General features: G+C 44.4%; 1 protein-coding gene across 2 annotated transcripts; it reads left to right on the top strand.

Moving 5' to 3' along the window:
• Window positions 1-23,775: 23,775 nt before the first annotated feature.
• On the top strand, window positions 23,776-69,056 carry ARHGEF26 (Rho guanine nucleotide exchange factor 26). Of its 2 annotated transcripts, XM_086618326.1 has the most exons (15): window positions 23,776-23,999; window positions 24,033-24,777; window positions 26,287-26,323; window positions 28,285-28,430; window positions 34,252-34,308; window positions 38,022-38,182; window positions 48,477-48,629; window positions 49,093-49,222; window positions 51,074-51,148; window positions 52,816-52,905; window positions 54,732-54,886; window positions 63,187-63,396; window positions 66,686-66,753; window positions 67,924-68,028; window positions 68,914-69,056. In XM_086618326.1, the coding sequence occupies exons 1-15, from the start codon at window positions 23,776-23,778 to the stop codon at window positions 69,054-69,056; spliced, it is 2,499 nt and encodes an 832-aa protein (XP_086474452.1). The 2 variants fall into 2 exon arrangements, with proteins under 2 accessions (XP_086474452.1, XP_086474451.1); XM_086618325.1 differs by having other exon boundaries at window positions 23,776-24,777; window positions 26,284-26,323.
• The last annotated feature ends 2,085 nt before the right edge of the window (window positions 69,057-71,141 follow it).

Raw genomic sequence — 71,141 nt, 5'->3', positions numbered from 1 at the left:
ACTAATCTTGATCATATCGATCACTCATGACATAGGACTGATCACGTAAGTCAGACACTACTATTTTTTTTACTTGATTAGATATTCATAACCTCTTTTGTAGTACTGTTACCCTCAGCAAATTGCCTGGGTAAGGATGTCTACATCTATATACACACGCATACATGTGTGTATGTGTAGATTTAAAGCCAGAAATTCCATTCCACGTACATGGTTTCTTGTAGGCAGAAAAGTACAATTCACCGACGTTGCTCCCAGAGCTGCTGTTTCTGGAACAGGCAGCCGTGGTCTGGTGGTTATCTGCCCACACTCGGCTCCTCCAACAGCTACTGCACACTGCATTCTGAACACCCGTCAGCCGTTCTGCTGCAACAGACATCTGTCATGCAGCAGTCGGTGTCCTTGGCTCAGCTGAAACCTGCCCAAGAGTCCAGGTTCGTGCTGGGCACGTGGTGGCCCGGTGAGCCCTGGCAGCAGCGCGAGCCCCCGGTGCTGGTGGCGCGGCCGGTCTGGCTGCCACGCTCTGCGCGCGTGTGATGTGCCATGATCCCTGCAGCCTGGTAGGAACAGCCAGGACGTTTATTTATCTTTGCCTTAGCCTTCATATAAACTAGAACCACAGTGATAAAATGCAGATTTCTCTGTTGCAGACTCTTGAATACTCTCTTTATGATAGAGTGGTTTTATAAATAACTGTTTTCTGTTTACTTTCATGAGTTCCAGTTGACAGCAGTGGGACTCTCGTTGAAGTATGTCGTGTTTCTTATTAATGCCAGATGTGTTCATCACAGCTAAAATACTGCAGTGGATACCAAAGGAATGATGCCGTAAGTGGAGTCTGAAACGTGAATCCCAGGGTACTGTTCTCCAGTGATTCATGTAAACTGCCTTTCATTTGTTTGCCCCTTAAATTCTTGTATTAAAGATACCCCAATCTGTGAGTATAACTGGCACTTAACAGTGCTGATGTTCAAAGCCCTCTGCGAGGGATCGCTGCCCTTCGCAGCAGCCACAGTGAACGGAGAAGCAAAAGGTCCTCAAACCAAACACTGAATTTTGCTGAAGGAGAAACCCGAAGGCGCAGTAGATTTTGTGTGAGGGTTTGCCTGCGTACAGTTCTCACAAGGAGTCAGTAACGGGGCACCAGAACAAGCACTGAATGATCAATAATCACTGCAGGATGCAAAGCGATCAGAAAAAAGGCTGTTCCCTCACGTCTGCTCAGTGGCAGGCGTTAACCCGGAGGAGATCGGGCAGGAATGCACGGCGGAAGCTCTCACAGATAAGGACAGCGTGCAGTGAAGGCATCTCAGGCAACGTGAGAAGAAACAGCGTCTGGAGCTCAGGGTCAGTTGATATGTTTGCACATAACACGCGTGTTGCTGGTTGGTTCTGTTTGAACTGGTTTATCTCTTGCAAACCAATTTTTGCAAGTGATGTAATTGCTGGTTGGATGAATGCTTGTAACTGCGTATCGATCACCGCTTAAAGCGTCGCCTGCATTCTTCTCTCTCAAATATCTAGCATTCATTCTGGAGTAATATGATTGGCAAGCTAACACGTTTGTATTATTCTGATCTGCAAATGAAAATAACAATTAATATCCAACAGTAATTACCACAATAGATGTCTTGGCTGCAGCTCTGGTTTATGTGGGCAGAATTTAAATAGGATTGGGTCAGCAGTAATTCAGCCTGATTAAGAATGTGGGTTTTGGACTCTGATGTAGTCTTGTTGCTGAGCTGTACGCTGATTCAGAAAAAACACAGGGAACCTGTGTGGCTGTAAATCAGAACAAAACTTCATCCACAACTTTTCTTTAAGCAGCAGCTTTTTCTTTTATATGTGCCAGGGAAAGGGAAGGATAAGAAAACATAAATGCATGATTGTGATCTGTGAATTAATTGCATTGATAGATTGATAACCTCACCCTGTGGAGAGAAGTGAATAGAAATGGGTCCTGGGTAAGTTTCTGCGTGGACAAATTTCATAATACTGTGCGTTAATTTTTTAAGGAGAGGATTTTCTCAAAAACTCAGATTGGTGGCTTAGCTCGATTCTCAGGCAGGGATACAAATCTTGCCACTCATCTAATTTAAAGAACCACGTTAGGCTAATGATGACAATTTTAGAAAGTTCTGCACCTAATACATATTTGCATGACACAGAAGGGTAACAGTCATCTTCCTTTCGTCAGAGCAGTTGCGTAGGTCATTCTGCAGGCCGTGGAATGCGCCTTATCCCGCACCGTATCCCGCACCGCGCCTGTGCTGGCAAACGGCGTCAGATGCAGGTTTGCCTGGATGCTCTCTGGACGTCTTTTCCTTATTTACTGCAAAATATGGGCAGTATTTTATGAGGTGGCACAGACACATCGTGTGGAAACCCATCACAGGAAAGCCTCACAAGCGGGATCCTGCCTCGCTCAGGCTCAGTCTCTCCGAGGTGTACATCAGACGTAGTGCTTGGGAGCTGTGAGTAAGATGGGGATTGTGCTTCTCCAACAAAGTGGCAAAGAAAAGCACTAGATTTCTCTGAAGTTCTCCTGTACCTTTAATCTTGTACTTTGTCATCTGTCTCCAGGTGAGATCAGTCAGTTCTGAAAAAACCTCTGTGAATTCAGCTTAGGCAGATTTTGGAACTAGATGAAAAATGATATTAGGAATGAGTCTTCAGTTTCAAGGGAGGCTTGGGGAGAAAGGTTCATCCACTTATGATCCAATAGTTTAAGCAAGGTCACTTTTTTTTCCTGAATTTTATCTCCTCAAGGGCAGGGAAATCTGTTTTTCTTCTTCATTTGCTTTTCACATTTCTACTGCTGCTAGGCTCTTTTTTTGGACTAAAATAAGATGACAAAGAGTGAATCTACTTCTTCTGTTGCCACTAGGTGAAGCAGTAGCTAAGGTCAAACCCTTTCACACTTTTTCCACCTTCCAATTTTTAGCCATGCTACATTCTCAGCTGAAGGCTTGTAAAGGTTAGTTGCAAACAAGCTTATCAGTCCAGGAATGCAAGTCATGAACTTCTTTAGCTCTTTATCTAACATGAGAATTTGAATGCAGAAGAAACAGAGGATTAATAGGCTTTGGAATTTTATGTCACAGATGCAATAATGTCTATTACCGTAGTGTACAGCACAACTGATCCTTGAGCAGGCAGCTAACTATAAGCCTGCAATTTCTTTGTACATAAAAACTAAACTGGAATTGTGTGTGGTTAGGCACTCATGAGTTGGGTGCCAACAAGGGATGGGTGCTGCTGGCTGGACTCTGGGCAAGTGAGTGTCCTGGAGCAAAGGAGAGGAACTTTTCCCTTTTTACTTTCTAGCAAGGAAAGGGCAACAGTGAGACCCTTCTCTGCAGCTACTTCTCATGATTCCTGATGTAGTTTCATAAGCCTTTCTGCACCTGCTGATTTTCCATGAGGTGAAGGAGATACCAGAAGCGTTAACCGGTGCTCAGCTCTTCTGCTGTCCACCCACAAGTTCACAGCACAAGCCAGCTCTCTGTGGAGCAGACGCGGAGTACGGCTTGTCCACGTCTCCCCATGGAAAAGTGCCGCTGGCTGAGTTCAGCCACAGCTTCGCTCGGAGACTGGTGAGCCACTGCCACCAGCAGAAAGCAGAGAAGAGGACATTTGTGTCGTAATAGTGACAGCACAAGGGGCAATGGCTTTAAACTGAAAGAGGGCAGATTTAGATTGGATCTAAGGAAGAAATTCTTCCCTCAGAGGGTGGTGAGGCACTGGCACAGGTTGCCCAGAGAAGCTGTGGTTGCCCCATCCCTGGAAGTGTTCCAGGCCAGGTTGGATGAGGCTTTGGGCAACCTGGTGTAGTGGAGGGTGTCCTTGCCCATGGCAGGGGGGTTGGAACTGGATGGTCTTTGAGGTCCCTTCCAACCCAACCCATTCTATGATAATGGTTCCTGGAAAACAGTCTGGCATTCCAGCTCAGGTCCTGGATGGGGCTCAGAACTGACTTGCTCTACACACGATGTAGATTTGACTGAATCAGGAACAGCACCTCTTGTAGCGTGGGGACGAGCACGGGGGCCGCGCGGCCCCAGGAGCAGCAGCGCGCGGCATCGGGGAGTGATGGACCAGGAGCGTTCCCTGGAACCGCTGGTGGGCCGCGTCACTGCGGCACCCGTGCTGCAGCCGGGCACGGCAGCGGCAGGGGGAGAAGCCTGACGGACACTGTCTCTCACACGGTGGGGATCAAAACAGAGGCCTCATTTATTGAAATGATTAAGTCATGTATTCATTTGCCCTGACTGGGTTTTGGCCTGTGAATACCAGAATTTGGAACTGCCTGTTCTTCACTTGTTTTTCCATGTCTCCGACATTCTCACTCCGGTCATGTTTTGTTTCCTGTAAGAACACTGTCTGCTGAGCAGTGGCTTTATAAAAGAAATTAATCTCTGAGGCACAACACTTGTGCTTTTTGTCTTACCTTTCATAGGTTTGAAATGTGTGAAATAATTCCTAAGAATCATAGCAACCATCCCTACTTAATACGTTATTATTTTTTACAAGGACTCCTTTACTAATTTTTCTCTTTATTAAGTGAACACCCTTTCATAGTGTTTATCACAAATGTGCATGTAAATCTATTCTGTTCCATTGTTCCATTCTGGTTTTTTGGAACAGCCTTTTCACTTCTGCAAAGAGAAGAATGGACAAAATGTGAAGCATGTGTAAGTGAAATGATGGGGTACAGCCTGGTGGGCAAAGTGGATCTTTTTTTTTTTTTTTTTTTTAAAAAAAAAAGGAAAATCTTGAAATTTCTCACAATTGCTTCAGAAGTCGCCTCCTTCCTTGCTTGTTAATGGGGGTCTATTATCACTGTAGCTCAGCTGCCTCTGTTTAGCTTTGTGAAGAGCTTTTCATACTGTATTTTAAAATACAGAACTAAAACCATGCTGAGCTTTTCTTGTGCCCTGACAAGAGCTTTTCTGTGTGTGCAGTGGCTGCCTTCCACTTGCTGTCTTGTTCTTTGGTCCTGGGCAAAGCTCTGTATGTCTTAGAAACAGAGAGCCCTGCCATCCTGCCATCACCTCTGGTTACCAGGAGCTTCTGGAAGGAGCACCCCATTTTTTGAGTCATTATTTGCCTGTCCTCTGCATAAATGAGAGAAATATCTGTTCCCTTTGGGAGGGATGGGGACGATGGAAGATAGTACCCTTCTTGGTAAGGAGACCTCAGACTCTTTGTCAGTGACAAGCCAGCTGTGAATATTTGTATTTCCCCAAATAAACATGTACTGTACGTACGTGCTGATAGTCTGTTAGATACCCTCAGCCTCAGGTTTGGAGGTACGCAGGGCATACGGCGTGCTCTTCTGGCAGGTACTAGCCATGATGGGTTGAGGAAAATAATCTATGACAGAGTAATTTCTGAGCTAACTATTTTTTAAAGAAAAGTATGAATACACACAGGTACAAGAGTAATGAAAATAAACATGCTGAAAGAGGAAAAGAGCTCACTTGAACTTGCTGAGCAGCGTGCTTGGCACTGGTTTGTTCCTCTCTTAACAGGCTGAGTAAAGAAATCAAGAGCTGAATGGGCAGAAAGCCAGAGCTCCCCTTTCAGCCCAGTTTCCCTCTGGGACTGCTGTATCATTCCACAGGAGACTTTCCACATGCTTTTATCTCCCTGCCAAGGGCCTCTCGAATCCTCTCTGTACGGCTCGCTGACGGCTTCCCCAGCGGTCCCGTCCCTGGTGAACACGCTGTGCCCATTTGGTTGGCGCGTTCAGCTGCGGGTGCACTCGTGTGAGGTGCAGTGGCACCTGTCCTTGTCCCTGCTCCTCTCCGTGCACCTTCTCTGAGCCCGGGTCTCTGTTGTTTCTGAGCAGAAGGACCTTCATGTGAAAGCAAGTCTGGGGAGGCCAGGCAGCTGTGGATGTGTCTGGTGACCATGGACAGAAGGCAGATCAGTAGGAAAAAAAATGTGTATTTATACATATAAACATATGTATTTAATACTGTGTCTGAAATGCCCAGATAATTCATTAACAGAAGCATGTAGAACAGTTTACATACATAAAAGCATCTTTTTTTACATAAAGCAGTGTTTAAACGTTCTTCCCAAAATAATGCATCCCACTTTCCCGTGTCTGCGGTGACTGCCGGTGCGTAGCACCCTCGGTACGGACCGGGGCCGTGTGGCCCTTACAGGCTGATGCAGTGAGGAGGGAATTCACCGTGTCCTTGGCTCCTGCTGGCCTCTCTTCAGCTTGGTGGGGGCTGCCACCAGGTCTCCAGGTGTGTACTGTCCCATTACAAGGACAGAACCAAAGGTTCACGATTTAAAAATCTGTTTCCATGCTTTTTAATGGATTAAGGCTGTATGTTTATTGTGCTTTCCTCCAAGGAAAAAAGAAATAGAATTCTGCTTTATGGAAAAAAAGTGAATTATAAAATTGGAGATAGTTCAGGCTGACCTTGTGAACAGTGTTCATCGGGTGTGAGGAGCAGAGGAGCTGTAATCTATTGCTCTCATTTTTTGAAGACTGTGCAATTAATTGAAACATAGTGGAAAAGTTAATTGTATGGGGTTTATCAAAGCATGGTCTATGCAGCATTAAGATGCATGAAATCAGAAAGAAGGATTTTCCTTATCATTATCTTCTCCCTTTCTATGTTAATTTCCTATTTGTATGGAACTTCACATAACAAATGCAGATTTTAAACTTAAGATTTGCTTTCCCTGCTATGTTTGAACTGTGTATATGGTGACATAAAATAGAGAACTGAGAAACCCTTTTTTTTAAAAATTGTTTTCCCCACAAAACAGTTTGGTTCAAAATATAAACAGTGTATATAATGCCAAATACATTTCTACTTAAAATTCCTCCAGGTGCAATAATGCAAGGAGTTTATTAAAACACGTATGGAATGTTGTTAAAATACTGTTTTGATTCTGAAATCATAACGGTGAATGAGAGCAGTTGGGTAATTAAGAATCAGAATTTGACTGCGCAAAGGGCAAAGAAAGGTTTCGAATTATATTACAATTTAAATAAATCTTTCACACAAAGTAGGACTCTGTGAGAAAGGCTATTTTTGGGCTTAAATTTTAGAGCAGACCTCTCGTTGTAATACAATGTACTTTCAATAAATCTCCTCTCCTGTGTCTCAAAGATCAGCTTCCAAAGCTTTCGTGCCATAGCAGCCTGCTCTTGATGTTTCTCCCTCTGTTGGAAGCGTCTCAGTTTTCGTAGCTGTAGTGGGATGGCTAGTTGCAGTTCAGTGGTTTAGTCCAAGAATATTAGTGTGGTTTTTATCATTGTGATTGGACTGTTCTGTTAATGGTTTACTTAAAACAAAGATATATATTTGCTGTGGAGTTTGCTGGCCAGTCGTAACTATCTGGAGTATTTCAAGTATTTCTAGGTTTTCACTCACAAGGATAAGAACATCTGCAGCTGGCCGTCCTTTCTAAAGTCTCTTACTTCTGGCTTAAACATTTCTCTTGGAATTCTCAAAAGATTTGAGAATGGCTTTTTAGACTTGAAATTACTGATTAGTTGTAGCTTGACACCTGGTGGGCTGTTCTGCCTGCTGCCGTGCAACACGACGCGCTGCAAAGCCCGGGAAAGTGAGGGACGAGGCTCGCGACGCCTCGCCGGAGCTGCCCGACAGATCACCCAGCTCACGGAGCGCAGAGAACAACTGATTCCAAACCGCTTGCAGAAGATTTTGCTTATCGTGGCCAAGTCAGAACGGGCACCTGGGCTTCTGGGTTCTGCCCTCGCCGCGGGCAGTGCCTGCTGCCGGGGACCGCAGCGCTTCGGGTAACGAGCAGCTGTCCATCAGCTCCGCAGCAGGGACTGGTGGTGTGTGTCTGGGCAGATGTTTCTGCCTGTGCTTCCACTTCTGGTGACTTTTTGGTGCCGAGGCTTCCAGCAACGCCAAAGATGGCTGTTTCAGTAGCGGTTCCCTCGGGCGCTGGGGTACTACAGCGAATGTTGTCATCAAGAGAAATAAAGTTAAATATCAACAGCAAAGCAAAGAGAATCAGGGTGCAAGCGGAAGGATCGTGTGTCTGTTTTGTTAAGGCACATGCATGTCTTTGTGTTCTGCAGAAGACTTTGAGACATTTATTTAGTGTTTTAATTTGTTCTACCAATAATTCCTCTAAAAAGTTACTTATTTTTATCCCACTAAAAAAATCAAGTTAAAAAAAAAGCTGTCGTGCTGCTCATAGTGGCTGATAGTTGATTTGCACTTGGCTGTTTCTCTACATGGCCTAAATTCAGCGTCGAAGCTACTGCAGGACTCTCCTCCACATCCCAACTGTACAAGGTGAACTATAATTGTTATTGTATCCTCATTGGATGCACTTAAACCTGTTTAAACCTGGCATGTATAAATTGAGCTTAAAAATTAATTCTAAATCAGTAAACTCATTTAGGAGTATTTACAAAGGAGTTTGGACAGGCTTACCTGAACGGACCATAAAGAATTATTAGTTACACAACTCGAGAGGTGTGGATTGTGCCATGGCTCAGACTGTAACGTAAGATCAAATTCCTTCCCTGTGAGCTTTACTGTACTGTCGTTGCCAAGTCACAAGAGTCCACAAAGGCACACGCAAAGTGGTGTACAGTAAAATCCATAGAAAGTATCCAGGTGGAGAGACGTCTTCCTTGACAAAAAGGAACGTTTTCTGCCATTCAGCATGTGAGAGTTCACCACTTGCAAGCATTTGTATCGGATACTTGACGTCCCTGAGCTAGGTCTTAAAAACAATTCTCTTATCAAAGAGCCTATGTAACTCAAAGTGAGGTGACTAAAATAATTTACTTTGATTATTTTGCTACTTGAAGAATTGATTCATTATCATACAGAGCAAGTAGGTACCAAGCCAGGTAAACTGGCTTGTAACACATGTTCTTCTCTTTTCTCTTAGAGAGGAAAAATGTGTTCTCTGTTTCCTTCTAGCTTCTGGCTTTTATCACTGAAAAAAAAAGCAAGAACATAAACGGCATCATACCGTTGCCTGGGAATGTTACCCATTCCTTCAGTGACCTCTCGTTCAGCCAGTGAACACACTGACACTGCAGTGGGGCAGTTCTACGTGTTGGCCTGACAAGTGCCAGCTTAATTCAGTACTGTAGGACTGAGGATGCCAACAATTTGGTATCTCTTTTCTTATTTGTCTGATTTTTAAAGAGAAAGAACACACAGAAACAAGAAGAACAGGAAGCACTTTACAGTATCACAGACAAACTGCTGCTTGCAGTTCCCTTTTTAGGTTTTCCAAGTAATGACACAAACGTTGATTTTTTTTTCTCTTGCTTTCAGATTGCATTTTGAAATATTTTCAGCCACTTTAGTTGTCTTTCATCTCCTGAGAAACTTTAAATAAAACTGTAAACGAAACATGAGCACTTTGACACCACACATGAATCCAGATGTGTATTTAAAAGCACAGAGTTTGCTAGGAAGGAGCCAGGCAAAATTTTCTGAGAGCTGCAAAGAAGCATTCTTGCTGTATGCGTGCCTACCTTAATCCACTCTTACCTTTCTTCTGCTATACCCCAGAGGACCATAATTAAAAAACCCTCTGTACAAAGTACGTCATATCAGCCTGTAAAACTAAAGACCCAAAGCACAGTAGGGAAGACCATGTACAGGTATGAGCAGTGTTGTAACAGGAACCACAGCCCACAGAGCTCCTTCTAGTCGTTCAGAAGACCACTGAGCATTGTCACCTACGCTGTAAAACCACTGGGCAGTCTCAATCCATGTACTGGTTCAGGTGACTTTTCCCAGCTCCTTACAGCTGGCTGAAAACCAGCACTGCTAATAGCTGCAGCTCAGCTTAATGGATCGTGAACATGTTTGCAGTGGTGTCCCAGTGCGTTTGGGGCAGCTCCTGTTTTGTTTCCATGAGCATCAAACGAGTGCCGTGTTCCCTTCCAGTTTCAAGTACTTGTAAGGCTTTTAAAAAGCCAGTGGAACTCAGCTGATTAAGTCCTTGTCCTTTGAGGGAGACTCTGGCCTAATACAGCTCTTCCCAACTAGGCAAAGTATGTGGACTGGGAGCTGCCTGAGCAGTCTGCTCCCTGTTGGGCCCACGCTTCGGCACGCCGCCCAGCTGACCTGCTGCAAGAAGTAAGTTCGCAGGACTCTCATGCTAAGTTTTTTCAGAGTAGCTTGAAACTCTGAATTTCAAGTTTTTTCAGAGTATTTCAGCTCTTTATGAACATTTATAAAACAGTTTATACTCCACAGCAGCTATGCTGGGCAAGGTTTCTGCTTGGTTTGGATCCAGTGTTGCCTCTCTGGAAGAATGCCTTTTTCAAGGTCTTTATCACCTTCAGTTTGATTTAAGGGATAAAATTAGTCTGTGACTAATTTTGAAACCAACTGAAAAGCAACAAAAATGTTTTGTCTAAGGGAACTTGTTTCACAGATAAAATTAATAATCTCAGCCAAATTGAGTGCTTAGGCAGAGCGCACCCACCAGCCATCCCCCTTCAGACAGAGGCCTTTGGCAAAGCTGTACTTCGTCTGTCCAGTTCTGGTTTTTCCTTCCTTTTGAATCCAGAGTTCTTCTCTTTTAGGATTCCGTTCTGTTCTTGGCTCACTAAGTGTCTCTACCCCCATCTTCTCTCTCTCTGTAGAATCATAGAATCATAGAATGGTTAGGGCTGGAAGGGACCTTCAAAGGTCATCTAGTCCAACCCCCCTGCAAGGAACAGGGATATCTCCAACTAGATCAGGTTGCTCAGGGCCTTGTCCAACCTGGCCTTGAACGTCTCCAGGGATGGAGCATCCACCACCTCTCTGGGCAACCTGTTCCAGTGTTCTACCACTCTCATGGTAAAAAATTTTTTCCTAATATCCAACCTGAACCTACCTCCCTCTATTTTAAAACCGTTACCCCTTGTCCTATCATAACTGGCCCTCCTGAACAGCCTCTCCCCATCTTTCCTGTAGGCCCCCTTGAGGTACTGGAAGACCGCTATAAGGTCACCCCGGAGCCTCCTCTTCTCCAGGCTGAACAGCCCCAACTCTTTCAGCCTGTCCTCATAGGAAAGGTGCTCCAGCCCTCTTATCATCTTCGTGGCCCTCCTCTGGACCCTCTCCAACTGGTCCATGTCCTTCTTATGTTGGGGACTCCAGAACTGGACGCAGTACTCCAAGTGAGGTCTCACGAGGGCAGAGTAGAGGGGGAGAATCACCTCCCTCAACCTGCTGGCCACGCTCCTCTTGATGCAGCCCAGGACGCGGTTGGCCTTCTGGGCCGCAAGAGCACATTGCCGGCTCATATTGAGCTTCTCGTCCACCAGTACTCCCAAGTCCTTCTCCTCAGGGCTGCTGTCGATCCATTCACCACCCAGTCTGTATTTATGCCTGGGATTGCCACGACCCAGATGTAGGACCTTGCATTTGGCCTGGTTAAACTTCATGAGGTTGGTACGGGCCCACCTCTCCAGCCTGTCGAGGTCCCTCTGGATGGCATCCCTCCCTTCCAGCGTGTCGACAGCACCACACAGCTTGGTGTCATCGGCGAACTTGCTGAGGGTGCACTCCATGCCACTGTCCACGTCACCGACAAAGATGTTGAAGAGGGCCGGGCCCAACACGGACCCCTGAGGGACGCCACTCGTGACCGGTCTCCACTTGGACATTGAGCCGTTGACCACTACTCTCTGAGTGCGGCCATTGAGCCAATTCCTTATCCACCGAGTGGTCCATCCATCAAACCCATGACTCTCTAGTTTAGAGAGAAGAATGTCGTGCGGGACAGTGTCAAAAGCTTTGCACAAGTCCAAGTAGATGACATCCATTGGTCGACCCTTGTCCACCGATGTTGTCACCCCATCGTAAAAGGCCACCAAGTTGGTCAGGCACGATCTGCCTTTGGTGAAGCCATGTTGGCTGTCACCCACCACCTCCTTGCTCTCCATGTGCCTTAGCATGGTTCCCAGGAGAATCTGCTCCATGACCTTGCCAGGCACAGAGGTGAGGCTGACCGGTCTGTAGTTGCCCGGGTCCTCCTTGTTCCCCTTTTTAAAAATGGGGGTTATGTTCCCTCTCTTCCAGTCATCGGGGACCTCGCCAGACCGCCACGACTTCTCGAATACAATAGCCAGTGGCTTGGCAACTTCATCCGCCAGTTCCTTCAGGACCCGCGGATGGATCTCATCAGGTCCCATGGACTTGTGCACCTTCAAGTTCCTCAGATGTTCTCGAACCTGGTCTTCAAGTACAGTGGGCGGTGGTTCATCCTCACAGTCCCTGCTAGTTCTTTCCACAGCTTGGGTGGTAAGACAAGAGGCTTTACCAGTGAAGACTGAGGCAAAAAATTCATTGAGTACCTCAGCCTTCTCTATGTCCCGGGTAACCAGAGCACCAGTATCCTTCCGGAGGGGGCCTATGTTCTCCTTGGACTTCCTTTTGTCCCCTACATACCTATAGAAGCATTTCTTGTTGCTTTTTATATCCCTTGCCAAATTCAATTCCTTTAGGGCTTTAGCCTTCCTCACTTGATCCCTGGTCACTCTTACAGCTTCTCTGTATTCCTCCCAGGCTATCTGTCTCCGCTTCCACCCTCTGTAGGCTAACCTCTTCATTTTCAGTTGGTCCAGGAGCTCCTTGCTCATCCACGCCGGCCTCCTGGTCTTTTTGCCCGACTTGTTCTTCGTCGGGATGCACCTCTGCTGAGCTTGGAGAAGGTGCTCCTTGAATGTGGACCAACTTTCCTGGGCCCCTTGTCCCTCCAGGGCCGCCTCCCACGGCACTTTGCCCATCAGGTGCTTCAAGAGGCCGAAGTCCGCCTTCTTGAAGTCTAGGGTACAGAGCTTGCTGAATGGTTTCCTTGCTGCCCCATGGATCTTGAACTCCACTGTGTCATGGTCACTGCAGCCAAGGCTATCCTTAAGTTTCACATCGCCCACCAGTCCCTCCCTGTTGGTGAGCACAAGGTCAAGCATGGCACCCCTCCTTGTCGGCTCCTCTATCACCTGCAGGAGGAAGTTGTCATCCACGCATTCCAGGAACCTCCTGGACTGCCTGTGCCCTGCCGTATTGTCTCTCCAACAGATGTCAGGGTGGTTGAAGTCCCCCATGAGGACCAGGGCTTGTGACCGCGAGGCTGCTCCTATCTGGCTATAAAGCGCCTCATCTGCTCTGTCCTCCTGGCCAGGTGGCCTGTAACAGACTCCTACCGTAACATCCCCTATCCGTCCCCGTCCTCTAATCTTGACCCATAAGCTCTCTGTCAGCTCGTCCTCCGACCCCAGGCGAAGCTCCACGCACTCCAGCCGGTTGCTGACGTAGAGAGCGACACCCCCTCCTCGTCTCCCCTTCCTGTCCTTTCTAAAAAGCTTATACCCCTCCATGTTGACACTCCAGTCACAGGAGTCGTCCCACCACGTCTCCGTGATGCCAATAAGGTCGTAGCCCTGCTCATGTACACGCATCTCTAGCTCATCCTGTTTATTTCCCATGCTGCGTGCGTTGGTGTACATACACTTGAGATGGGCCTCCGACAAAGCCGACTCGCTGGCTGGAGTGACAGGTGTTCTCTTGGACGGCAGTGTAAGATCGTTCGAACATACCTGCGATCCATCCTCAGCTTCTGGACCCTCGGTGCTGGCACTGGTGCCATGCTGACAGCGGTATAGATCTGACTTCTTGGCTGGAATTCCCTTCTTCTGTTCTACAGATACTTCCAGCATATCTTTACCATTCTTGATATTCCCCCCCTCCCCCTTCAAATCTAGTTTAAAGCCCTGCCAATGAGCCCTGCTAGCTTTTGAGCTAAGACCCTGGTTCCCCTCTGAGAAAGGCAGGTCCCATCCGGTGCCATCAGACCTGGTTCAGCGAAAGCCTCCCCATGATCAAAGAAACCAAATTTCCGTCGGTGACACCAGCCTCTGAGCCATCTGTTAATCAAATCTGATTTTCTATTCCTTCCTGTGTTCTTTCCTGCCACTAAAGGGACTGAAGAGAACACTACCTGGGCTCCTGTAGTCTTGTTGGAAGTGGTGTATGAATTCTCAGACTTCTCACTCTGCTTCTGACGTGCTGTTGTTTCAGCTGAAGGTCTTTCCTGCAATATTCTGTTTTAAATAACCCCTCTCCTTTTTGTCTTCCTCATGCCAGCACCTATCGGTTGTAGAATTCCAATTGCCAGAACTACTATCTACAAACCATGCAATAAATGTGCTCCATAAATTGTGCTTCTCTAACGCTTTGTGGCACAAGCACGTTGTCGTTGTCCGCCGAGACATTGCCCAGTGCTGCGCTACTGCAGGGGGAAGAACTTCCTGGTGTCTCTGACAGTGGGGATGCAGTGCTAGCAAAGTTGTGTTTGAAAATAAACCCAGGTTCTCTGCTGTTGCTTTTACTGTTCTGTGGTGAGCACAGGCCGTTAGAAGGGAGATCGGAAAGGACAGCTGGAGATCTCCTTCGTACAGGAGAGATACTCAGCTGTGTAAAGCTCTGGTGTGGCCAGTTTTGGATTTCTTCTTGCAGCAGTGATGTAGCAGACGTGGGGCCGAAGTGTGTGACTCCCTGACCAATCCTGCTTTATATAATGACTCCTGGCTGGTCACGGGCATGTCATTCATGACTTGACATGTCTTGTCTTCATGACTTGACCATAATCTGGGGAGAACGGTCCTTAACAGCAAAGTGCAGTGACAGCACTCAAGCTAACCAGGTGCTAAGACAAGTACTTTTAAGAGATGCTTGAGTTGCTTGGTTAATGCTTGTGCGTTCAACACAGAAGTGCTGTATCTAAGTGCTGAGGTGTGCTTTGGGGTTTTGTGTACTTATTTTATATATACATATGTAGAGAGATACATACACACATAAAAATGTGTAATTTAAGTATGAGAATTATTTTGGTAGAGCTATACAGGTTCTTGTGCATTGCGTATCTAATTGTGTTCACTATTAATAGTGTCCTATATTAACATAAAGTTATTTGAGAGAAGTGAATGATGAACATTATTTCAGAAGGGCTTATTGTCTGAAGAAGAAAGGTAATCAGTTCTGAAAATGATGGTGTAGGGGATGAGAAAACAGAGGGTTCAGTCTGGGATGTGTCTTTTCATTCTTAAGGATCTTCTAAGAAGCAGAGATATACATGAACTCTGAAGTTCTCTATGGTATGTTAGGAAATATGTCACAGTCAAGGTGAAGGATGAAAAAAGGACCTAGATAATAAAATAGAAATTATTCCTAAATGAGAAAAACACTTAAATGACTGCTAGAAAATAAGAGCATAAATCTGACTGGAAAAGAGACAACTTTACTTGAACATAGAGAAACCATACAGTTGAATTTTGGCACACGGAACAACAAATCCCACTAATTAAAATGTATTTGAGCTAATTAGTGTGTTCAGAGTTGAATTAGGAACCCTTATAATAGCTTGAAGATGAAGAAGTGCCAATTTTTCAAAATGTTTAGGAAAGGAATAACCGTATAAATACTGCTATTGCCAAAAAAAAAATTATAACAGAGAAAGTCCTTGTGCATTACTTGGACAATATATTGTGCGTAGTGCACTGCCGTGTGGAAGCACTGGTGAAAGGTGAGAATGGCCTCTCACTAAGCAGCTCGGGGAATTCTGTCAAACTCACGGTTATTCAGGTCCAATTAGTCCTACTGCAGCCAAAATCCTGTTGAAGTCAGTAACGCAGAACTGGGATCTCGCCCGGTACGCATGCGTTGATGCATAGTTTCCGCTGACGGAACCTCAGCCAAAAAGCGAAGTGAAGCATGGAATCTGAACGTGGAGAGTACAAATGGGAAACTGGAGTTTAAGGAGGAAAGGCACACTTCAGAATTTCAGCTCATTAGAGAAAAACAGAGACAAGCTTCCATGCCTCGCACTCCAGATTTCCTCATTTTCTGATCGTTGCTATGGCATTCCTAAAATTCCAGCATTTTAATACGGCAAAGGGGAAATCTGGTGCATGACTGTGGATTAATCAGTTGTGCAGTTGTTTGAAACTAAACCAGGTTCAGCGTTTCTGAAAATCAGCCCAATTTAGGTAAGCCACTAAACGGGGCTTCGGTATCTAACCTGAGAGATTCAGGCTGGAAAATCTCAGCCTCTCCTGTAGGGATGGCAGCGCCCAGTTCCGAGTGGTCCGAGTTACCCAGCAGGTGGGTTCAGCAATCAGCAGTGGGCAAGTGGACCCGCATCCCACCTGAAACTGCAGAGTGGACTGGCCAAGTCCAGGCACGCAGAGGAGGCTGGATGGCCACAGCGTGGCAGGGGCTGCGGAACAGGTGACTCCTGCTGCGACTGCAAGGAATGACAGTGGTGAATCAAACCCACGAATTATTATCTGTCATTAAGGAAGCAGATCAAAAACATAGTGGTTCTCCACATTTTTTTTTATTTCTGTATGAGCAGAATCTTCATTCCTTTAAAAAAAAACACAAAATAACCCAACAAAACCCCAAACTTAATGAATAAGAAGCAGCTCTTTTGAGAGTAGCCACAGTAATGATCCTCTCTTCCTCCTGTCACTGGTGCAGGCATTTTCTGTGCAGACAAAGAAAAAAGAAAGAGCAGACACAGAAAATAGCATCCTTTAGCTGCAAAGCCATGTTTCTGCAGGCTCCCAACTTTTCTTTAGTTTCTAATAGCAACCACAACATGTCCTCAGCTATGGCAAGCAGTGCCTCAGTCCTTTTGTCAGGAAATGTTTGAATTACCTTATCTTCCTGCTGAACTGTTTAAATAGCAACATCGTATGAACTATAGGAATCAGTTAAAAGAGTTTATGTCTACGTTTTTCAGAGACTTCTCCTTAACTGTTCTCCTGTAGAAACGATCTTCTTACAATTACTGAGATGGAATTCACAGTATGTCAGAATTTCAAACATGTAAACGGAGTCCAAAAACTGGAAAAGCAATGTATTTAAACAAAGTGGAGATGAAGGGACCCAGTTTTCAGCTTCACAATTCTTGAAAATTCAGATTCATTACACATTAGAACTAGATGTAACTTTTGGAAAGTTTTATAACCTTTTACAGAAATTACCTACTTTAACAAAAGACAGCTCTAATCCCACTGGACTTAATTATCTACCTCAAAGTCCATGGGAGTTTTACTGGTGCAAGTATTGTAGATATAAACTGTGTTGGAAAATAAAAAGTAACAGCAAAGAGGGACATAGAATTCAAGCAAGTCAGGAAATGGTTTTCACATCAAAATTTAAAATCTGACATGCACATACACAAAATTTGGCTAAGATACTGAAATCTCAAATACTTCCTGTTGGAAAATTCCCGAGCACCTCTACAAATGATGGAGTTGCCAGGTAGCTTCCTTCTCTCGCAGCAGGAGATGATCTCTGGACCGACTTCCGATGTGGTAAATGAAGAGACATTATCAGGAAACATTGCTGTTAAAGCATCTGGGTAACCAGTAATATCAGCTTCAGTGTTATAAACACGGGGTTATTTTTATGATGATGTAGACAAGAAATCAGTAACTTCCCTGACACGAATCAAAGAGGCAGCAGCACCTCAATCATTAGTCATGTTTCTCAGGGGGTTCATTCTTTCTTACTCTTTTTCTGCTGTTCGGTTCCAAGCTACATCCCAGTTTAACAGCTGGAATAGCATCTTGTTTCCACTTCGATACTCCATGAGCATTTACAGATTCTTTATTACTACAGTACAATATGATTTGCTTTTCCCCTAAAAGCTTTCCATTAATGCTGCAAAGCTTTCTACTATTGCTGGTTATCTTAACAGAAAAAACAATTAAGAGGAAAACAGAAATAATTAAAGAACCTATCTTCTGCTGTCTTTGATTGATTTATACTTAAAATTTAGCTGAGCATTATTCAGAGTAAAATCTCTCACAGTCTACAGTCGTATCAAAAAGAAAGAGGGAGACACTAGGCGGGCTCTGCCCTTTCTGCATGGCACGGCTGGCAGCGCGTTGCTGGAGTAACCAGTGCCCTGCTCAGTAAAATTCTGGCTCTCACTGGTGAGAAGCTGCGTGCCCGAGCAGTTCGTGTCCCTGCCTGAGTGGAGAGAACAGGGGCAGGAGTATCTCACCAGCGGCCTGGCTCCATCACACCTCCCTCTCGTCTTCTCTTCCGTTGGCGATGGCCTCTGTCACTCCTGTTGCAGGGTTTTCGTGAGACAGTCATGGTCTTACTCCTTCGTGCATGCTAATTATGGGATTGAGACTGGCACTAATCGTCTGAGAACAGTCGGCTCGTTTTCAGCTGACTGTAAGCAGACTGCCCAAAGTCATGGCAGGAGAAGATTTTAGAAAGAATGTTATATTAATATTTCATAGCTGCCAGGTAGTACAGCTGAGACACACAGTCGATTTCGATGCCGTGAAGCAACAGGGAGGCACGTGGAGCCCCGTCATTGCCCTCCCTCGGCAGGCACAGACGGGACGGGTGTTGCCGAAAATGCCAACTGCAGGAGGCGGCTGCAGCGAAGGAGCTGTGAGCCCCATCTGCACGGATCTGCAGTCCCAGGGGCAAGGCTGTTTTGGGACCTAGTTTTGGGAAAGGACAGTTTCCGAAGTAATGCAGCTCACAGCAGATGCACGGGAGTTATTTCTGCTGCATTTTCCTCTCTCACAGCTCTTTGCTTCACGCTCCTTACACAGGACAACCCTAAAACTGACTGGGAGACAGAGAGGACTGACAAAAGTATGGACTAAGAAGCACTGATACAGCAAACAGAATAAGTTAGTTTATTTAAAATCACTGAATTACAGGAGTTTCCTGAACATCTCTAGATATTTGCAAGGTTGGAGAGCTACGGCCCAGCACACATCAGAGAGAGAGCCCTGAGCTCGATGATAGATTTCAGATGGTTTTGAAATTGAACATACAAAGTGTCCAAGTATTTTTCTTCCTCTTCTGTTGTCTGCCAGAAAGCACAGTCCCAGCTCTGAGTTTTTACACATCTCCTGTAAGTTACTGCGTGAACATTTGATTTTTACATTAAGATCTCACAAAAAGGCATCTATTAAAACCTGTAATGTTTCCAAAGCTTTGTTTAATCTTACTGTTACTTGTTGGCTTGTTATCTCGAGAGGATCTCTCATTTGGATCTGAGTGACAAGATACAGATCTGCTGTACTGAGACGGAGAGAGGAAAATGATGTATTTAACGTACCTAAAATACGTACAGTCTGACAGAGATTACAGTGCCATCTATTAAAAATTATCCCACAGGACGCATGCCATGAGCGCTGCGTTCGGACCGCGAAGCACAGGCATTTAGTTTGCAGATAAAGCCAGAGACTCACTAATGCTTCCCTGACTTCACAGAGAGGAAAAGCGTGCTCTTCATTCGGATGTAGGGAAAAGATGGATAATCCTCCATTTTCCCTGGTAGATTTTCAGGGAATAACCACAATCACCACTGAAAACATCTGTGCATGTCTTCTAATCTCCATCTGTCTCGTACTGGTCATGATAAACACAGTCTCCTGGATGTCCTGGAATGTTTAGTGGCACAGGGGTGTAGAAATGCGTTCTGGTTTGGTGCAAAGTGCACGACACTGGCTTTTAGGTCTTTCGTGCTAGCTAGGAAATGGTGGATTGTCACCAGTAAACGTTCGAGGTCATTAACTGGATTAACCCAATCGCTGTGAAGGCACGGCTGAAAGCTGTACTGGTGGATTCCTGCCCTCTCCAGCACAGGGCGTTCAGTGGTTCAGGTTTTGCACTGGGCAGGCGACTGCGCTGTGCCTGCGGCGGCCCTGCGGGAGCACACGCTCTCCCTGCCGCGACTCGGCTCATGTCGGGTTTCTCCACTTCTAGGAAAGTCCTTCAGTGACTCTATACTGAGACCTTGCTTCGCATGAGCTCTTCATAACTTCGTTCAAATTTCTTTCTTCTCTTAAATTGTATAGTCGATTCTACTTTTCCTATGATGACAATTTCATTGTAAGAGATTTATTACTTTTTTACTGTGTGTGAAGGTGAACACTGAGGTGGCTGTTCACAAACAGAAATTATTCCAGTAATTGCATCATAGTTAATAAGTATGTGTAACAGAATAATCTCCTAAAAGCTGATTACCTCCGTTATTAACAATTGGGATTTACGAATTAAGTAATATGCCACAACTATATCCAATTCCTTGGCAATTTTGTGGGAAGTTGAGAATTTTAGAACTAATTCTGTGTGTGAATTTTCTTTATAATTAATGCATCAGGCTGTGAAATCCTAAGTGACAACTGAACTGGCATTTTAGATTATGCCTGTGGCTTCTCCTGGTGTGCTTTGGCTGTTTGAAGTTGGTGTGGCAATTTGAAGTTTCGTCTCATTTGTAAGACGCACAAATTTGTCAATTTTAATTTAATTGGGCTTTGCTTAATTTAATTCTTAGTAAGATTTTTGCTTTTCCTGGATTCTTCTGGCAGAAGAATTAATACATCTGAAGTTTATGTGCATATGGTTGGCTGTTCCTTATGTTCTCTTCTGTAATTTTTTCTGATTGTTTACTACCTACTAAACAGAGTTAGTATAAATAATAGTTTTAATATATGTTAAAGATAAGAGAGCACTTTTAACCTGCTCTAATTTTTTCTGATTCGGTGATACATGAACTCTTGCAAGTTTAGAGAGAACAATTAAAAATCTAACTTTTTTTTTCTGTCCCTTCTCCCTTCAAGTTTAGTCAGGAGCTTAAGTGGGTCCCCATCTTTAAATAAGCAGGTTATTTTGCTGGACTTGGAAAATTTGCACTCTGGAAGTGAGGCATGCGTTGATGCACCAGAGTGAACTATATCCCGTCGGAGGTGACCCTGGGCCCTTTCTCCTCCGATTCCATCTCACGTGTACGCTTAGGTTAGGCAGCCTTTGCAATACAGTTTGCCATCAAGTCTGATGATAGCCCTTCTCTTTGTTACAGTTCTCTGCTCTTGTCTAATTAAATTCCTGTTTTGTAACAAACACAATCATCACCTCAGCTTTCAGATTTCCTGAGCATCAGTGCAAGATTTGGCATTGCCAGGCAGAAACGCGGCGGGGCTTCTTGGTTAAACATACTCTCAGGGACACGAACCACCCCCCTTGCTGCTGCCAACCACAGCGACTGGCACAGTTTTCTAAACCTGTGTGTGCCTTTGCCACCCTGAGCACAGAGCTCTCATCGCTCATTCAGGAACCCCCTGTGTCACAGATGCATAGTGCAGGGCCAAAAAACCTGCAGTGCTGCGTTCAGCTCTGGGGTCCCCAACATCAGAAGGACATGGAGCTGCTGGAGTGGGTCCAGAGGAGGCCACGAAGATGATCTGAGGGCTGGAGCACCTCTGCTATGGAGACAGGCTGAGAGAGTTGGGGCTGGTCAGCCTGGAGAAGACAAGGCTCCGGGGAGACCTTCCAGCAGCCTTCCATTACCTAAAGGGGCTACAGGAAAGCTGGAGAGGGGCTTTGGACAAGGGCATGTAGTGACAGGACAAGGGGCAATGGCTTTAAACTGAAAGAGGGGAGATTTAGATTAGATCTAAGGAAGAAATTCCAGTGGTGAGGCACTGGAACAGGTTACCCAGAGAGGTTGTGGCTGCCCCATCCCTGGAAGTGTTCAAGGCCAGGTTGGATGGGGCTTTGGGCAACCTGGTGTAGTGGAGGGTGTCCCTGCCCGTAGCAGGGGGTTGGAACTGGATGATCTTGAAGGTCCCTTCCAACCCAAACCATTCTATGATTCTGTAAGCCCGTGTGTCACAGATGCATAGTGCGGGGCCAAAAACCCCCCAGACCTCCCTCCAGCAAAGCCCGCAGTGGTCTCCAGCCCCAAGGAAGCCCCCGAGGGGTTCCCGGGTGCCCGGGCTCCCCTCGCCTGGCACCTGCCAGATTCCTTTGTATTGCTGGTGTGTGGTTCGGGCCCGGCCTCCACATCAAAGCTTTTTGTGTTACTCTCTTTCAGTGAAAATCTGAGGAGAGATCAGGTTGGCTTTTGCAGGTGATGAAAGCCAAGTGCCCTCGCAGCCGGGTGGCAGGAAAGGCGTCAGCTGAACAAAGCCTTCCATGCCCGGCAGCTGCCCTTTCCTGAAGCCCACTTAGATGTAAATGACCCGAATGTTTCACCACTAATTTGGGTGGCAGAAAAACAGAGATCGAAGGCTGAGATTGCCAGGAATAGGTGTGTGCCGCAGGTCCTTCAGTGCCTTATTCCCATCTCCAAACCTCTGGATTGCGGGGTGGCCCAGGTGTGAAGGCAGGGCCTGGACTTGAGCGTCTTCAAGTATTCCAGGTGTTTCTGTTCTGCCGATCTGGATCAGACACATTACACAGGAACACAAATCACACCTGGATGCGATCGTTTATGCGTTGGAGGGAAGCCTGACAAGTTCTGTGGTTCAATTCCAGGAAAGCATTCTACGTTATTTTCGATGGTGATATCCAATGTGACAATCGGTAGCGCAGCTAAATAATTACTCATGCCACGTGCTCTACACACGGGGACAAGATGGCTTTTAAATTATAGCGATGGTTATTTTAGTCAAACAGAGACAAATTTTAACTGCAGAGAAGCAGATAGTGAAGTAAGGGCCTGTTGTATTTGCTGCTGAGTGTAGTAGAACACAAAAAGTGTCCGTGCTTGTTTCAGGGACCCTGAGCTCTCCCCTCCTGGCTGTGCCCGCACCCGCGGTGTGGGCAGCGGTGGCCCTGGCTGGGCTGCAGGACCTGGGCAGCGGCAGGGCAGCACCCGTGCGAGCGCTGGCACGAAAACACGAGCGTTTTCGTTCTCTTTCGCTTTTTAAAACCTGCTCCGTTCTCCTTGGACCCGTGTCTGTTACACACTGTGCGACAGTCACGGTTCAGTTTCAGCGTTTTACAGGCACACGGTTTTCAGGGTGACGCCATTTGTCGGGATTCGCAGAGATTCCCGGTTTGTCCCTGCTCTGTTAGCACAAAGCTGCTCCTTTTCCCTGGAGCAGCCCGCGGCGGGCGGTGCGCGCCGAGCCGCAAACCCAGCGTCTTCCCAGCGCGGCGGGCTCTCGTGCATCCCCCCAGCACATTGTTTGGAATTGCGCGGTTGGAAAAAGGCCCCGAGCGCCCGGCGGCTGCTCGGCTTTCCCGCCCACCGGCACCGGTCCGGGTGCCGTTCCTGCCCGCGGCAGCCCGCGCTGCGCGGGAACTCCCTGAGGTAAATTAACTCGGAGCGGCGCGACTCCGCTTCCTCCCTACCAGGCCCGGGCCCGGGCGCCTTCCCCGCGTTACTTTTCCCTGCAGCCGGGCCGCCCCTGCGCGCCCAGCGCCCGCCTCTCCGCTCGGCGGGAGCGCGGCCCCGCCCGCCGCCCCGCTACCTGCGCGGCCCGGCGCTGGCCCGCGCTCGGCGGGGGCGGAGGGCAGGGAGGGGCCCGGCGGCGGGGCCGGGCCGCGGGAGGGCTGCGCGCCGCCGAGCTGCAGGTCGCGGGGGGGGGAGGCCGCCGTCGCCCCCCGAGGGGTGCCGTGCCGTGATGAGGTGAGGCCCCGGGCGCTGCGGTTGTGACCGGGAGGGCGGACCGCGACCGGGAACGGGCCCTCCCCTCCCCTCCGCGCCGCCGGGGCCGGGCGGCCCAGCGCGGGCTGCTCGCAGGTGGGAGCGGCGGCCCGCGGCCGGCGGGAAGCGCGGGGTGGGCGCGGGCCGGCGGCGGTTCTGCCTCTCCGCTCTCCCGCGGCTCCGCGCCCGCGAGGCTGCCGCGGCCTGACGAGCGGTGCCGCTCGCTTCCCCTTTGCCGAGCTGCAGGGAGCGGGCGCCGGGCCGGAGGTGCCGCCGCCGCCGCCCTGAGGGCGCAGCGGCCGCGGGGGTCGGGCGATGGATGGGGCGGGCGAGGCGGATCTCTCCACGGACAGCGCGGCGCCGCGGTGGAAGAGGAGGTCGACCCCCCGGCCGCAGCACCGCGCCTGGAGCAAACCGCGGCCGCAGTCGTACCAGAGCCCCAACGGGGTGCTCTTCACCGACTTTCCCGTGGAGGACAGGTGCGCCTTCACGGTGACTCAGCCCGCCGGCACCGTCAGCGCCTGCCCGGGCAGCGGAGCGCTGCGGAACGGCCCGTCGTCTCTCGGTTCCAGCATGGGATCGGTGTCCAACGGGAAGGTGCGGCCTCCAGCCCGTATAGCGGGCTCCCCTGGGCCGCCGTCCCGGGTGCTCGCCCTGGTTCCGGACAGCCCTGTCGGCGTTACAGCCAACGGCACCGTCACCCCGGCGGGCGGCCGTCCGGGACGTCCCCTCGGCATCTCCGCTCCGTCCGCGCTTTCGCCGCAGCAGGAACGGATCGTTTTTGCAGCCACCGCTCAGCCCTCACCGCCGGGAAACGCACCTTCGCCCGCTGACCGCCTTCCCAGCACACCGGACACGGCGCCGCCCAGGCCCCCCGCGGCTCCCCGGGCGGCGGCCCCGGAGCCGGGCGGCGCTCCGCAGGAGCCCCCCGTGGTGCTGAGCACCAACAGCCCCGCCGCGCTCAAGGTGGGCACGCAGCAGATCATCCCCAAGAGTTTGGCTTCCCAGATCAAGGCGGCGGGCAGAGGCGGCGGGCAGAGCGCCGAGGCGGGCAGGAGGGGGCTGAAGGCGCGCAGCATGGTGGAGAGCCTCAGCCTGCCCCTGGCAGCCGGCGGCGACGAGGAGGCCGGGGGCGACCTGGACAGCCCGGGGTCCCTGAGGCGAGGCCTGAGGTCCACGTCCTACCGCAGAGCCGTGGTGAGCGGGGTGGACTTCGACGGCTCTTCGGATTTTAAGAAAAAAAACAGAATGTCCCAGCCCATACTTAAAGCGGTTGTTGAAGATAAAGAGAAGTTTTCGAGCCTGGGGAGGATAAAGGTGAGTTGTGCTGGTCGGGGACACTTTGGTTGGAGTGGTTGAGGCTACGCGGGAGCGTGATTTGCGGTCTCTCGGTTTTCTATAAAGGCTGGGATTTTTTCCGTTTCCTTTTGCCTGCCACAAGACTTTTCGTAGTTATTGATGAGTCTCACAGATCACTTACAGTGGTGTTTCCGAAGTGAAGTGGCGGAGGCTTCAGGGATGTGTTTCTGTGGAAATCTGGGCAGCCTCGTGCCTGCATTCCTGACGGATTCCCCGGCACTTCGAGGTTTTCTTTCACAATCCAACTTTAAAACTCGTTTCCCAGAGAGTAGTAAACAGGAAAAAAGAAAAGGGACATTGCCTTAATAAAGTCTGCCTGCTAGAGTAAATAGACTGACAGAAAAATAAACTTCCTCCCTACTGCTTAGTCTGAGATGTTACTTTTGAAGTGTTTTTGAAAATCAGAGTGTGATTCTTAAATTGGTAGAGACCACTTCAGGTATGATTTTTGTAGCTTAATTTTAATGCCTGTAAATAAAAGCAGAATGCCTGTTTTTAGTTCTTTGTAATCCCTTAGGAGTAGTAGGTTTATATTGAATGTTAATATATTAAAATTAAATTATAAAGACTTACTGAAAATACTCTTTTACTTGAACATATCATATTGTAATCTTGTATTTCCTTTTTTTAAAATATAATTTGTTACTTTTAAAAAAATACATTAGTAGATTTCTGCAGAGTGTTTGGAATTGCAATTAAGCACTCCAGGCTAAGGGCTGATGCCGTAGCTGTGAAAATAATTTTCAGCTTTATGACAATTTTCAGACAAGTTAAAAATTCTGGTTATGAAAGCTTCGGTGAAAGTGCTACAAGTGGTGAAGTAGTGATAGATGAAGTTGTGAACTTGTACTGAGTAGGGAGGTGGTTTGTTTTGGTAGTAGACTTTAACAGTAAGTTTAAACAGTTTAAAACAGGAGGACGTGACATTTTCCTGCCTTTACACACAAAACTCTCTTTGCTGGTGTGTTGGGTTTTTTTTAAATAGACTTCTTAGACCATAGCACTTGTTGCACTAAACCAGCTCCTTTATTTCAAAGGTTTGTTTTGGTCTCAAGACGTTGGTTTACAACATACTTAACGTGGTGGTTGTTTGCAGTGTGTGGAAAGCTCCGCCGCGTGCCTCGTATCCTGGTAGGAAAGCCCAGTGCCAGTGGGATGAGTTACAAGTTCCCTCAACTCTTGGAAAGTTAGTACGCTTTGGTTTTGAAAGACAGGAAAAAACGAAGCATTGGGAATAAATATGTATAAACAGTGCATGAAAGAGGGAAAACTAGAGTAGCTTTTCACTTTCTCTGATGAAGCAATTGTTTTCATGAATACTTGTCCAACATCAGACGTTTAGAGAGTAGGGCCCTTTAATTGAGTGCCTAAGTATCAAATAAAACCGAAGTTCTTGTTAGTGTTGGTTATTTTGTGTTCATTTTTTAATGTGTATATCTCTCTCTTTCCTGTCAAAATTATCAGAAGAAGATGCTGAAAGGACAAGGGACGTTTGATGGGGAAGGTAAGCTCTTTTCTGTACAGACTTGGTAATACGCTCAGTCACAAGAGAAAATGACTTCAGGATCTTTTTGCACACTTATTTTTTACGTAGTCAAAGACTAAGTACCTCGTTTTTCAGTAAACTGACTAAAATACAGAACCATCATTTTGGCACTAGACATACTTTAGGGACTGTTTTAAAGAATATAGAATGGCAGGCTGAAAAGAAGTTTTAGTGGAAGGGCTTATTTTCGATTTGAACTGCTGTCTCCCCTAAAAGATGAACTGGTGGATGTGTCTGTCTCAGCCATAACAGTTCTGTAGAGTTACCCAGAGGAGGCCTGTTCCTCCTGCTGGGCTGGCCTTCCTGTCTGTCCTGTGGCCCTTCTCAGGTGCAAGACGCAGCTTTCGGGGGTCAGCTGGTGGGTTTGGGGTCCTCACTTGCAGCAGGCACCTGAGCTGTTAGTCTCTGAGTTTATGGTTCATGCAGCTGTTTCTCTCCTTTCCTCGTAAGCCAAGGGTGCTGGGGTGAATTCCTTGACTTTGTGATTCTTTCCTTTTCCTGCTACCTAGTCTTCAAGTTAAAGTGTCAGAAAAACACTGTCCACGTATCTGCTCTTTTATGTTACTCGTTAGTTCTGGGCTTTGCCGAGTTTGCTGCTTGTCCCAGTGTTTCAACAGGAAAAAGATTATTTCCTGACTGCGAGTCCATGGAACTGCTACTCTCTTGGCTTTTCTCTGCTTAGTGCTTCCTTAAGATCATCTTGGTGGCTGTGTTACCTTCCTTTTCCTCTTGTTTCTATTTTTAGAACTTTGCACTTTGCTCTATTTGCATCACCCTGTCTTACTCTTATTTTCATCTTTTCTCACACTATCTCCTAATGAGGCTTTCTAAATTCTCTTCCAATGGCTCCCTCTTATCTTGGACTGATCCCCACTAATAACTTTCTCTGTAGTGCCCCTCAGAATTCATTTCTGGTGTGGTATGCAATTACCTGTTTTAAAAGTTCATAAACTATAGACACATTCCAAAGAGCAAGTTCAAAGGGCCAGACCTGGTAGAGTGCTCAGCCAGGGGTTTGTGGTTGGGGCAGGTGAAACAGATCCACCCAGCCTGGGGTACGACCTCACGAGTTGCACCTGTGTGTGGAGCAGCCAGACCTTCCCCTTTCTCTTGCAGAGGAAGATGGGATGTTATCCAAAGCCTGGCCTATCTCTAAAGTACCTTTTAGAGCTTGATTTCTTAACACTTAATCTGTCTGTTGGTTTTTCTAGTCTTGAATTTCTCTGTCCTTTTGTGTCTACTTTCGCAAAGGATGTGTGGTGGAGGAGGTTGGGAAGTGGAAAGGGTGTGCTTCGCACCTGTGTTTCTTTGCCACGGATATTACTGAATTAATACTGGAATATATGATGAGTATTTTGTCTGAAGGTTCATAGGCCTCATGCTTACTCAAGCAAGTTTTAAAGTTTCTGTTTGGAATAGCTCTGACCTCAAATTTCTGAAATTTGGATTGTTTCCTTCTCTTAGTGAAGCGCGAAGACAGTATTTAAAGCTGGCAGAGTGAAAGTTGGTGTGGGTAGTGGGCTTATAATGGTTTTGTAGATTAAAATAGCCAGACCTCCAGATGAGTGACTCTGCTCTACTGACACGCTGGTCCCATTTCTGGATTGCTAGCTGATTATGGAACATTGTACTGCAAACCAAGGAAGAAAAAATTGTTTTCTGTTTTTTTTCTAGACAAAGGACGCATCTGTTCTTTAATTCAGTCAGTGTGGATCTTTTTGGTAGTGGTACAGTGATCCATTGTTACTGTACTGCACCATTGTCCATCCTAAATGAGATCCTGTCTTTGTCTCACGGAGTTTGTGAACGGCGCAGAGACCTTTTGGTTTCTCTCATTGTTTAAATGTTACTTCTCATTTTTATGGAAGCCACTAAGCTAACTTTCTAGAAATTAATGACATAGTCTTGTTATTTTATAGAAAACGCTGTATTATATCAGAACTATAAAGAAAAAGCTCTGGACATAGATTCTGATGAAGAGTCTGAGCCTCGAGAGCAGAAATCGGATGAAAAGATTGTTTTTCACTATAAGCCCCTGAGATCAACGTGGAGTCAGCTGTCTGTTGTGAGTATTTGATCCTTGTATAGCCAGACAAAGTCAGAGTATCTCAGAATGTGTTGAAGCAGGTCTTTTTACTTGCTACTGGAGTCTTTGGCTGAAGTTTGTTGTCTTGTTTTCCCTTCCAAAATAAAAGGTGTCTCCAAATACGTTTTTTTTAATTGACCAATTTGCAACTGCTGTTACTAATCCAAATCTTGAGGTCTCAATTTAGCTCTTGTTTAGGTTTTCTGTAAGGTAGCTCCAGCAGCTTAAAGCATAAATCATGTTTTCTCAGTCAATTTGGTAGGTATAGACTGATGCTGCTGCCAGAATCTGTTTCCCTGGTTACCTGACAGCTCCCTTTTTCTAGCGCCAGTGTTTGTAGGCTCATGTGGCCACACAACAGACTGCCCAGAGTATCTGATTTGAAGTTACCAACAAAAAAAATTGTGTAGTTTAAGATGAAGTTAAATACAGCTTTGAAATGCAAAGGAATTAATATTTCATAAATTTACGCTTTAAGATACACCTGTGTTATTTTTTTTCTTTTCAAACTATGCTGGACACAAAAAATCCAGCATGCCTTTTTTGTTGGTGCATGGAATGTGAGACCCTGGGTCTGTGCTCCCCGCAGCTGCCAGGGCTGGCTGCCTGGGCCATGCCCACGCCCGGCACTGGCTGCCGCACTGGTGCAGGGCCGTGGAGGGGCTGTGTGGTTCACACTGGTGTGTGTTGCTGTGTTGGGCTGCTCTGGAGGAGGGTGCTGTCAGAAAGCCTGAAAGGATGGATTTAAATCCTCACAGCATGTACACTCAGAGAGAAGTCTGTGCTTTGTAGTTCATTGCGAAAAATTGGAGAGGTGTGGACCAAGCCTTAATTATTTTTTTTTCCTAAAATTTGTTTTTCATTTCCTGAGAACAACATGGAAGTCCCAATCAATTATTGGTCTTTATTTTACATGAAAAGCAATGTAATTGAGAGTTCATTTTAAGGTCCTCTGTTTGGCAAAGATACATCTTTACTGATTCTTTTTTAAAAAACAAAACAAACTGAAAAAAAAAAACAACCCACAAAACCAAACCAAACCAAAAACTACTACCAAAAAAGAAGAAAAGTCTGTGTATGAATTCACGAAAAGGATGAATTATACTAAAGGGGAGCTTGAGTTAGTTACTAACAGGTTTCTGCTGGGTTGTTCTAGGTTGCTGCAAACCAACTTTAAGTTGATTTGCCTGCATGTTTTTAGTGGGAACCATTTTAAAAAGCAGAGTGTTCAGGTGGTGGTGTTCTGCTGTCGTTAGCGCAGCCTGGGAACTGTGTGCTGTGGCTGTTTCTTAGTAGCATCGTTAAACGAAGTAGAATTCAGCTGGTTTAATCAGTGCTGTGCTCTTGCTGGCTGCATTGCTAATAAGCTGGCAAATTAGTTACACCAATTGATATTTCTACAGGCTTTCATGGTATGCATGATTCTGAGACCAAAGAAACTGTAAAAGTTCTGTGGTTAATTTTATCCTTTGATAATTGCTGTGGCTTCTGGAGGGATATGCCTAAAATGAATGGTTTGGGTTTCTTTGGGTTTTGTTTATGTAACTTGTAGAATGCTGTCGAACCTCATCTGGGTATGTGGCATAAGAAAGATTATTACATGACATGATCACCTAGAATAGTTGACAGCTGGGGCCACTGGCTGTGTATATCTTACATAAATTAGTTATTAAGCCTCAACAAGATTTTCTAAGGCTTTGTAGATGGTCTGTTTAGAAGAGCTGTCTCTCAGATGTTGATGACCTTTTGCAGTTTGAGGTACTGAGATATGAATCCCTCTGATGCAGTGATTATAAAGAAGGCAAAGACAATGTGGTTTTGAAAAGAATTGCTTTAAATTTTCTTTCAACAAGTCATGTACTTTAAATGTAGTTAATTTGCTTAATGTTGCAAAAAAATTGTTTGTAATGAAGTCAAATTGGGGTGTTTTTTCCCTACCTTGTAGGCAAACTAGCAGTTAAATGTTTAACTGCTGAGGTATTTTGGAAGGAATGCTATTCAGTAATAATAATAGTTTCAAAATCACTAATTTGTTGTGAGACCAAAAGAGTGTAAAGATCATCTCAGTAAGAGAACCATTCCTATGCCTTGCTTACAGTTACAGAAACCAACTTACTCGTTACAATTCCTGGCACAGCAAACTCCTTCAGTGTCTTTACTTGATGTACAAGGTCAGAAGTGAGGAATGTCTGGGAAAAGGTGCTGCACTGTGAAAACGAAATGTGGGAATCTAAATCTCACAGTGTCTGTGGGAGAATTACATGCTGTCAATGAGTATTAAAAAGTGAGCGTGGAACAGGAAGTCAGCTGGAAAATGTCAAAGTGTTTGGTTTCGACATACGTTAGGAAAGGAGAATAATCTGTTTACAGTATTTGTTGGCGGTGACTGCTAGGAAGTGGAGGGGACAGGCAGCAGAACAAATCCCCTCTTTCTGCAGTGTTTCTTTGGCCGTTCAGGCTTGACAGCTGATGCAGTTCTGACCAGGCTCTGTTCGAGGGGAGTGGTGAAACCTTCAAATCCTTTATGATGATAATAATAATAATAAAAAAGAGTATTTCTGTCTTCCTGCAGTGTGCTCACACATGTGAAACTGTAACTGAGCTTTTCGGAGGACGTTTAAAGACTCTTAAATGGGGTGCTATTTAAATGTGGTTCCTTTCAAACTCCTTTCTTGATCTTTCTTTCTCTTTAGATTCCTGTCACAGATTAGGCAGCGAGCAGTAGCTAAGCAGAGGAGTAGGTGAGGAGCTAGCTCACCTATCTCTCTTCCTTTCAGTCTTCATCTGTTAGTTTAAAAGTTGAATTTAGGGAGAATAACCAATATTTCCAAACTATATTCCAAAAGTGGCTTTTGATATTTTGAGGAATTTCCAGCAGATGATAGGCACTGATAATTAACTTGTGCACTATGTTACATGTATTTACTTTCCAACAAACAGCAGCATTCAGTTGGTACGGGTAACGAAAACATGCATCATTGTGCGTGGAGAGAATCACAGCATCCGATAGGATGGATGGGACCTCCTGAGATCATCTTGTCCTGATCCTCTGCTCGAGGAGGGTCAGGCAGAGCAAGTTGTCCAAGACTGTGCTCGGTCCGGTTTTTAATACCTCCATGGCTGGAGACCTCACCAGCTCCCTGCGCAACCGGGTGCAGAGTTGGACCACTGCATCTGAGTAGCGGACTATGAACTTCAGTATCTGTTTTTCCAGGTCCGCACTGTCCGGCCTGGAGAATATGATGCGTGTTCACTTTTCATTGCTGCTGTCAGTGCTGCTGTGGTGCTTATAAATGTCGTTAAGATTTAGCACTGGGAACACGTCCCGTAGCATAGGTAATGTTCATCGTTATTGAAGGATTTCATATTAAATGACTGTTTTGGCATCAAGTCCTCCATCTGATGCCCAGTGGGTTCAGTGTATTTAATGCAGCTCTACATCAAGATTTTGCACGTTCTCTGAACGGCTGTCTCTAACCTGAAACTCTGTGTAAGCTTTGTTCATCCTGTGTTCCGTGTTTCTGATCATCCTTTTCTCTGGTGTGGAACACGAGCAGCTGTGGTTTTTTGCAAGTTGCTTTATGGAGCTGCTCACCCTGTCACCTTTCTGTGGCTGCTTCTTCTCTGTGGTGTCAAATGGAAAACTACCCAGTTTTACTGCCAAGGATCTTCAGGGCTAACCTCTGCATTAGCTCTTGTTTCTCTCCCAGTATCAAAGGGCTGACGTTTGATGTGGTTTATGGTGCAGCCACTTAGTATATTTCTAAAAGAAATATTTCTGGTGAGTTCCCCCCCTGCAGCACCTCCTTATTTTGGAGGAAGTTCTTGTACGTGACCACGGAGTTAACCTGTCCGTTTCATCCTGTCCTCCTCGTTTCTGTGGTTGAATCAGTCATAACTGAGTTGCTGGAGAAAAGCAGTCCAGTGTGAGCACAGGAGGAGGTTAATTGCTGTCGTGTTGGGTCTCTGCCATTCTTTCTGGTTACGTTCTTAGCTTATATTAAATACAACAAATGTGATTTTTAGGCTATTTCAGCTAAAACATTTTGGACACTTCAAAAACAGGAATTGAATTTTCTTTCATGGAGTATGGCAAAAATAGTCTTCATATTTGGGCCTCTTTCAAAAAAAAAAAAGTGTTGATGAAGACTGTAAGGTTGAGCTGTTTGCTTATATGATGAATTTATATTTGTACTTTGTATGTGCACACTCAGATATGACCAAACGAGGATCACAAAACACAGCTACAGTTTTTTGAAGGTGAATCCAGCAGTTGCCGCATTGACCTCGCGGGCAGTTTGCCGTCGCTGTATTAACAGGAAGCACTGAAATCTCTCGGATATGTTCATAGGTATTTCCTGTGTGGGCATATTTTTAGAACAGCCCTCCACTGCATCCAGAAAGAAGTGACACTGTACTTCCTAGTGAGTGCTGGAAAGCTTCCAGGTTGTTGATTGAAAGGTGCTTTAGTAGTTTAATAGAAAGGTGTCTCGTTAGTTGTTGCGTGGTGTTCGGAAGTGTATCCTTGTGGTGACACAGGGATCTGTAACTCGTGTTCAGAACAACAACTGCTTGAACACTGGACTATTCCTGTTATTTTTGGGAGTACATACGTGTGTATAGATGTACTTCGGTGTCCTGCAGACCAAGGTGAGGCACTCGTTAATGTCGTGCCCTCTTTACTCGTGAGCCTGCTGTCCAGGTTTGTGTGCCTGGTATGCAAGAACAAAATGAGGAGTAATACATCCTTGAAAATTCCAGAGAACAAGTGGAGTAAGGAGAGAAAGCTGTTGATAGTGTGTTAGCAGCTTCTGGGGAAGAACAAAAGAGAAATGGGAGACTGGAAATGCATCTGTTGGGTCTCATGTCTCGTGATGTACTGCTGCTCCACGGAGAGAACGGTGTCCCTCACGGGGCTAGTGCTGTGCAGTGGCCTCCTGGCCCCGTGTGCCATACACAGGTGACCCCTCATCTGAGGTCCTGTGTTTAGCACTCTGCTGGGAAATTTGTGAGGTCAGTCCCTCCTTGGTGCTTCACTCTCTGGTGTTTGTTCCCCACTCCCTAATGTTCTCCTGTCAAATGGCATAATGCATGTGATTTGCACCAGGAATGAACTCCGGGAGTCTCTGCTGTGGAATTCGGCAGTCGAGCACGTGGCTTCAGGCTGTGGAAAAGGCAGCTGTGGCTGGAGTTCGTGATGGTTTTATATGGAGAGCTGAGGCAAACTGGTCTGGGCTGATTGGGCTGTAGGGTGCGGAGTGGAGAGACCTCATTGTTGGGTTGAGGACAGAAATACAGGAGTGTTTTACTCAGGGCTTTGTCATGTGCTTTTAGGGTAAAGCTGGAGCTCCTCCAGAAGGATTTTTTTTTTAATTTGTAATTTGTCTGCACCTTTAGGTGTGTTTAACAAACAGCAGGATTTTTCAGGCTGGTGTGTGTGTGTCAGTTGAGAACTCGAACTGAAAAGGAGAAAGCAGCTTCCATGCTTCTGTGTGTGTGTGTAAAATCCCAGGAGGCTGTGCAGGGTGACCGGGATTCGGCTGTGCTCGCTTGTGCTGCAGCGGCTCCATGTCTGTGTCCTGGGATGGTTTTTAGTGAGATTACTCTTTTGAGAAGTCAAACGACAGATGTTACTGACTTAGGTTTTGTTGTTTCTGTTGGTTCATTGCTGTCTTTCCGAAGTGGACAGATTGTTTAGCTGAATTCTTAGTGCCACGTTTCGATAGTCCTGTATTTTTTTTTTAAAAAATGACTTTTTTCTGCAAAAGATGTTAAAAATTTTAATTCATTTATTTTTTAGGTGAAGAAGAATGGATTATCGGAAGCAATCAGCCAGGAAGAAAGAAAAAGACAGGAGGTACTCTTTAAAGTAACACGTTCTCTTTCGTTGATTGTTTTGGGATGCACTGCGTGCCTGATTTAATACTCTGTTGATAAAGAGACAAGTTCATCACACTGCTTCCTGTCCTGGAGTGAAGTGTCTTCTCTCCCCAGGGAGACTAAACAAACAAAACCTATTGCTGATGTGCAGATGTCCCTGCCACGGGTCTCCTGCCAACATCGTGCAGGTCTTGCTGGAGGAGTGGTTCCTGGGTACGCTCTCTCCAGCTGCTGGAGCCTGGTTGATGGCTACGAGTGGCAGTAGACAGGGCTGTGCCAGGGAAGGTGTAAAATTCACTGTACGTTTGCTGAGGGTAGGAGGTGGTGCATCAGTTTTTAAAGGCAGTGAGGAACAAAGAACAGCTTTTTGCAATGCCCCATGGTTGTCACTAATCCTGTGAACAGTTCTGAACGTGGGAGCACTGTGAATCTGGTGTAACTAACCTTTTTCCTTTCACACTGAAACGGAGCAGGTGCATCCATGCCGTCAGCAGTGCAGACAACAGCAGTGATTACTCATATAGTTGTCTTTTTCTCTTGTCGTCTCTTTCCCCTTTGCTCCTTTTGTCCTCTTTACCCACTTTCCTCTTCATTCCTTGTGTCCACTTGATCTGCTTTCCTCTCCTTCCTTCCTTACTTACAGGGACTATATCAAAATGAATGAGAGGTGTTGAAAAGAGTAGCCTGACCTAGCCAGCTATATACCTGCCCTTCCTGAGGTATGTCCTTCAATAGGGAAAAACCACATGTTTTTTTGACTGGAAACACTGTTACCTGCCTTGGTGATTTGTTCATGATCTTCATTTCACCGCAGGACACACCTCAGTGAATGTAGCCAAGTTTTCTGTGAAAGTGAACACAGATGGGATAGCAAGCTTTAAACATTAGTTTAACTGTGTGACCTACAGCTGTTACGTTCACACGTGAAATACAGAAACATCTTGTATTGCACAGATGAGACTTAGACAATATTTTTTTTTTTTTTTTTAATAATGCTGCATTTCTTTGACTATCTTTTGCTTTTTTGGGGGAGAAGAAGCTGTGTGGCAGTTCAGGCCGTGTGTTCTGCTTTTCTGTCTCCTCCTGCTGGGAAGCTTTGAGACACAAGGCATTTAGTTCAGTCCTGTATCCTTTAGGAGCTTTAGTCTGTTTCCTGGAGTCATAGTTACATCCCTTCAAAGAGAACAAGTTCTTTAGATGCCTTTTAAATGTAAAGCCTTCGATGTTACCGAAAATGTTCAAGCCTGAGGGATTTTTTTATTTGAATATTAGAGGCTCATTCTTGCAGGGGGAGCCTAAATAAATATCCTCAAGATGTAGTTGTACTACCAAGTCATGCTTTTGCTGTATTTCTTTTAAATGGCCTTTTATCCATTATTCTTTATCTATTCTTTAAATTACTTTTTAGAGCCTATTGGATTATTTTTGCCGTCGTAATGTATTGTCACTGCAGAAAAATGTATTTGTTTGACATTTAATCAAGGCATAAAGCAATGTCATGCATTCATAAGCATCCCATCTTCCAGAACATGTTAGTGAGATGCATCTCTGCGCACGTTTTGTCTAAAGAAAATGTGTCATGTAGACGGACTGATTCGAACTAAAATAATTGTCGATAGATCGTCTCTTCTTGCAAAATGGAAACTCTGTGTGTGTACAAACTGCAGTGCGTGTGGCCCAGATGCCCTTTGTAGGCACCTTTCTGCCCGTTGTCAGCCAAGCAGTGGTTAATTTGCCACCAGAGGTTGGCTGGCACGTCTGCATGTTCTCTGGATTCTGGAGGCTGACAGAGGTGATGGGCGGGAAATGGGACATTATTTTGAGCATCACCTTTGCACATCTTGCACAGCAGCTTTCACTCTTGTGCATCGCATGCAGAGTGTTGCAGCTGCCACCCAGCTGCTGCTGTGTCTCACCAGGCCCCGCCAGCTGTTTGGGTAGGTAGTAAGGTAGAGAGCCTGCTGATGCCTACATTGGATTTCTTTCCTTGTATGTGTAATGGCCCTGTAGGTTTTCTGTCGAGTTTGTAAATCTTTGTACTGCATAAACCTTTAAGACTTCAGCTAAAACAGATTTTTTGTTGTTGTTATTCTAAGAAATCCTGAACTTGTTATTTCATTATTAAAATCTCAGTTCTTTGAACAAAGACTTTTTAGGAGGGCAAGAGTAGTTTTGAAAGCACAGTCTGGTAACACTGAGACTACCCCAGAGAAATTGGGTTTGTTCAAAAGCTTACCTTAGGAACACCAGCAGAATTTGCTGCACTGGAGCTCTTTATGAAATCTTCTGAACAAATGTCCCCAGCAGAATATTTGTGGTTTTTCCCCGATATGGTTTGTCTCGGTGGTTGAGAATATTCCAGAAGACTGCCTTCAACTTGCCTGTAGTCTCTCTTGCCTTCATAGCTGGCCAGGAAGGGGCAGGGTTTCTCAGAGCACATACACCAGACCGTGTAAGTGAACTCCTCCTGTGGGAGGAGTTCTGCCACTGTCTGCCTGTCTGTCACTGCCAGACCCTGTTTCTTTCTGTGTGTAGAGCCACGGGTGTTTGCCTGTCTGAATACTCAGGTCTGCAGTGTTGCATTTGAAGTGTATATTGCTCCTTTGGTTTGAGAATGCTTAGAGAACTTGCAAAAGCTAAGGAAATTATATGTACAAGTATTAATGTTAGTTGTATTAAGAACAAAGTTGTATTATCTCTGCTGATGGCATTATTCTGTGTTAGTGCGTAGAAGGAAGCACTGATGACAAATGGGATTTGGTGGAGCTTGTGACAAAAGGGTTAATGAAAATTATTTCATATTTTTCCACGTATATACATGCAAGAACTCTGTTAGACTAACAGCAAGTAAAGCCCAGAGAGGTAAACGGTGTCTAAAAGCTGAACAGGTTTCTTCATGAGAGATGAAAATTTCCAATGAACAAGCGTGTGGATTTCGAAGTCCGAGAGTCCGTTCGAAGTTTGCTTTGTACGCCAGCCAGCTGGTGGAAGTTACAGCGGCTGCTTTTCCAGTGGCAGGGAGATAAAGCAGGAGCTGTTTGTGGGAGGGGAGGGATGGCTGGTGGTCTGCCCCTGCTCTCCTCCCCGAAGGGCACAGGGCTGCCTCCAGCTGCTCTCCCTGCTGCACATGGCTGCTCCTCATCTGCCTGCTGCTTACCTGGTGTTCAAAAAGTACCCAAGGTGTCCTGGCTGGTGTGTGACTAAAACCTGAGTTTTGCAGAGGGTTTTGCTTTTGTGCAGGTGCTTGGGTAAGCAGAGTTCCCTTGGCAAGTAAAGAACTTTGCAGCTTCTGTTTGAAAAGAGCAAGAGCAAATACTGGCTGATAAGGGTAGTATGGCTGATGGGGAGCTTCCAGCCAGAGCACTGAAACTGGCAAAACCAAAACCCACCTCTCGGGAGTATGAATGGGGAGTAATGGTGTGTCAAGTGTTTTGTCTTCAAACTCTGCAGTTGCATTGAAAAGTCTGAATATAAAAAGTCTTTTTTTTTTTTCCTAGTATTAAATCACTTATTGCTAAGTAAATGATGCATCTCTTATGGAAGTGAATATTTATGTTATAATCTCTAGCTTACCTCCAGTAACTTTTCTTCTCACCTCCTCTGCGTTTTCCTTTCTTTTAAAATTATTTAAAAAAGAAACAAACAGCCTAGTCAATAGTAAGTCTTTTCTTTCCCCCTTCTGCTTCGCAGGCTATATTTGAAGTGATATCTTCTGAGCATTCTTATTTGCTGAGCTTGGAGATTCTGATCCGGATGTTTAAAAATTCCAGGGAGCTGAGCCTCACCATGACCAAAACGGAGAGCCATCACCTTTTCTCCAATATCGCAGATGTTTACGAAGCAAGCAAAAAGTAAGTGTAGCAATGCATTTCTAAGCTTTGAAAAATTGCACATTTTAAAAATTACAGATTTAAATGTAAAATTTAGTAATTATGAATTTAAATTATTTTCAACACGCTTTAAAAAATTATACCTGAAGGTGAGTACTGGTAATCAAAATACCTTTCAAGCAAGTAATGAAGTGTAGTATACAAAATAATGTCCTTGCTGTTACTAGAAAATGAAGGAACAGCTGCAAGGTAGCAAATTCAGCAAAAGCTTGGCCTGATAATTCAAGAATGCTGTCATGTGTGGCACATGTTAATATACAGAGTCCTAGTTTTTTATAAGTGGTAAATAAATTAGAATGGAATTTGATTCTGTGTTTTTGAGAGCACCACAACATATGTGCACTGCAGTGCTTAAGAATCATTTCATATAATACAAACAGATCAGGTTTTATTGTGCTAACCACAGGTTCTGTTTTTGTTTATTTGGATTATATTTTCCTTATACCTCACAGGCAGCTCCTGGAACAGTAGAGCTTCGATTGATACTATCTGAGTTACATGGTAGTAGTTTAGTAGGGAGAGCTTACAGGTAGGCTGAACTGGAGAGGTCCAGTTATTATTTTAATACCTATTTGAACACAAAAGAAGTTTCTTATTAGAGTCTCAAGTGACCATTTTCCAGTGGTAACCATTTCTTCCAAACCTTGTCACGTGAGTTTGAAGATGAAAAATACAAATAAGAATGGACATGCACATGAGTTTGACAGGCTCACCTTACCAGTATGTTTGAGCTCATGTTTAATGGGATAGGCATGGTATTAGCTTCTCTGAAAATTGGTAGGGAAGGAGAGAACATAGGGTGTTTTAGTAGAAATAAGTGTCCTTCAGGTCTAAACAGTTCCTAAGCTAAATGCTGATGCTCAAAGCAGGCATAGTCTTTACAGTCTGTCAAATTAAGCTCAGTCTGCCCTTATTAAACTGTTAAAAATTGAGCAAGAGTTTCCTACTTGCCCTTAAGAACTGACTCTTGCCAGTGTTTTCCTTCATCAGCTGAATCACTGTTTGCTTTCCACGGAGTACTCGGTGTGCAGCATGCTGTGTGACTGTGGCATCTTTTGTGTAAACAGCACAAGTCTGGCACTGTTTGTGAACAGTGCTGTGCCACACCTCACCAGACACACGTATTTCTGTTACAAAGATGATCTGCAGTGCTTTTTTTTTAAAAAAACTTTCTTCAGTACAAAGTCAGTAACAAAAAAATGGACACCCTACAAATAGCACCTAATGAAAAGGAAATGTTGGCAGATCTGACGTGATACAAATGCTGAAAAGGCTGTTTTATGGTTGCTGATAATTACTGCCAGCATTATTTAGTACAGGACGTGTGTGTGTGCTCACAGTGTGCTTCAGGTTGTGAATACTTCAGACCTGATTTAAAAAGTTGTTTAATGAGGCTTTGCCCTGTTACAATTTGTTCATTATCCCAGCCTGGTTAATAGCAGTATCAGCAGGTGAACTATTGTAGTCTGTGTAACTAAAAAAAAAAAGTCTCTGCTTCTTTTCTTACACCTTATTACCAACTTATTACACCAGTTTGAAATCGAGCACAATGGCTGAAGGATGCACATGGCCTAGTTCAGATACTGATTGATCTTATCCGTGGCACTGAGCAGCTTTAAAAGCATCTCTTTTTACCTGTGGCACAGAAATTCAGAAGTGGGGCTAATGGCTGGATAAGGCATCTGTCAGACTCGGAATATTTCTGGAGTCAGTCTTTCCTGCCTTTTCAGCTTTTTTTTTTTGTTCCCTTTTCTTTCGTCCCCTTTGTTTTCCTTCTGGTAGAAATTGTGATGTTCTGAATTCTCTGGCATTAAACCTGCATTTACCTTTGTGGAACTCCCCAAGTTTCACGTCCCCAGTCATGGTAGTGTCCGTCCTTGGCTTCTGTTTCTCTGAAGCCCACAAGGCCTGTGGAATTTTACATCTGTTGTGCAGCACTTTGACTTTGTCTGCTGAAGTTTGTGCAGTAAGAAGATTCTTGGTTGATGGAGCATACATGTGAGAGTCCAATGTCTTGTGTCAAGTGCAAGCCTAGTTTAGGAGCTATATGGTAGACATACATTTGGACTTAGGAAGGATACCTTAACTTCTCCATCCCCGTTTCTGTTTGTTTCTCCCTCTTCCTTACAGTTGAGGTCTTTTGTGAGAAGTTGGATATTGTCTGAATCCACAGCCACCACGGGAATGAGTTGCACGACAGCAGTGTTGTCAGGGAGTGCGGGTTGTCCGAGTCCTGATTTTCAAGGAATAATACTTTTTTAAAGGCTTCTGCTTACATGAAATGTGAATTGTGAAGTATCATGAGCCCGTTTTTTGCTGAACAAATGTCGATATCGCAGAACTGTCATGTGTCAGAGGGTAACTGCCATCTTGTTTAGATAGCTTAATGGCAATCAGAGGTTTAATTAGCCTGCAGACTTTGCCTCTCCTTTGGTTTGTTTGCGTAAGACACAGCTGACCATACTACATACAGCTGTGTGAAGAGGTGTGTTTGGTTTTTTCCCTGTGTTGAATAAGCCTTCCACATCATTAAATCCACTTTTAAATTTCTCACTTGAAATATTTAAAGCAGACATGAGGGTGGGGAGAGCAATATTATTAGGGGAATTCTTAGAACCCTTATGATTAATAGTCTTCAAAGGAAGTGGGAGGGAGGAAAAAAAAGAAAGAATGGAAAAATACCAGACTAGCCTAAAATTATAATCTTTTCTTTCTTGTCTGGAAAGTCTAATGGTGTAAGAACTTGTTTTTTTGTAACTTGGAGTGAAAACAGAATTCATAACTCCTTTTTAAACTTAAATGAAAACATATTTTGTTTCCTGAGTTATGCAATACTGTTAAACTGTAACAAAACTTTGTGCTGTTTTTCTACAACCTCATCTGTGTAAATAATGAAAGTGATTTTAAACCAGAAGCCTCTTTCTTGGTATCTCCAAACTGTCACTTCCCATTTTCAAGGTCTTTCAAGGTAGCAAAATCCATCCTTTTGTTATAAAATTGTCCTGTTATGCTGTATTTTAAGCAGCCTTTCTTTTACTTAAAAATATAAAATCTGAGTAATGATTGTGTGAGTGTAGTTATCAGTGGTTTTGGTTGTTCAGACAAAAGTTTGGTGAGCTAAAGAACGTGAACTGATAAAAATACTGTCTTTAGTCAAAATTGCTTAAAGCTTATATCTGGGAACTTTGACTTAGAACACGTTTAAGCTCTCCAGAAACACCAAGATAGGCTTCTAATGCATGAGGAGGCCATTTCTGATGGAACAAAGCTGCCTTTGTTAGGAGCAGAATACCGACAGCAAAGACCATCTCTGCTTTGGGAGCTCATTGGAATGTCTCTAACAAAGAAGAGTTGATCTGAATAATTTGTGCAGCATCCAATGTGTTTGTTTATGAAAACATCTTGTAAGGTGGCTCCAGAAAGCTTAAGTCTCTTATCCTGTGTGTGCCTGCGTGTGTAAGATGGGAGTTCATAACTGGTGGAACACAAAAGCACACGCGTTGCACCCGTGTTGCTGGGAGCTTTTGCATTGAGGTGTAAGCTGCTGGGGATGCCACAGGCCAGCAAGCTCGCAAATAAAAGCTCATGTAGTCTGAGCATGCTGTGTGGTTGGTCTCCCTGGTCAGAGGAACTCTCTCTGGTCTCAAAAAGTGGTGCAAAAGAGGTCAGTTTCCCAAGAGCCTGGCTTGGGAACGAGGAGTTACAGGGAAATTAGAGAAATGTCTTGAAGAACAATTGGTCTGACAGGTCAAACCACGAAATTCACAGGAGAAAGGAAAGCTTTAGTATTTTGTTTCTCTCTCTGCCATTAGGCCAGCAAAAAGCTTGTGGAATATCAGAAGATGAGCATTAGCAGAAAAAGACGAACAAAAAGCATTTTGACAGGTTCTGACTTTTTTTAAACTCTGTGTCTCGATTTCGGTAGAGGAGCTGGTGTGTGGGTTTGTGAGGTAGGTTAACATCTTGTCTGTGTATCTGAATTTAGCTTTATATGTGTGAATATATCTTAGGAACCAGGTAAGCTTTCTCATAGTGCTTTTTTTGTTAATTGGGTTAATGTTTCACCTCTTATCAACATACTTTAAATAAAGCAGCTTCATCTTTTTGCAGAGGAAAATAGAGTCCCTAGTGTTTGTTAAAGAATAAGAGTGTGTATTGATTCAGTTAACAAGGCATTAAAAACATTGCTGTTAGAGAATGCAGAGTTCTGTTGCTCTGTTTATTTGAAGATGGCAAACAAAACTCCTGACACCCGCATATAATAATAATAAAAATAAATAAATACTGTGAGGACACCCTGGGCTATTCAGGTGAACTATAATAAACGGGAATTATTCATAAGTTACAGATCACCGATTCGATCTCCAGGTGACACAGTGACAGAAGTCATTAACATCCTTTTTTCCTGTTTGCTCTAGGCTGAAGGTCTCAGTCAGGGTTCTGTACTTTATCCCAGTTCTTGCCGCTAGCAGTTTTTGAAGCAAGCTGAGTAATGTCTTGAGGGCATCCAGCCAAGCGTGGTTACCCTGGTGGATAAGTGACACTGAGGTGCCATCTGGGGGAGAATTCCTGTGCTCTTTCAAAGGAAGTTGTTCATACTGGAAGTTTCGAAGCAGATGAGTGGCTTTCTTATCAGTAGGGCTGAGTGATTGTGTTGGATATGGTGGACAGAGTAATAGAGGGAGGAGAATCCTCCCAAATAATCTGGAAGCAGAGCGTGAGGCTCCTGCAGCTCTGTGCTTTGCCCTGACCCACAGCAGGTGCTGGTGGTCCGTAGGGACCGTACGTGATGTTTGGCTGTTCAGCGTGCCGCAGAGCACTGCTAAATTACCAGATACGGGTTTCGCCTTCCTCCCAACCTCGCTGCGTAAGCTGCTTCTGCCGATGGGGCCTTCTTTGATTGTCAGGAGATTCCAGGCATGCCGGAGCACCTATTGTAGAGCACTGAGTCCAAAATACCATTTTATTTCCCTTAAATTCTAGGTGCCACAGAACACCTTTACGGGTTTGCGTTACGTCGATGACGTGGGGCAGTGCGTTTGCCCTTGTGTCCCTCAGACGGCTTCCTTCATGGTGTGTTCTGACATCGGGGCTCAGTGCTGAACTCTTTGCTTTCAGTATCTGAGAATTATTTGTTCAGAGGGTGCTCGTGGCAGCTGAAAAAACTCTCTGGGTTGACTTGCACTGTTCTTCACAAATGACTAGCAGCGTTGGTAAACAGCTACTTCAAAATAATGTGCAGTTGGTGATGGCGTTCCTGACCCAGAGATTGTTGGTTTTGTAATTCAGCTGCCTTATTGGAGACAAGATTAGATACATGACTTCAGTACTCAGGAGCAACAAATCTGAACAGAATGATACTTCTCTCAGCTTTCTTGGGTGAACGGAACTTAAGAGAAAGAATGCTTTTTTTTCTTTTTAAAAATGAATTTAGAAATTCTTATACATAGATATGCATTGTCTAATACTTAGTTTAGTAAATACCTAGCAATTCCCTATACAAAAAGTGCCCTTGAAGAAAATAAGTAGCTTTCCAGAAAATACAGTAAGCCTTTAGCTTCAAATTACTCACTTAAACATGTTTAAAAGAATGCCCCAAACTGACAGATTTCCACCCATGCCCTTCCTGGTGTGTTTTCCTGCTGTGTGACCAGACTGAGCGGTGGCCAGCTGTTGGTCGGTGTGGGAGAAGGACACACCGGGCAGACGCTTGGGCAGAGCCGCGGTGACGGTGCCCTGTGTGCGGCACTGCCTGTCAGCCCGTCCTGCCCCGCTGCCCTCCTGGGTATCCCGGACCGTGATCCCAGAGCTCTGCTCTCCCACTGCTCCAGCATGTCACCCGCAGTCACAGCGGTGACAAAAGCAGGGAAGAGCTTTTTATGGAAAAGTTGCTCAGCCTGAGATATTTACTGCTGGTAGTGAGCCGTGTGGGGTTGCCAGTGGCATGGGTTTAACTCTTAAAGCAGTTTCTGAGAACAGTTGGTGTTTTAACAGGACATTGATTTCGGGTGGTAAAGTGTTTTTCTGCACATTCCCTTCTGTCCTGTGTGAAGTCCCATTCAAGCTGTCCGTTGGGTTCTCCGATTGAGACGCCCCTCCGAAGGAATGCCAGCTAGGTGTGAAGAAGGCCGAATCTGTTCGTAATTTGCTTGTCTCGGGCTTGAGCGATCCTCTGTGGAATTAAACCTGGCTCTCGTGCTAGGTGTCAGTCTCTGCTCAGGTGTCCTTATCTTTGCCTCCGCACCTGCTCGAAGGTGGTGTAGAAGATCCCTTTGGTTCATCTGAGAACCTCCAGCAATGTTGCGCGTGGCACAAAGTGTTGATGGAAGCATTTGCAGTTGTCTGTCTGTCACCAACGAGTTTAGCCTCAGCCTGAAGTCAGATGGGACTAGAAGCCAGAGTAAGCTTACGGTGCTTTGTTGCTCTGATGGATTGTACAGGATCTTCAAGAAAACGCCAGCGTAAAACTTACACTGTCATTACAATTCTTTTTTTTCCCACTGCTGGATATATGAAATTTAAATATTAGTTGCATAAAATGTGTATTTGTTCAGATAATCTTCTGTATCCCAGAGGTCATTTGCTGCATCATTTAAATACTGACCATGTAACTGTGTTTTTGTTCCTCTCTAACATCCTGGTGCTTTACCCAACAGATCTTGAAATGCTTGTCAGGCTTTGCAAAGGTACGGTTTAATCCTTTTAAAGTAGTATTAGCTGGTGTGATCTTTGAAGGAGACCTTTGGATCATGTTAATGTTTGTGTTGAATCATTTTGGTGATTAAAACAGACACTAAGCTGGACTTTGTTTAAAAAAAAAAAAAATAAATGCAAATCAAGGCAACTGATTTGCCAATGTTTTCCAGATCCCTGGAGCTGCCATCGTAGGTTTTGCTCAGAGTAGACCCTTCAGGGGATTGTTTCTGAAAGATTACGTGATGAAGTAGTACATGAAGTATCTTGTTTGGGTTTTAGTGGTTTTTTTTTTTTTATTTGGCAGTGTAGATGTACACTGTATTGATCAGTTCTTTCTACCACATAATCAAAACCTAAATGACCACTTGCCAAGATCAAGAGTAACAGACGAAGGTCCTCTGGTTGCACACCGCAATAGTGACTGAAGGTTAGAGGCAACACATTTGTTTTGATGGGTTTTACTCAAGAGTTTTGCAGAGTAAACCAGGGTGTCTTTGAACGCACTCCTGTTTCCCCCAAACTTCCCTGAAGGAACACGGTTGCAATATTGTCAAGCAGTTGCATGCCAGGGGAGGAAGGGGTTGAACAGTGCTGCTCCACCTTCCTGCCCTGTGCTAGGGCTGATGTAAACCTCTGCAGGAGGCCTGAGCTCACCTGCAGAGACCCAGGACACGGCTGTTTTCTGTGCTACTCTGGTTTTCTCTTACGGCCTTCGCAGTCTCTCCCTTGTCGTACTGTCTTCAGTTCTTTTTTCCCTGCAAAACATGATTCTGCCTCCTTCTCTCACTTGAACGGGACCGACAGCAAATGTCAGGGAATAGCGAGCAGGTGACGTATATAATCCTGGGGAAAGGGTTCCGTAAAAGAAAGGCAGAGCACCTGAGGTTGTGAGAAGGCAGTTTGAGTTGCTCTGTGTTCCCAGCTCCGTGATCGTAGGTGTGCCTTTTTATTGCTTTTTAATTGTGGTTGCTGAAGCTTGATGATATTAACAGTGTTTGTCAGATGAAAGGTAATTCAATTTCTATTTTAAATTTACAAAAACTATATTCTTGAATAGTGGCCATTAAAATCCTACTTTGTTTTATCTCTCTGTAGAGAATTCTAGTAATTTTTGTATTCAAAACTTCATCTGCATGCTGTCCTCCCAGTGTCCTTTGTGTGTTTTTCTGCTGCCAAAATTATTTTGACAAATAAATTGTGTTTGTGTCCTTTTTAAAAAAAAAAATTACGATGCTGAAGCTCTGTACTGTCAATTTATCTTCCTCTGGAAAAGCAGCACAGATGGTATGTGACTCGGTGTCCCAGATTCTTATGAGGAGAGACTCGCTGTCAGGTCCTCTTGGAACTTTTCCTCTTGTAATTAGTGTACTTTTCAAAACTCTTCTGCCAGTCCTTGGTCTAGGACTTTGTGTCCAGTTTTTCCTTTACTTCTATCATTAAGTACTTTTGGAGATAGTTTTTCTTTTCCTTCTCCAGCCGATCTGGTGCCTGATTTCCAGAGGTAATATTTCTTACAGTACGTGTTGTAGGGGCGGGGCTCGGGTACGCTGCTGCTTTCTGCCCCTCTTTTTTTCTTTCTTTCTTTTTTTTTTTTTAATTTTCTACTATCCAAGATTTTTACTGTTCCTTACAATGAGTGACTGATGGTTCTTTGGTGAAGCACCAGATAAATTCTGAAAGTGGAGGTTCCAGCCCAGCAAGGTCAAACACCTCGTCAGCGTGCCGTAACGTACGTACAGCGGGGAGAAATGTTGTGTTTCCTAATTTCTTGAGCAAAGTGAATTGGCAGCGTGCTGAGAAGTTCTCCCACCTATAAACATGTCTGAGTAGAGTAGAAATTAATTCCAGTCGTCTGCAGTTCGTGGTGGTCAGCGGTTGAGATCTGTGTGGTTGATGGGAAATTGGAGGCCATGTGCTTGGGAGACACCCCCCCCCCCCCTCCTTGGGCCCCCATGGAACTTTGGGCAGCTGTTGGCATGAGTGTTTGTCCGTGTTTTGTGTGAGGCCTCCTTGCTGCTTAGTATGCTCTGCCAGTTGGTGCTGTTGTTGGTACCAAAAGCCCAAATACCAGTCAGTGACAGCTCGGAGTAGTTTGTGCATTGCAGCAAGGTGGGTGGGGGACGGCGGGATGCTGGAGGGCTCTGCCTGCCCAGAGTGGCACGGTGCCCAAAGTGCACCACGGCAGGGGGAGGAGAAAGCTGCGCTGTAGTGAACAGCTGTGTCTGTTTGCAGGCAGTGTCCTGTTTGTCATTAAATGACGTAGTGATGAACATCAGTCCGGTCTGCAGTTGGTGTGTCAGAACTTGAAACAAAAAATAAACACGCAAATTCCAAAACCAAACCAAAAAACCCCACTTGATTTTTCTGTGTGGTTGACCAAATGAGAATCTGGCAACTGCTCAATTCAGGCAGCTTCTTCTAAGCACGCCTAAAAAATGTCCTAATTTTGGTTAACTCATGTTGTAAACACCCATGCAACAAGCTTCTGTTCATCCTGTTCTCACGTGTGTAGGTTTGTTTGTAAAACAAACTACGGAGAACGTTGGTGGTGCACTTAGCAAGGTGACAGAGCTTTGAAGAGCCACTGAGAAAAGGTAATAAAGGGCCAAGGTAAAACGTGTTTCAAAATATTTTCCCTTGCTGTGAGATCATGCATTCCAAGTATTTCCTTAATTTTTCTGGGTTATATGAGGGGTTTTTTATTAGCCAGTTTACTCTGTGGGGTTGAGGATTGTTCTGGTGTATCGTCTCTTAAAAAGGCTGCAGACAAACTTGTACTGCAGAGATTTTGAGCAGGTTCTGGATTTGTAGGGATTCGCAGTGACTGCATTGTTGGTGCAGGTGGGTCTGATGACCTGCAGCAGATGTACTGCCGACCTGTGTGAGCTCTTACGCCCCAAACAGGGAAAGATGAGCGTTGTGGAAATAAAGGCTTCTGTTTTCTGGTAAAATGAGAAGTGCGGGAGATGTGGAAAGCTTTCAGAGGCCAAAGGGAGTCAGGTATGGAACAGAGGATGAACAATAGGCAAGTTCTTAGACCAAGTATGTTTGGGGAACAAGTAACGGTAGATGGAAGTATGTGGTGTGTGAGCACCTTGTCCAGCTCAGCCTGCTCTGTATCTCTTTGTTCTTAGTTTAGCAGTTCACACGTAACTGTAGTTCACGGACCGTTTCTGGTATTGTACCTCCTTTGTTACAAGAGGAAACGTGTTAATGTTGTGCTTGAAGTTGTTTCGTTTCTTCTTCAACCCTGTTTCTGGAAATTCTTGTCTAACCAGATCAGTAATGCTGTTTGGGTCTTGGCAGCTGAAGAATGGGAAGTGCCTTTGCCATCGTTGCTTGTGCCAGGTGGCACCACCACCCTTGGACTTGTGTCATGTAAGGGTTTCCCTGCAGTTCTGGCAAAGGAGAGGTGATCTCACCCTGTCATAAACTGCTCAAGTTGTCATTAGTTCATAAAAGTCACGGATTGTGTCAAGTGAAGTGTAAAATGTTGCAAGAAGAAAGTCTGCTATTTTTTTGTAAAAATGAGTAATTTGTTTTTTTTTTCCCCCTACAGGTTCTTCAAAGAACTTGAAGCAAGACATCAGAACAACATCTTTATTGATGATATCAGTGACATCGTTGAAAAGCACGCTTCGTCAACGTTTGATCCGTACGTGAAGTACTGCACCAATGAAGTCTATCAGCAGCGAACACTGCAGAAATTACTGTAAGAATTTGTTTAAAAATATGATTGCAAAATGGCCCCCTTTGTCGTAGGAGTGAGCAGTAGGCTGTGGTGTTTGGTGCAGAACCCATGGCTTCCAAGTGAGCGTGTTCTTACCCGCTCGGCTTTCCGTAACGCGCGAGTTCCTTTGAAGTGAAGTCAGGAGTGGAAGCACGCCTGGCTGCGTGGTCCCGTCCCATCCGTGGGCACGTGTTACATCCCCTTTCCACCAGTAAGTACAGTTCAGTCAGCGTCCCAGGCAGAATTCCCTGTGCGTTACACGAGCGGCTGTTTGCACTCCTGGTCACGTGTAGCAGGACTTGAGGTGTCCAAATGTCAGCTGAAGGCTTAGACTCCTTCAAACCACGCTTTCCTATTAATAAAATAGTGATTTATTTAAAATCTAGCAACTGTCACAATTCTTTGGTAAAACCTACTGTTAATTCTCTCCCCTTTTCCCCCCCAGAGCCACAAATCCAGCGTTTAAGGAGACGTTGTCACAGATCGAGTCCCATGGAGACTGCCGGAATTTACCGATGATCTCTTTCCTCATTCTTCCCATGCAGAGGGTTACTCGTCTTCCCTTACTGATGGATGTGAGAACAGAGTTATTTTTCTGTTTTTCCTTGATGCATCTTCTTTGAATGTTGGCATTCTTTCATACTCAATTCCTGCTTCATTCCAGTCTCTTCATATCTTCCTTACACCAGGTGCAGGGCTGTAGGTACTGGTCTGTTGCTTATGAAGTACTGTAGCTGTCGTTCGCTTGCTGTGACTGGCACCTCCTGACTCCCATTCAAATGTTAAATATTTAGACATTCTGATAGAAAAATTGTACATTAAAGGGTCAAAATGATTCTGAAACCTAGCACAGAAATCATATATAGTGTTAAGATTAAACATAAACCCCTCAGTTTAAAAACCAAGACTTCCTGTCATACAGATGAGATCAGGATCCTTTTGCAGCAAATGGTTACTTTCAGGAAGAGGGTCTCGGTGAGACCCGAGGGTGCCCTCTGTGCCAGGGGCACGGGAGCTGCTGGGAGTGGAGCAGTGTTGGTGCCCCCGTGTGCTGCACCGAGACGTTCCGTTCCCCTGCAGGTTATGGGGCCGTTCGGGAAGCGCGCAGTGCGGAGTTCACGCCAGGATTCCTGGTGTTTCAGTTAAGATGCCGGAACTAAATTTATGAGCTGGCAGTAGTGCAGATTAAAATCCAGGCTCAGATTCTGGCCTAGGGAGGATCTAGAAACAGATAATTCTATTCTCCTATATATTTGCAAATTGTGCACTGATTAATTTGAGCATGTGGATAGTTACAGTCACTCACGGACATCGAATACTCTCTTCTCTGCAGTATGGTTCTAGGTTAAAAAAAGGGAACAATAATAATCCAGTATTACTTCAGTGTGCCACTAGATGTGTCTTCTCCTTTTTGTTTGTTTTCTCCTCTTCGCCTCATTCCTATTTTTTGGCTAAAAGAATCTGAACAAGCAAACCAAACATTTTATTTTCCACTGTTTCAGTTTTGTTTGTTCGTTTTTTCTTGGTGATGGTTGTGTAAACCTGATATTGAGACTTTGGTTGTATTTGAAGTGAATTCAGTTTTTAAGGCTTCCGTACCAGAAGTATGGCTCCAGCTGCATTTGGAGAGGAGGGAACATAATTGAACCAAAGACTAATTTAATGTAAAATATTATGTTTTTGTTTCTGAATCAAAAAAGTGATTAAAATGGTCTGTCATTGGTTCAAAATGCCTGTTTCTGATAGGACTTCATGAGGATAAAGTCTGTCAATAGATACAACTGTCACGTGTAACTCACAGATCGATTTTACTTCCCATTACTTTCCAGAGCTTCCTCTGTTTGGATGCTCCAGCAGGTTTCCCTTCCATGTCCTTTTCTGTTGTGATAAATGACACTGTTGTCTATGTTCCATGGTGCACATCACAGTGTGGCCTTACGAGCCGTTTCTCTTAGTCCTTTGGAAACACCTTCCACAACGAGGTCAGGCAGAGTAACCTGGTACCATTTTCCTCCTGCCAGTAGGGTTGTACGTAAACGGGTGTTTCAACTTCCAGGAGAAGCTTAACATGGTACTTGAAATAGGAGGAACCTGGTTACGTCCGGCCGCAGCGAGATGTCACTGTGGGCTGCAAAAAGTTAGAGACAAGATGGGAGAAATGTTCCATCTTCTGGAGGGCTGTGGCCTGCCTCTCCCGCGTGCTGCCAGGGGTGGAGGTTGGCCAAGAGGTGCAGAACATCACTTTGCTGCAAAAAGCTGCGTAGTGTCGTGGAGCGCTCCGAGGGAGGGATCTGCTGTCCAATGACCATATCCCGGTCCACAGCTGTGACTTCACCTCTGTGATTTCATTAAATATTTATGTAAAATTCTGTGTTTGTTACAATCTGTGCTTGTAGTCCTCTGAAGTAACTGACCTTTTATTTCAGACGATTTGTCAGAAAACTCCTAAGGATTCCCCAAAATACGAGAACTGCAAGCAAGCTCTGAAAGAAGTGAGCAAGGTATGTTGTTAGAAGTCTAATGGATGCAGAGTTTTTTCTGCTGTGACTGTTTTCCTTCCTAAATTCCACCATGTGCTTTTAATTTCAAAAATCCACTGTGAGAAGTGGCTGCTTTTGTGTTGGTGCTTAAGAATGAGTTTTCATGTTCCCGACTCGTTTTGTTCAACTGTTTCACTGTATAGTTGGACAAATTTATCTTATTTGCTGCCAGTCACTCCAACAGAAAGCCCCATGGGGGACCATACATGTAAAAAACGCCAAACCACTATCCTGACAGAGACAAGAACGTCTGGTCTTCTAAGCAAACTTAAGCATTCTGCAAGTTACCCAGTCACCTTCTGTCAGTTGTTCAAAGTTGTTCTCTTCTCCCGTAGTCGGGCTCTTTTGCCGGGAATCCATGGTGGAAGAAGAGCACAAGTCCATTTCCATGCCTGGATTGCAAATTTCAACAGCACACACAGTAAATTCTGGCTCCTTCCATTTGAACCTGAACAATCAGATTACCATTTTTTTTAAAATTGGTGGGAAATTCCAGTCCATCTGTTTTAATATATTTATATTCTGGAAATAGACAACTCTTTAAAAAAACAGAACATTGTGGTATGAAAAGAAAATCTAAGGATCTACGGACTGGCTATTTTTTGCCTCTAAGGTCTCAGAATTTCAGAAGCTATAGTGCATCATTGCTGTTGTGAAATGGGAAGGACTGGGCATTTTTTATTTAAAAAAAAAAAAAGTTTCTCTGCACGTTGGGGCTAGACATTACCTTGGGCCTTGAACATTCCCATCTACTTTAAGCGAAAAATTGATGTTTTCCATGCATAAGTAATGCAAACGGGAAGAGTTCTGAAAGATAAAAACCTCTAAATTATTTTATTTAAGAAAGGCCACTAGGGATCACTTTTGTGCCTAAATTACTGTCTGTTTATTACTGAGGAAAAGACCCTGAACTTGGCAACGCTGTACAGCTGCAGCACAGTTGGGTTTTTCTGTAGGAACAGCGTGTGGTGTGTAAAGTGTTTGATTATAAAGGGAGAAAAGGCCCGTTGACGGCAGGGAAATCCGCACGGGATGCTGTAGGGTCAAGGGGAATGCATTTTCCTGCCTTTCCGTCTGTTTTTGGGCTTCAGTAAAACTGTGGTGTGCTCTAAAGTGATTAAAGGTCAGCCGCAGTGAACCTTTCTGGCACACTTTGCCGTGGTTTAACAAGATGGGTCTGTAACGTTTGTGTTGGGACTTTCTCCCAGGAAGGAGTTGGGTGTGCGTGGCAGATGTGGGAGCGTGTCACGCCGATGTGTCCGTCTGGAAGGTGGTTTCTTCTGGAGCTGATCACTGACTCGGATCAGAGGGCTATAACCCTTCTCAGGCAGAACTTGGGGCTGAACCTTTGCACCATCTGGACTCCCTGAAGAATAAATAATGATCACAGTGTCACTGGATGACTGAGGGGGATCTGGGGAGTCATCCAGTCCGGCCTCAAGGCAGAACTGGCTGTCACAGGGCCACGTTCAGTCCAGTCTTCCAGACATGGTGTGTGTGGCCCAATGTGAAAATGTCAGTTGGTTTGTAGATTTTATGCTCCCTCAGAAGTGCATTTCTAAAGGAATAAGATTTGTGTTGTAAGTCTTGAGTACGTCAAACCTGTTCAGTAACTGTCTTGTTTCTAGCTGGTGCGTTTGTGCAACGAAGGCGCTCGGAAAATGGAAAGGACGGAAATGATGTACACAATTAACTCCCAACTGGAATTTAAAATCAAGGTAGGATGGTGACATTTCTGACTGTAAATCATTGAGTGTATGAACAGTTCTGACTACGTGTTAGTTTTGATCAGCATAAACAAAGTCGCAGGTACGAGAAGCCCTGCGTAATGCTGCCCTGTACGTGCTGTGACCAGCAGCTCTCACTAGTTTCATGGGAGTAACAGAAACTTTATTGGGTTTTTCTGCATTTTTATACAAGGTTTTTGCCTTCGTGCGTCTGAAGTGTAACCACTTGGTGGTTTAGACCTTATCTGTGGTTTGAGAGCTTGCCAGCTGCTGTATGAAAGGCTGCTTTGGCCACGTTTCAGTGCATGTGAAGTTCTGACAGCTTGTTTTATACAGAAAGGAGATGGTATACGTGATGTACTCTTGGCAATTAAGGAAAAATGAATATGAAAGTAAAAGCAAACTGCCTTGGGAATATAGTCAATTAGGAAAAGGTGCTTAACTCACTTGGAGTACAGATCAGAGGAATTTTTAGTTCATGCTCAAACAGAAATTTTTTAAAGTGCTTTTTATCTGTAAAACAATCACCAGGGTGCTATAATTCTGTTTTATAACCATTATAAATTAGGTAAATTATTTCTGTTCTTGCTCAACCTCATATGGTGTTTTGGGATTTTTTGTTTATTATTTTGTTAGATGTAACTGTAGAGCGTTTCATGGGAGCGCAAGAGAAGCTGCTCAAAAGTTGTCGCTTGTACGTGGCTAATCTGTAGAATTCAATATTTTAATTCAGATTCAGGAGTTTTTACTCGTAAACTTCATCACCAGAAAATTTTTTTCTACCAACACGGTTTTGTGTTCATGAAACAAACCTGGGTGCGAGTTCTGTGTTGAAGGACCACCCAGCCCAACGTCCTCCATTTTGTAAAGTTGCCAGAAGCACAGTGGTGGCACTGGGAGGGCACGGGCCCGTGTTTCACGTTCCTGTACTGTCACATGGAACCATTACTGCATTTCAGGAAATGTAAAAGCCATTTGTTTAAAAAATTGATTTTCATGTCACTTGAGGGTAACTGAACCAGCAGAGTTTGGATGGGAAGTAAGCCAGCTTTTTTGAAGCCGAAAGTTGGATTTCAGTGATGGAGCCTGGGAGTTCCTCTGGAAGTGTCATGTCTGAGTACTGAGCCAAACTGGCCTTTCTGACCTGGGAGGTTCAATGATGCTTCTTGAGTAAAATGGCCATCCATGAGGAAAATGATCCAGTACTGGGAGTGCTGGGAGACAATAATGAAGCTGGATTTAAGTCCAAGTTAGCCACTGATCTCAGATGAGAGACAATGAGTTAACAAACTTGGAAGTTACAGTGATTTGTGACCAGATTGATTTACTGTGATTCACTAACAGAGACTTGGATAAAATTCTATTTAGGAAATGTGAATTTGAAACAAAACTCTGCATTTTCAAATTGGAGAATACAGTAGAAAATGCATTAAATAAACTAATGGGTAATACAAAACTAGAAACCTGCAAAAAAGTCACACAAATCAAAACAGACTATGTGAATTTAGATTAACGGGAAGAAATGTCTGAAGGGAATTTAATCAAGATCCAATACACTAATATTATCTTGGAGTGCAGATACAACAGGGTCACAGCAGAGAAACGCTGTACGTTTATTCATCAGGAGCCACTTTAAAATGATACCAGTTTTGAAAGTTCCCTCATGTGTGTCTACAGCATAGGGAGGGTTTTGTTCAGTGGGTGTCTGTGTTCCAGTACCAGGCCAGAGTATTTCCCAAATGTAGAATACACTGTTGTCTGTTTTTTAAAAATCTGTACTTTGGAAGGGTTAAAATGTTACTTTTCTTGCTTTGTAGCCATTTCCATTGGTTTCCTCTTCACGATGGTTAGTGAAAAGGGGCGAATTAACAGCGTATGTGGAAGACACTGGACTTTTTTCTAAAAGAACTTCCAAGCAGCAGGTGTACTTCTTCCTCTTTAACGATGTCCTCATTATCACCAAGAAGAAGAGGTAAGAGCTTTGCCAATATGTAATTGCCTTTGTGTTTACCCCCTGGAATCACAGAGAGAACAGCGCAAATTCTGTTGCTTTTAAAATTACTGTGACTGCTGTGTGTGCCTCACCCCAGGGGAAACTGAAACCGAAGCTTTTTGGCTTTGGAATGGCAAACTTGATGGCATCCGCAGCATTTTTACACATTTTCTAGCCACTTGCTTGAAAGAAGGAAGGAGATTCAAAGAGAAGTAAGGGGACCTGGTACAGCTGCAGCATAATACAGGAGGAGACGCAGCCTAAACAGGCTTTAAGTCCAGTAAACCTTTGTGAAGCCCTTTGTGTTCTCATAAGCCATGTCTGAGAGGGAGGATGGATTATGTAGGTATTCGAGTTTCTCAAATTGCTCAACCAGGCCACGTTTCCAAATGACAAGTAACTGCTTGTTAAACAGGATAAATTTTTGGCAAATGCAATTGAAATTCCGAATTGTCAAACAAATTAAAAAGTGCATCCTGATGCCTTGGCAAAGGGAGAAGTTGTAGAAGGATTAAGAAACGTTAATTTTCCACAGTTGGGCTGTTTTTGAGAGTGATGTATGGGAGACCACTTCTAGCAGCCTCCGCTGAAATTTTTATCACTAGATTTGAGAGGAGGTTTAGAATAATTGAATTGAATGCAATTTCCACCTTCTACTGTAATTAGATAATACTTGATAGACCCTGTTCCTCCAGAGTAAGAACTGTTTTGAAGAACAATTACTTTGCAAATTCATAATTTATGTAAGTTTTGAGGACTGAGGTACGAGGCAAAATCTGGGAAGAAAATGCGACTTTTTAAGCAAAGAGAAAGCTAAATGGAAATGGAGGGGAAAAAAATTAAGTGGAGGAGTTTTTTAATAAAGATGGGAAGAAAAGTGACTAGATTGCTCCCCAGCTGGCTTAGTGACGTGAGCGTGTTGCCGAGGTGCAGTGCTGATGGAAGCTTACGCTGAAACGGTTCTGTGACCGCCCCTGGCCAAGTCACTGGCAGCACATCGGAGTTGAACCGCGGTTTTCAACAGCGCTTCTTTTCTCATGGGCCCCCTGTTGACGTGATTGTGTTGGTAGCCAAGTAGATGCTTGAGTTGGGAAAGCACTGAGAAGTCTCCGCTCTGTGTTGGTACATTGTTTATTGGTTTCCTATGTGATGGCTTCTTGTCCAGATTATAAACCAGATTTTTCTATCAACATATCTTATCCAAACTTTGGGGCTTTTGATTTATAACCGCTTCCAGCTGTTGGAGTCGAAATGTCCCAAATGGGCCCAGAAGCCAAATAAAGAACACTTCATGTTAATGATCAGATTCACATAGTCACTCTCCCAGCACCCCCTAAGCAAATGGACGTAACTGGAAAGGACTGGTTTCTGTGAGCCTCCTAGATGTTCTGAGCAGGAAGTGCGTCCTTTGCCCAAGTGAATAAGCTTATTAATAATATTTGAGGGTTTGGTGATCTGTTCTCCCACCCACAGTGTTTCTATGGACACCACAGCAGTGGACATAAATACTTGTTGCTCGTTGAGTTTAAAAGTTGGTATTTTCACTTGAGAAGTTGCATTTCAGAAAATTCCTAACATTGCACAAAGCAAATCACTCCTCAGTACTGTGCTAAAAATACTGATTGCTCAGTGCTCCCATCACGCTGGTTAATCTTCACCCAAAGTTAATCTCCACCATGCCGCCCGAGCCGCTTGCCATACACGGATAACCTGGCGTGCATGGGGGCAGTGGTGCAGTCTGGGTGGGACGGCACCTGCCGAGGAGTCATGTCGGGGACTGGAGCAGTTCCAGTCCAGGCAGATGGGGCGTGCGGCGCTGCTCGTGTCCGCGCTGCAGGGACACGCTGGAGAACGGCACCGCAGACACTGAGCGGGCAGGCCTTGCAGGGGCTTGTTCACAACGAGAACCGTTACGTTTTGGCTATACAAGGAGATAAAGGGACGTCTTGTGTTGGCGTGTACTCGGGCGTGCTCCAGAGTTCCTAGGTTTTAATTTTAATGGTACTTTATTCATCATCTTCCTCATCTACCATCTCACCTCCTGATATGAAATTGCAAAGTTTAACTGTCTTCTCTCACTCACTAAGTAGGTTAAATGAAACTCGGCTACTGAAATACCTTCCTTTCTGATGGGCACCGTGTGGCTGTGTGTCATATTTCAGCCTTGCACTTTCCATGTCCGTCCGTTGTGCAGGTGTTGCAGACGCCGGGGCACTCGGACCGCGGTCTGCGTGCTGTAAAGCAGCAGGGCCGTCAGTCGCTTCATCACGTTCGCCCTTCAGAGAAGTAAGGCGAACGGCTACTGAATAATACTCAAGACTAGCCATTGGGATTTGGCCAAAAAGAGACACGTGAACTTGTGTCATTCTACGCAAGACTTTAGAGAAGAACAGAAATCCACATTTCCCCACTGCTCAGCTTTTCATTGGCACCTTTTTTCCTGTTCAGTAGTCCTTTCTTGTAGCCCCTTCTGCTGTGTAGACACAATCTGATTATTTATTTTTTTTTTAAATGTCACACTCTTAATACTTGTGAAGTTTTAATGCATTACCTTGAAAAGAATAATTAGTCTGTGCTAGCACGTGTCAGGATGTGGAGGTCTTGGTGGAAGGGTCAACTTCTGTATGGCTGGTGCACAGGAAGGTACCAGTTAATCCTTGTCCATGTGAACACGGCTGTGTTTTGTGGTCATGTTTTACCCTTTTGTTTCACTAACTCCATTCTCTTCTTGCTCCTTTTCTGGTTTCTGTTCTTTTTTATTCACCTCCTTGCTGTCCTGTGAATTGCCACCATTTTGGCCACAACATCCACTACAAGGACCAGTAAACCAATAGCTTATGGGGACAGTGGATTCTGAAGGTAGTATTCTGACATACGGAGTAACGTGCAGTGTAATTCATCTCTTAGAGCCGTTCTGTAAAGCTGCCTCGTGGTTCACGTGCATGGCAGCAGTTGTTGTTACTGTGCGTGGGAGATGGGCTTTCCTTGGGCTATGAAGAAACTATTCCGGCTCCACAAAGTATGATGAAATTTAGTGCTTTATCAAAATACAGAATACTTAGTTTAAAAACACCTACTACTTGTACATTTGTACGTATTTCCTTCGTAGTGAGTTTTCAATTTTCTCCCACAAGTGTAAGTATCATCAGTACCTCACTGCACAGCTGGTGAGTGTCGCTGCTGGGTTTGGACAGATGTTTGTCTGTTCCCGGGCACGGCAGAGTTTCTACAGTGGACACTTTACAGCTGCCGGAGGAGAGGACCAGGCTGTGGAGGGATGATTTCTCTGATACCTTTTGCAGGTTTGGAAGCTTACACTGTAAAATACTCTGCTCAAAATATGATACAGCTAGCTTTGAGCTCTACCAAAGGTCAAAGAGGTCCTGCTTTTCCATGTGCCCTCCTGGGACCAGGAAGGTCTGGTTACCTATTTTAGTTATTAATGCTCAAAGCTGCCTGTAGGAAGCTCTCTGTTCTGCAGAGTTCAGCAGAACTCTGAAATTAATAAAGTTTTGCCATGTACACCTGAACAGCTGACTTATCCAGCTGTTCAGAAAATCCGCCAGTTGCATCCTGAGTGCTTTTAGAAGGTTTCAGGTGAACTGCAGACAGGCTTATATTTTGGAATGAGTGTATGTTTACTGAACATTCTGTTTTCCATAATCCCCTAAGGATACCCAGAATCCTGTCTGTCCGAACGGCTCTATGGCTTGTCAGCTCCTGACATACCTTGGCAGTGGAATGCAGCTGGACTGGGAATCACCCAGAGGTTCCCTGCTGCTGGAATGTGACCTGTTCACAGCTGCTTGCCAAACCAGGGTTTTCTCAAGGTGCCGGGGTGACTTTGTAACCAAAGGCAAGCACAAAGGCTCAGGGTAGCACAGCTTCTTTAGCTGTGACCAAACACAGCTGAAGGAGATTCAGGAAGGATTGGCATCACTTCCAAAGTATGATGGAAAGAGTAAAGGAAATAGGCAGGCGGGCCGTGAGCTTTATCTGTTCGAGTACATGTGGCCGAGAACAGGTGACGTTACGTCATAACTGCGCCTCTGAAGCTCGATTAAGGGGTGATTCCATGCCCTGCCAAGGGGTATGCAGCGGGCCTGTTGTCTCCTGTTCTGAATCCAAGTCGAGCCAAACAGCTCAGTGTTGAGCTGAAAACGAAAGCTGGCATGTTTGCGTGACCTGACTACCGCCATTTGAAACGCCCGTCCTGTTTCCCCGCCGCCTGGCTGAGTGGGTTCAGTTTCCGTTTCTGTCCCTGTGCCCACCAGCACTGTCAGCTGGATCCATGTGGAAGTTGGGGGGCTTGTGGGCCCCGCGGGGGCACAGCGGCCAAACGATGAGGGCTGCCTGGCAGTTGCAAATCAGTTTCATTGAATGGCGATACAAAATAGGAAGGATTTGTAGAAGACTCTCTGATTAATTAGTAAGGAATGTGTTTATTATTAAATGTTACGCAAATGTATAGACTAGTTGATTAATTAGCAAGGAATACGTTTATTGTTGTGCAAATGGACAGACTACCTTCTCTTTCAGATGCAGGATTCTCAAAGAACTGTAGCAGCATCCCTAGCTGGTTTTCCTAGTTCTGCCCTTGGTTAAGCAAGGATTGCCTAGGCTAAAATAACAGACTTTTAAAAAAACAAAATCAAACTCAAACAAACAAAAAAAAAAACCCAACCAACCAACTAACCAACAAAATCCAACAAAATAAAATCCACCACCACCCGCTGCCCCAAAAAACACACACCAGACAAACAAACCAACCTTTCCCTGGTTTAGAGTATATATTTGAGGGAGACATTGGTAAATATTAGATATAAAATTGTTTTCTCCTTCTTCAGTAGGAACCCTCAGCTATGACGGACGGCACTTGAAACAACTGCACTCAAGTGATAAGCAGCATCTTTTTGTAGCTAAATGAGTTAGTGTGAATCTAGAGCTGGATTTGGGGAACGTGAAGCCTGCGTCCACAGTCTCTACTCCCTCCCCTCTCACAGCTCCTCTAAAAACACTTGTGCTTTTCTACAGTGGGACAATCACAGCAAATTGGAATTTGTTCTGTTTCAGGGAGGAGCTGTGTGCACACCTTTCCCAAAAGACAAGGACATGCAGAACACATTTGAACTGCAGTACACATTTTACGGTTGGACTCGATGATCTCTAAGGTCTTTTCCAACCTAGAAATCTATGAATCTAGAAATCTATGAACTAAGGTTCCTTTTAGCATCTCTGGGCTGCATGTGCGGAAATTAAAATGTAGCTTTTCACATGCTGAAATATTGAAGATTCTCCCAGCTTCTCAGTTTGCTCATGCTAAATTCCTTTCATTACACCAAAACCTACTTGTAATCTGTATTCTTTCTGCTTTGGGACCCAGGAAGTCATCTGTAATAGCATAATTAACCGGGCTTCATTTTACAGCACTCCAAAAGCATTTGCTGCTTCCATCTCATTTCCAATGTGATTTAGTTGTTTATTTGTTTACTCTAAGGAACATGGGAACAGTAGGGATCAAAAGCCAGGTTAGTCAAAACTTTGTGGAGAGTTTTTTGAAGCCATTTTAAGTTCTTGCAACAGTGGTCTTGGAAGTTTCGGTATGTTCTGTGCCTTTGCCAGTGGTACTTGAATGGGGAGTTGTGATCCCAGCCCTCAGAGTGGAAAACACCAGCAGATCATGGGGAGTTGTTGGTACCATTTTGAGACTTGGAGAAAAACAGGAAGGAAAGTGTTCATCTTCTTAAGAGCTACCCTGATTACAGTCCTTCTATATGATAAATCTAACTAAGCTTGTCTGTCATTGCTTCTGCTTCGTTTGTAAACCCCTAGACAAAGGATGAGGAAAAACAATACTTGCGAGAAGGATTAGAACATGATGGTAATGGAACTATATCAATTGTTTCAGAATGTGCAAAGCTGTACTGAAAAAAAATTCAAGTATTTAATTCACAGAACAGAAGTGAAAACGTACTCCACATAGTTGAAATAAGAACTTTGTTTTTACACTAGATGCATTGGCAAAACTTACTAATCCACAAAAATCCACAAATACAAGATGATCTATAAACCCATTGTCACTTAAGAATAGAGAAATTCTTCTCATGCTGGACGAGCCAACAGTAAATCACCAATAATTTCTGTTTGGGGTCATAATGTTGCTCAGTTGTGTTCTAGCAGTTCTTGTTCTGAGGAATTACAGATCAGAATTACAAAGACCATTACATTTGCTACTGAGGTATTCAAAGATATTTTCCTGACAGTTCACAAAATGGGTAGAAGATATTCCAACAGACAGTAAGTCATCAGCTGGCCAGTTTCTTACAATAGTTGAGCAACCATAAGGACAGAGTACGCTTCGCTGGCACCTGCCAGAAAGAGGTACGTCACCGTCAGCGCTTCAGACAGCTCCGGTTCCAGGTGTTTGGGATTTGATTTGTGTCAGGTCAGTGCTTATGTGTCTGTATGTTTCAACTAATCTGCTCAGGTATGTTTTCATTGTAAATTACTTTAATGAACCGTAGTAACACAAGGCTCTAGCATGGCTTTTCATCACTTGAGACTGAGGTCTAAATGGATTCTACTTCAAGGTGGAGTATGTATAGTTGCACCTTAAAACCTGATGTATGGGATTTACTGCAAAACCTGACAAACACCACCGTGTACGGGCTGGGAGGGAGAACTGGCGTTATGCCTGTGTAAGCAGGTTTTTTCCTGTCTTTTCTTGTTGCACCAGTGTAGGACAAGAAATCTGAAAAAGTTTCCAAGCTTACATGAAATTACGGGATAATTAGTTTATCAGTGTTCTGGGTTGATGATATATCCTGGTAAACTTGCAAATGCGCGTAAGGCAATTCTGGGAAATATGCTCACGAGCTTCAGTGGAAACAAAAAGGCTTTTTCAACTGGCCCCTTTGTTCTTCAGGTGAATTGCTATTTCTTGAGTAAGTGAGGTAGATTCTTTTAACTGTTTCTTTAATTATGTTTTGTGACTTCAAAAATTTGGGAATGCACTTGGAAAAAACCAGTTTCCAGTATTGCCTCAGTAGGAGTGGCAAAACCAGTAAGTAGGGTAACTGGTTGAACTCACACGAGTGCTGGAGAATGCTGCTTTTAAGACGCCCGGATATGCCGAAGCTGAAGCACGTGTCGCAAACACAGCGCAGGGGGGTGCCAGGAGGGTCGCTGCAGTAACTGGTCACCGCTGCTGTTAGCAGTGTCGCGTGTGACAGGGGGCCACGTCCAGACAGGCTTCCTCCTGGCCTTGCCACATCTTCACCTGTCAGGAAGATCTTGACTAGCTGATGTGATGCTCACATTTAGAAATAAAAGGCTGCTGCTCAGGGAAGAGTGCATGTTTTCGAGGTCCTTCTGTTGTTAAAATCAGTAACACTTTTATGTTCTGATCTGTACTGCCTCATGTTTTCAGTGATCTGGGGAAAATGACCGTAACATCATTTTGGCCTGATTCAGTTCAGTGACTTTCACCTAAGTAGTAGTGGGGAGGTCTTCTGTTTTCTGTGTCACACGTGGCATTGTGTCAGAGTGGTGGTGAGGACTGGTGTCCACCTCCCCACCTATGTTATCAACCATAAGGAAGGCAAAGCTTCTAATGTGCATAATTTCTTAGAATTCTTTGAGTTATGTTTGGGAAGTTAAGCACTTTATTGATATCATTTAGAGCTGCTATATTTATTTACCAAGTACTTCCTACAAGGTAAATGGCGCAGTGCATTTTGGAAGACCACTAGTGTGTGACAAGCCTTTGCCCATTTTTAAAAGTCACATTTGACTAAGGGTATGTTTCAGAATGTTGTAAAACAGCTTTTGGACTAGACCTTCTACATGCAGATGAACAAGGAGTACAGACGATTCTCCTGTAGTTAAAATGAAGAGCAATAGTGTTTATCTGGCAGCAGTATATATACCCATAGCTTTACAGGCACAGGAAAAGGGAAATTTTACTCTTTTTCCTCTGCTGTCCCTGTTTTCAGATGTAGTGGAGTTAAGTTGAGCTTACACCATCTCAAGACCATCAAAGTAATTCAGCTGTGCCACTAAATGAACTTCCACAGGCTTTGAAAACTGATCTACTTTATGTCTTGGAAAACTGGTAGTTTCAAAAAAAAAAAAAACAGAAAAGACAGAGATCTGAGGTGTCAGAAGAATCGTGCCACACTATAAAGTTAAAAGTGGATTCTATGACTGAGTTTGCTTCCAGACATACTTAATGTAAAATTAAACTTGTGGGTTTTCTTATTCCCTCCTTTGTTCTGCAGTGAAGAGAGTTACAATGTCACAGATTATTCTCTAAGGGACCAGCTGGTGGTACAACAATGCGACAGCGAGGACCTGACTTCTTCTCCTGTAAAGAACACTTCGACGATGCTCTACTCGCGGCAGAGCTCTGCAGCTCACCTCTTCAGGCTGGCGGTGCTCAGTAACCACGCAGGAGAGAAGGTGGAGATGCTCCTGGGAGCAGAGACTCAGTGAGTGCATGGTTACTGCTTCCGTAATTCTGACCTCATCAACAGGCTGCCTCCCTGCCCTGGTCCAAGGCGGAGGAAATGCCCAGTTTCTGTCTGGCAAGTTTACATCACACTGAAATGAAGCGAGTTCCTGATTTTTTTTTTTAATGAGTGGCAGAGCAGGAGAATGTGCAGCAGATGTAATGTCCCCCTAGATGCTGGAGTAAGTATTCACTGCAATAAAACAGAGCCTCTGCAAACTGGGTTCAGTTTCCCTCATATAATCTTGTCATGAGAGGAATCAGTGGTTTAAGTGCATGTTCTGTTAGTGCCGTTCTCTTTCCTTGAGGTCATGATGGAGGAATAATGGAAAATCCTGTACCGAAATTCTGTAAACTGAAGTATCTGTTATTACACGCTCCTGTTCTGGGTCCTCAGGCCAAGAATTAACTGTGCCATGGAGATTGCCATGAATCCTTTCTAGTTGTTACTGGTGAGGCACCCAAGGGCTGTAGGACAGAGATGTAAGGAGTTTGGATTTTGGGGGGTTGCGGGGAGTTGTGGAAGGACGTTCCACTAAATTTAAGTTATTTTCAATTTAAGTGCTATCACAATTAAAAAAAAAAAACCAAAAAAAAACCAAAAAACTAAAACCTAAGTTCTGCCACATACCACAAGTGTTAAGCAAACACACACTCTATTGATTACACATTGCAGTATGGAAGTTCTTTACTTTTTAATTGGAAATACAAATGACCAAGTATCTGAGTCATCACTGGGTTTTGTTGTAGCATGAGGACAATGTGTTTAAATACTTCTCTAACAAACCTTCTGAGAACTGGAAGTCTCAGGTTTTCCACCTGCTCACCTGTTAACAGCACTTCTCCCTAGTAACCCTTATGTCCCGAGGGAAGTGCCTACCGAAAAGCAGAGCAGCAAGCAGTATGCTGTAGCTGAAAGTGCTGTGTATGTATGTGTTCTACAGCCTGCTTACACATGAGCTGTCCCACAAATAGTTCAGACCGTTACAGACCGGAAAGAACAGAACTCGGCGCTGCAGAGCTGCGGGTTCTCACATTTCCAAGGAAAGGTGCTAGTGGTGGGAGTCAAGAGTTTGAGGCTCTCTGTAGCGATGCTCCCAGCTCCTCCTGTGGCACACGCACCGTGCCGCTGTGCACGCTACTGGAGTGGGTGAATCCAAGCGTGCTGCAGGCTGCTCTGAGGAAAACGTTGCTTTTCCTGTTGCAGTTAAAGGGGGCTGTCTGATACCTACCTTGGTAAGACGACCTTGAATAACGTGCCTGCAGAGATTCATGTAAGCTTGCTCTGTCTCGGATACTGTCTGTGCTGGTTTGTTGTGTTTTATCGGTTCTTTCAGCAACGTGGCATTTACACCATGTTGTCTGTACGCAGCGCACAGCATTAGCAGGAGGAGGTCGGCACAGGTGCATCCCAAGGCACACGTCGTTAGGGTACGAATGCAGAATGCTCTTGTCCTGGAGCAGTGATTTGTGAATTACTTACTATAGCGGTTGGGTGGTGCAGAAGTGGAAACAGTACTGGATTAAATGGGAGGAGGAGCTTGGCATTGCCTCGGGGAAGCTGTGGAGCTGTGCTGGGATAGAGGTGGTCCTTGTTCTCCTGATGCAGTTTGGAAGAGTGTTCTGCTTTAGAAACAGCAACAAGAAGTGTCTTGTTCTTTTGGGTGCAGATATCCAAGAGGCCATCATTTCTCTGGGATGCCATGAACTTCCACACAGCCCTTCACAAAAGTGAAAGATTTTATCTGTTGTAGTGGAAGCTGGAGGCGGGACAGAAGACATGAAACAGTGATCCAGATGTATCCCAGCCTGGAAAAACGTTCAGTTTTAGGTTTGCCTTCAGAGTTTAGAATAACCCTGAAAGAAACTATAGATCGTTAATGATTTCTAGTAAAGGTCTCATTGAAGAGCAAGCAGATGATTCAGACTTGTTTGGAAAGGCATTTTTACTGGGAAAAATGCAGTACATTTTTAGTTGTCTGGCCTTTTTAACAAAAGACACTTTGTTCTGTGGATTTATTATTGATTTGCTATATACTGTTTGTATATAAATAGCAGAGTAGCAGATTGTTATTCAGAGGAAGAAATTCTGAAAAGGATTACTTTCTTTGGAAATCACCTATTTTTGTACAGTATTACCATGCATACACAGGGCACAGAAAAAAAAAACTTGTCACTTTGAGAAGGGCAGGAAGGCGATCTGCAGTAGGAAGGCCAAGCTTAGAGTGTGTACTGATTAGAATTTTGCATATGTAAAACTTAAAATACTTTCACTGATGCCAAGCGTTCTAGCGCTGTTGGATCATGTTGTGTCACTTCATGTGCTGTGTGGTTGCCAAGTACAAAAGTACCAATGTTGGGGCAGTAACTTCATACTACCCAGTGAATAAGGCACAAAATATACAGTATACACAGATTATGAAGAAATACATACTTAAACTGGGAGAACGTCTGGCATTATCCCATTTTTCTCAGAGTTGTCTGAAAGGAAATGTAGTTTTCCTATTAAGAATGGTTACAGGGAAAGGAAAATATGAATTTAAATAACATCTGTTTCTAAAAAAGAAAAAAAGCCCACAGAATGGAGCTTACACAAAATGATATATCGACTTTCTTGCTCTGGTTGAAACACAAGCTTAGCACCACCTGCTTGCAATGACCGAAGTGTCTGAAGTGGTGAGCGTTGTAGTTTTGGCCATTTGATCAACAGGTACCACCAAATGGTAGTGGGACACCTGCAGCAGTTTCATCTTTGAGGAAGAATGTGTGTTGGGATTTAAAAAAAATAATCAGTTTCTTTTTATTTTTTTTCATTCTTGCTTTTCATTCTAAGAGCACATTGCAGAGCGTTTTTACTGGCAGGAAACCTGGTAGTATTGTATGTTAATACTGCTGTGTTGCATTTAATGGGTGCTTCTACACTAGATGGATTTTTTAAAAAAAAATTAGATTACTAATACGTATTAGTCACAGACGCTTGTGGAGAAGTTTACCTGCATTACTTACATACCATTATTTTAATTGTTTTTAAGACATTATGCCAGTTGCTCCTATGTATATGGGCTTTTTTCCCTAATCCAACATGCTTAAATAAATATGTTTGACTAATATATTACTAGAAGTAGTATCACACCTTCTGGCCATGTTTTGAGAGGAGGCGAAAGGAGGTTCTCTACACAGTAAGAGGAACAATTTCAGTGCAGAGTTTTGGAAAGGGGAGCAGTCTGACCATTACCTGGGAAACCGAGTTTTGTCTTTGCTGGTTGCAGGAGTGACAGAGCTCGCTGGATTACGGCGCTGGGGCAGGACAGAGAGCGGCAGCAAACGGACAGGACGAGTAAGTTACAACCAACAAGGTTTCTGAGAGCTTTGACACGGGAATGGGAATGCACTGCCCCTTAGTGGGGATCTGAGCAAGTGTGGACTGTAAATACCCTTAGATATGTCCTTTTTTTCCCTGGCCTCTGTGGCTTTAGTACACACAAAGTCGCCATCTCTTCCCGAGTGCAGGGGCTTCTTTGAGGAGTTGTTCCGCGCAGTAATTCCTGTTTGCATTCCCAAACTCTGCTTTGGTCAGCTGTTCCAATCTGTTAGTAAATGTGCCAAGCCCCTTCCCTTACGTGTTTGTCCCAAGTTTGTGTGCAGTTGCTCAGGTGGGAAGTAATTTACATAATTTGCTACCTCCTGTGGGTTGTTTTGCAGGAGTATAAGATGGAAATTTTAAAAATAAATTGTGTATGTATTTTAATAAAAGATACTCTAGTAGTTGTTTGGCCCCACCACCAACTAAATGCACACAGCTGCTCGCTTACCCTTCCCCACCCCCAGGGAGTGGGAAAAAGGATTAAAGGGGAAAAGGGAAGGAAACTCCTGGGTTGAGATAAGAACAATTTAATAGCGATAATAAAAAATTAAAAGGAATAATGAGAAAATAATATATGAAGATATTATGTATAAAAATTGATGATAATGTATACAAACAAGTGATGCATAGTGTAACTGCTCACCATCCAGTGACCACGCCTGCCTGGTCCCAGATAAGTCCCAGCACTGCAATCCTCCATGAGTGAGAGGCCTGAAAAGAGAATGAGAAGAGAGAGGGAGCACTCCGAGAAATCAGTCCCCAGACTTCCCGGTCAGCCCTCATCTCTATACCAGGCATGACATGGCATGAGATGGAACACTCCAGGGGTCAGTGCAGCCCTCAATCCTAAATACAAGTTCAAACCATGAGGGGAGTTGTGGGCCCTTTGTCCTGGCCTTGCCCCCCCAGCCTGTTGTGCTGCTGCACACTGGTAAAACACGAGAAGCTGAATGGTCCTTGATGTCTCAGCACCAACAATAAACATGGGTGCGCTATCACCGTTCTTCTCATAACAAATCCCAGACTAAACCCAAAACAGAGCTCTTCCAGCTGCTGAAAAGAAAAACTAACTGTCCCAGTCAAAACCAGGACAAGGCTGTTAATGTGCAGCGTTTAATTCAGCCTGGCTTATTTCTTCCACAGCTTTGACTCAGGTAGAGATCATCAGAACTTACACAGCAAAGCAGTCGGATGAACTGTCTCTTCAAGTGGCTGATGTTGTTTTGGTTTATCAACAAGTAAATGATGGTGAGTGCGAATTTTGCTGTCAGTAACCATCTGTCACCGCTGCAGGTCAATCCAGCCAGAAAAATTTGTCTCCTAATAGCACTGGCAGCACAATGAAACAGGTTTAACTTCAGTAAGCGTTTTGGTTTGGGTTTCTGAAGGACAGCCCCTGTTTAGGCAACAGATGTTCAAGGTGCTCGTCGCCCATCATAACTCCTATAGATAAATCACTGCAGAAAGCAGGTACTGGCTGGTTTTGTCGTGTGCGATGTCCACAGATCAGAAATTGAATTCCACCTAAAACGATGGAGCTCAGATAGTTTAGTGAGTGAGCACCAGGTTTGTCCGAGTAAAACACAGGCATTACTAGTCATGTCCTACACTGTGCCCCACTGCCTGTTAAGTAGAGGGACTGGCACAGTGTTTTTACCTAAGTTTTCCATAGCATCAGGTACCCCGAGACCAAAATCGATTCTTGCCTGGATGTGCAAGTGATGGTACCAGTGTCTCATGATTTGCTGACTCAGTGACGCTCGAAGCTGTCAGCACATGAAGCACTAAATCCTTACTTAATATTCAGTATTACATATGACATCAAACATCCTATCAATGGTTGCTGCATTGCTTTCTTTAGATTGCAATATTCTTTATATTATCTCAAACAACATATTTGAATTGCAATATTAAAAATGTGTAACACTTGTTTCACATGATATTTATTTTTACATACTATTTTGTTCCTAGTCAGCCTGTATAAAAAAATACCTGCTGACCCCACCTTCATCTGGGACTTCATTCACCACAAACGTCAATGTGTAACGCACAGATTCTGCTGTGTCTGCTCAAGCGCAGCACACAGTTGTGACTGGAAACGGTTTGTCACTCCGTGTCCGTTCGCTCTTGCAGGCTGGTATGAAGGGGAACGCCTGCGGGATGGGGAAAGAGGCTGGTTTCCCATGGAGTGTGCTAAAGAAATCACGTGTCGTGCCACGATCGACAAGAACATGGAACGGATGGGACGCTTACTGGGACTTGAAACCAACGTGTAGCCGGGTTTTGCTTCCTCAGACTGTACGACAGGATTTGCACTAACTGCTGCACACCCACAGCTCTCGCGTGGAGGATGTGAGTCACCAACGCAAACATCTAGTAACAGAGCACTGATGTTTCGGATACTCACCCCTTTTTCGTTTGTTTTGAGCGCTCTGACTGAAACCTGGCTAGACCAGTAGCACGTTTCAACTACCAGTAGTTCCTTGGGCACTGGAGATGCATCTCCTTGGCTCAGAGTTCAGTTTCAACTTCAGTTCCTCCATTTCTGCCTCTACATATTCTTTCTCCATCTGTTTTTGAGCATTTTGACTCTCTCAGAAGCAGAATTGTGTAGCAGTCTGCGTAGGAGACCAACACCAGAAACGCACCCACCCCTTGAGCTGGAGGTGAGCAGCAATATGGGGGTTTCCTGCTCCTAAGAAAGCGCAGTGTTACGTTTGCAGTACCACAGGATGTTAATGGGATACTCTTCCCAGTAGTGTCAAAAGCTGTGTAACCCAAACTAGAATAACCAGCCCTGTAATTCATAAAGGACTACCTCACCAGCACCAATCCAGGGAGGTCTCAGGCTTTGTAGGAAGCAATTATATCTCTAATCCAGAGAAGTGCCTCTAGTGGTGGTGGTCTCTAATATGGTGTTACTGGTTCAGGCAGCTCAGGCTTTTTCTCCTTCTAGTGCTGGTGAAAGGATTTCTGAAAGCAAGAGGTACCACACTCTGAAAGCAAATACCTGATTTTGATTAACTTGTTCTCAGATCCTTTTAGCATGTGTATTTTAAGGGAGTATGACTAACTCACTGCTGGAAACGTGTCCATTTCATTTCTGTCTTCCCCTATGTTTAACTTGGTCTTCATGTGACATTACTGCTTCAGAGCAAGGGTTTTGATGGGGACTGCAGAAAGCATGAAATAACTCTGGTCTGGGTTTGGGGGTTTGGTGTGGATTTTTGGGGTTTTTTTTAGGCTTTCTGCTCTTCTGTACTAGAGGAGGTACTGATTATTTCCTTCTGTGGAGGCAAAAAGTTCACCTGAACTTCAGTTTACCCACATCTTTAGCACTTGTTAGCATCAAGTTGAATTCACAGGGAGAAGATCTGTAGAGTTTTGCTGAGGTGCCATGTCTTCTCATCTCCATGGTATGTGTAGAAATGGTAAGACCACCACTGAGGAGTGACTTGGAAGGAGTCTGCACCTTGAGTAATGTGGCATTTTATCTTTGCCTTTGCTGGCTGCAGTGTGACTTGATGTCACTGGACGCTTCAGGCAAGGAGGGAGGGAAAGAGCAGTAGATAAATGGCACTGGGACCCTGCTGTCAGAGGAGCTCACGTTGGTGCTGCTTCACACACGCTCTTCTCTGCTTCAGAGAAGACTTCTCACAATTGCACTACACACAACACCTGCTAAAATGTCTGCAACGTGCAGTTTAGCTTTGGAATTTCACAGAAAAGAACAACCACTTAATGTTGTGTGAACAAAATGCACTCAAAAATGAAGTAAATTTCAGTGCATCTTTTCTGTATATAGGTGTGACAGTTTCTTATAAAAATCCTCACCTTTTCAAGGACCAGCTGATAACTCAGCAGTTTTACTTCAGTAAAAACAAGGGAAAGGCTTTCTTCTTGGTGCATTCCCTGTCTTTTTCAAGGGACTGTACGTTTTATATACTGTAATCTGTTGATTCAATTTGTGAATGAATTGGATGTTGATAAAGATGTATCTTTTAACAATTTAAAATATTAGGAAGGCAATAATTTTGTACAAAAAGACTTACCTTGACAGTCTGACAGTGGTTAATTACAGCCTTGTAAATTAATTTGTTAAGTGGACTGATAAAATAGTAATGAGAAACTGTAAATTGAACAGACTTATTTAACATAGTAAAATACTGCTAATATTTTAACAAATTTTATTGTGCACAGACAGATGTTTAACACATAACTGAATGTATAAATCCAGACATTAATTTTATTCAGATTTTTTTAATACATTGTATATATTTTTCATACCTAGTTTTTCCAAAAACGCTATAATGTTTTTTAAAGACATTTTTCCTATTGCCAGACACAGTTTTTCAGGAAGT

This window comes from Tauraco erythrolophus, chromosome 11 (assembly GCF_009769465.1).
Source record: "Tauraco erythrolophus isolate bTauEry1 chromosome 11, bTauEry1.pri, whole genome shotgun sequence".
Lineage (NCBI taxonomy): Eukaryota > Metazoa > Chordata > Aves > Musophagiformes > Musophagidae > Tauraco > Tauraco erythrolophus.
The sequence above is the reverse complement of the archived record's forward strand: the minus strand, read 5'-3'. Positions and strand labels throughout refer to the sequence as shown.

What these genes read in the sequence shown, in the direction of transcription:
- ARHGEF26 (XM_086618325.1), top strand. Translation starts at nt 23,776, where the DNA reads ATGGATGGGGCGGGCGAGGCGGATCTCTCCACGGACAGCGCGGCGCCG. An exon ending in AAGAAAGAAAAAGACAGGAG is followed by an intron (nt 34,309 to 38,021) that starts GTACTCTTTAAA and finishes TCTGCTTCGCAG; the next exon opens with GCTATATTTGAAGTGATATC. An exon ending in GCAGCAAACGGACAGGACGA is followed by an intron (nt 66,754 to 67,923) that starts GTAAGTTACAAC and finishes TTTCTTCCACAG; the next exon opens with CTTTGACTCAGGTAGAGATC.